Source organism: Magallana gigas, chromosome 1 (assembly GCF_963853765.1).
Source record: "Magallana gigas chromosome 1, xbMagGiga1.1, whole genome shotgun sequence".
In the NCBI taxonomy this organism is placed as follows: Eukaryota; Metazoa; Mollusca; class Bivalvia; order Ostreida; family Ostreidae; genus Magallana; species Magallana gigas.
The window spans coordinates 71,486,512-71,558,600 of NC_088853.1; the positions used below are offsets into that span (position 1 = coordinate 71,486,512).

At 33.9% G+C, this 72,089-nt stretch overlaps 4 protein-coding genes and 2 long non-coding RNA genes across 7 annotated transcripts in view; 4 read left to right on the forward strand and 2 right to left on the reverse strand.

Moving 5' to 3' along the window:
• Positions 1 to 4,961: 4,961 nt before the first annotated feature.
• Positions 4,962 to 25,668, reverse strand: LOC105340674 (uncharacterized). Its single transcript, XM_066074544.1, has 4 exons — positions 25,406 to 25,668; positions 18,980 to 20,764; positions 16,524 to 17,447; positions 4,962 to 5,251 (listed from the first exon to the last, which is right to left on the reverse strand). Exons 2-4 carry the CDS (start codon positions 20,730 to 20,732, stop codon positions 5,193 to 5,195), a joined length of 2,736 nt encoding a protein of 911 aa, XP_065930616.1. The 5' UTR covers positions 20,733 to 20,764; positions 25,406 to 25,668; the 3' UTR covers positions 4,962 to 5,192.
• LOC105340673 (uncharacterized) lies at positions 8,161 to 8,826 on the forward strand. The gene is made up of 3 exons (XR_902200.4): positions 8,161 to 8,247; positions 8,407 to 8,548; positions 8,747 to 8,826. It is a non-coding gene; the product is annotated as an uncharacterized lncRNA (long non-coding RNA).
• Positions 25,669 to 32,088: 6,420 nt separating the features above from the next.
• LOC136269755 (uncharacterized) lies at positions 32,089 to 38,272 on the forward strand. Its single transcript, XM_066074556.1, has 4 exons — positions 32,089 to 32,211; positions 32,415 to 32,534; positions 33,835 to 33,954; positions 37,313 to 38,272. The coding sequence occupies exons 1-4, from the start codon at positions 32,139 to 32,141 to the stop codon at positions 37,363 to 37,365; spliced, it is 366 nt and encodes a 121-aa protein (XP_065930628.1). The 5' UTR covers positions 32,089 to 32,138; the 3' UTR covers positions 37,366 to 38,272.
• Positions 38,273 to 42,308: 4,036 nt separating this feature from the next.
• On the forward strand, positions 42,309 to 47,870 carry LOC136272643 (uncharacterized). The gene is made up of 4 exons (XR_010710625.1): positions 42,309 to 42,452; positions 42,656 to 42,775; positions 43,933 to 44,052; positions 47,582 to 47,870. It is a non-coding gene; the product is annotated as an uncharacterized lncRNA (long non-coding RNA).
• Positions 47,871 to 53,451: 5,581 nt separating this feature from the next.
• LOC105341986 (uncharacterized) lies at positions 53,452 to 58,863 on the forward strand. 2 transcript variants are annotated; one of them, XM_034463720.2, is made up of 4 exons: positions 53,452 to 53,570; positions 53,774 to 53,893; positions 55,047 to 55,166; positions 58,717 to 58,863. In XM_034463720.2, exons 1-4 carry the CDS (start codon positions 53,498 to 53,500, stop codon positions 58,767 to 58,769), a joined length of 366 nt encoding a protein of 121 aa, XP_034319611.2. In that variant the 5' UTR covers positions 53,452 to 53,497; the 3' UTR covers positions 58,770 to 58,863. The 2 variants fall into 2 exon arrangements, 1 of the variants encoding a protein (XP_034319611.2); XR_010710626.1 differs by having other exon boundaries at positions 53,494 to 53,570; positions 53,789 to 53,893.
• Positions 58,864 to 63,927: 5,064 nt separating this feature from the next.
• The window catches only part of LOC105341987 (mucin-3B), a 10,321-nt gene continuing 2,159 nt past the window's right edge, over positions 63,928 to 72,089 (reverse strand). Inside the window, exon 2 of the mRNA XM_011448754.4 lies at positions 63,928 to 67,531. Coding sequence (XP_011447056.2) covers positions 65,588 to 67,531 — 1,944 coding nt within the window. The 3' untranslated portion in view covers positions 63,928 to 65,587. The remainder of the gene's footprint in view (positions 67,532 to 72,089) is intronic.

Genomic DNA, 72,089 nt, shown 5'->3' on the forward strand with positions numbered 1-72,089 from the left:
TGTGGCGAGCGCAGCAAGAGAGAGAGAGAGAGAGAGAGAGAGAGAGAGAGAGAGAGAGAGAGAGAGAGAGAGAGAGAGAGAGAGAGAAAACAGTCCCTGTTTGTAGGTTTGTAATTTCCCACTTCCAAATATTTAAATGGTTTGACTATATGCAATATCTGCATAATTTTTTAACTGTTTATTTTTTCTCTTTATTCATTTTTATTTTGCTAAAAGTGTTCTATCGTTCATTTCCTCCCTATTCATATGCTTACCTGCCTACTGCACTACATGCATGCACAGTTAGCTTAAAAATGGATCAATATGACAGTGAAGTACGGCTTTGCTAGTATATATTTATATTATCTAAAAAATTAAAATCAAATCATATGTCAATCTGGCAGGTATCGCAGTCTATACTAAAATAGCTAGTACATGCATTACAGATGTTTGATCCACCTCTAAATTTATCGCTGGAAATAAAACGCAAGAGCACTGTGACGTTATCCATTACCTTTTTTGTCTTTGTTTACGTATCTCGACTCAACACGAAGGTATGGAAGCATGTAACAAATCTTTTGGGTCTCCCGAAAGCTTGTACGGTACTCAAAACGTGTCTTCAAGACATCGTAAATTTCGGGCATTTTTGGCATAGCACCACGGGTGAAAACATTAGAGAGCAAAAGGACGTTGTGTTTGATGAATCTCTAGGTTAAGCTCCTTCTTGTTTCCACGCACATTGCTTTATAGAGCTCGCTTTGCTGCGCTTGCTATATTAAGTATATATCACGGCGGGATCCACAAACGTGTAAGTCGGATTAATGATAATATAACCATTTCATATCTATTTTATTAGTTGGATTAGAAAATGGGTCTTCTAGTTGGAAAAAAAATCAGGGCCGCATTAAAAACAATATCCGGATCTACAATTTTGTAGATTATTCGTTATAGCGCCAGTTACCACGGCCTGTATTTTCAAACGAATCACATCATTCAGAAAGTGGTATGGCAAAAACCATAATTTTGTTCTACCGCCACCCTTATTTTCTCCCAGTGGTACGACAGGAAAAAAAACCACGTTTTTCCTTTATAAGCAATACAAGTCCCCTAGCAGTTTGTAGAAATTTGTCAAAACAATGCACTGTCATCATTTCTTACCGTCCTCTGGAATCAACAGAACAATACGATAATGAATGCTTTTTTGTATCTTTCAATGGAATTCGACGTAAAATCCAAAAGAAATCTGTATCTTCAATCCGCCGATAAAAAATCTGAATTCAAAAGTATTTTTTTCAAATGAATTCATTTGTTTGCATATGCCTAGTTAGTTTGATTGAATCTGTTTACTTCTAACTGAAAGTATGTCGCTCCCGGTCTGAAAAGAATTGGATAAACGACCTCGGACGCCATCTGCATTTTTTCTGACCGGAAGCTTCAAACTTACAGCTTGTTTTTCTCACTCTATTTCTATATAAATGGAAGCATACAATATATGTATCTTTTGAAGTTTGAATTGCTTTTTTCGGGCATTTAGAAAAAAATTGATACCAATAGGGAAACAAATTATTGTAAGTAATTGATATAATATGATTCATATAAAATACATAGTAACTGTCTTGAAATATAAGCTATATTTGGGCGAGGTAAAGAAAAAGTGTGTAAAAATTACTGCACCACCAATGTGGATGAAAATCTACGTTTTCAGACGAGTAATGTTTAAAAATGGAACAAACATGTTAAATATGCAATATTCTTGAATTGACTCTGTTTGTCATCACACGTTTCTCCCTCTGTCCCTGCGTTTAACTCTCTGTCTCTTTCTCTCAACCTCCTCCGAAATAAATGTACATGTATATAAAACCTAGTTTGATTTTTATTCAAACAATGTTTTAACTGATTTTACGGGTTTTTATCAACCAACATATTTCGCTGTTAGTTTTTTTTAAAGGGGGGGGGGGGGGTACTTTCTATTTATTCGTACGTTTGTATAATTGTCTCTCTCAATTTCTATTTTCCAAAATTCGTAATATTAAGAATTAATATTTAGGGCTTCTTTTGAAAGAAAAATAGCAATTGTTCTCATTAATTGCTTCATTTCGTTTTATATTTCTCCTACGCAAACGAGGATAATTGTTTTGTACACATTGTTCAGCGCGTGTTATATCGCTTTTTTTTTTTAAAATCATACTAGAATATTAAGTTTTTTGTTTAATATAACTAACAGATTACATTATAAGCATATGTGCCTCATTGAATCACTATTGTTGAAATATAAAACACTCGATAGTATCGAATACCACCTCGTAATCTGTTTCCTTTTTTTATCTTTATTTAATGATCAAACAAGATGAACATATTCTCAGTTGAGGATAATCTTTATACGTACACATTCTATACAAAGTTTAAGTTTGTATCCTCAGATAATGATAACATATAAGTACATATCCTCAGGTAATGACAAACTATGTGATTAACTATGTTTACATAAAGTCCGTTATTGATAAACTTTGTGTACATATCCTCAGGTAATGATTAACTCTGTGTACATTTCCCCCGTTGATGATAATCTATGTGAACATATCCTTTTTTGATGAAAAACATTGTGTACATATCAGCAGTTTAATTTTTACATAACCTATTAAACAATAAATATATTAAATGTTTTCTCAATATTATTAGTTTATTATTAACTCTGTGCACATTTCCTCAGTTAATGATAAAATATGTGTACCTATCCTCAGTTAGTTATAAATTATGTGTACATATCTTCAGCGTTGTACATATTTTATCCAACAATAAATCTTTTGAATATTTCATCAGTGTATATCCAAAATATGTCCAAATAGTTTAGCGTATTATATTTAATCATGACGTGCCATTTCAAACGAAAAAGTATATCTATTCTTAGTATATTATATTCAAAGTATATTACTATTATTGGATGTGAATCCTTTAAGTTGGTAGTTAACCACCTTGTTACACAGACGATTTAGGAGAACAAGACAAAACAATATAACGATGCCTGACTGTAAAATAAGAGAAAGCAAAATAAACAAAGTACAAATTTATTTATTATTTATCTAAAATCAATTGCTATTTCAAACTTCAAAATGTTTCAAAGGAGAAAAAGGGTATGATTCTAGAACTCAAACAGGGAGGGTGTCTAAGGCATATTTTTGGAAATTTTGATATGCAAATTTAAAAACAAATTAATATTACAGAGGGACTTGCTGACCCCCCCTCCTCCACTTCTTTCTAGATCTGCTCATGAAACCGACATTATAACATTATTATATAAGATATCTAGCATGTTTAAAATATACAAAAAATGAATCTAATTCCTATTACTCAAACCCTTACACAGCATTCACATCTTTCAATTTATATTCATTTCACTTTTTATGTTTTGCAAAAAAACTGTAGGACTTGTTTATACCAGAATTATTTTTGAAACATATAAATAATCAATTTAAATTTCTGTCAAATATACATCATTTTAATAAATAAAGGAGGATAGTCACGATTTTGGTCAATTTTTGATCTGTCTTAATTATTTACAATGCTGTAAGAAAGCATTTCTAATGATCAAATGAACTTTGGGTGCCAGTCGATGAGTTTTATACAAAATACAGGGCTCACAATTCTTTGTCACATTAACAAGGTTCGTGCCCTGTTTGTGTTTACATAGGTTCGATATACCAGTTAAAAAATCTTTTTCAAACTGATTTATTCATCTTAAGCATAGATTAATAGTTCCTAACGATTAACACGTTCATTTTAGGTGTAAAACTGGAATTTTCCCTTCAACAAAATGTAAACAAAATCTTTGTTTACATAGCAAATCATTGAAAGCTCTGTAATTCGCTTATAACTCATCAGATGACATTCAAATTTTGGTTGCCTTTTAAAAATGCCTTATTAAAGCATTGTAAACATAAAAATCGATAAGTTAGTTTTTGACCAAAATCGTGACCATGCCCCTTCAAGTGGAACTTATTGACCAATCGCTGTATACAAGGTTATAGTTTGATTATAGAGGACTAAACACTAGACAATATCGTGTACGTAAACAATCAAATGATAATATAAAAATAAACAGTGATTAATGATCCTAAGTTATGTTAAGTCTTAGATAATGTCAATAAGAAATCAATGTAACTTATCACAATAAAGTACATCTAGGTATATGGATAATATCTGTTGATGATAGAAAGTATGATTGACATCTATACTGATCAAATTTATGAAAACTTTCTCTCGTAATTTCCTTAATGAATGGTTTATTGTCACATCACTGAAAACGTTCTGACAATCTTCTGTTAGCGACAATTACTGCACATGGTATGAACATGTACTTGGTTTGATTATTTTCAACATTACATAAAACATTGGTTTGTTAACGGTAAAGGCTGCATGATATCAACAATTATTAAACAGCGTTTTTCTTTATCATTAAAGAAAGCGCACAGTTTAAATAACTAGCTGATGCATATTGTGGACTGTATTTTCTCTCTATCACAGGAAATACACAAATGATCCAAAAATGATCCTAATATTGGTCATATTCCTGAAATAAAAAACGGTCATTTTCAGAGTGTTACGTCATTCCCCGCTGAAATCTATTGCGGGTTACACGATAGGCAATTGAAGATGTTGATAATCATGTTTGTCTCCAGCAAATCATGGCTGGTTTACAATAAGCACGATTTAATAATGAGTCTATTTGTGTTTTAAACAAATCTCAATTGCATATAAAGAACTCAGGTAGGTTTTCAAATTCATAACAGTGCTTACCTGAAGATTATAGGAACATTCATTAGTTAAATTTAAACTAATATTAAGGAAAGACACTCTTAATTTGATACTCACAAACAATTTAACTTTAAATTATTAATGTTATTCCCCCATAATGTTATATTATAAATAAATATTTGTAGTTGAGTTATATTCGTATATACGTTACTTTAAGATCATACACTGCATACAACTATTTTTGCATTTAATTCCACATAAAGCAACACATGCCAATGTACCCTTGTTTAGAAGATCACAAAATGTCTTAACCGGAATCAGTTGTACAGTCAATGTGATTTATACACAGGTCAAATTCTAAAACAGATGTTGAACAAAGAGACAAACCACTTGTACGGGTTTCATCGAAGACGAAATTTGTACAATAACATTACAAATTGTCAATATCTAAGCTATCTCCATTATACAGCTGGTGTTAAGCTGAACAAGGCATTCCCATCAGGACCGGGTGTGTGTTCATCTACAAGTCATTAATTAACTGTAAGTTTGATAATACTATATCATAACAATTAAACATATACTGTTGATTAGAACTCTGTCCCAAAGAATTTTTGACATAGTTAAGTTCTAGAAAAAAATACTGTACCATAAAAATTGTATTATTCAACACTGATATTATACATCATATGACTGTCATTTACAGCTACCTAGATAAATAAACCGAGTAAAATTGTAACAATAACATGGTTTCAAAATATTCAGTTGATAACAGCATTACCTGTATAAGTTAACTTTAATTTCAATAATCGATATGTGTATTATTTTTTTAATCATTTAGTTGCAATGATTGTTAAAAGAAATATTAAAATAATCAAATGACACAAGTTGTACATCTTGCAGCGACATGCAATTCAAGATTAATGTTGTTGAGTCTAGTAGATTCAGATATAGTACACAGGTAAAATTGCAACATATGTTCAACATATGTTTCGAGTAACATATGTTGAACATACGTTGAACATGGGTGTTGCTAAAACGCGGAACGGAAAACGGAACGGAAAGCGGAACAGAATGGAAAATATCATCACGTTTATCGCTTAAAAGGGGTATAAACTGGCCAGAAACGATTTACTTGTATCTTTTATTTATATCTAATGAATGATTATCAACATGTTGTTATCTTATTAATATTCATATGAATGTCTATCAATTATAGCATTGTATTCATTCGGCTTTAGTTGAGTACGGAAACAGAAAAATCAAATGTATACGAATTGTGAAACATTAACATGATTAAACGAGCAAATTAGCTATAACTTTTTACTTATTTTTCTTATATGGTATTGCTGGCATATCAGCGTAACGTACGCAGTTAATGGAAGCGTTTTATGCACGTTTTGAGTATTTTTATATTTCAAATATGATGTTCATGTATAGGCCTATACTTACATCAAAATTGAATTTTCGGTGTTCTAGACGATCTTTTATCATACAGACGATACAGTATCATTGAGATGGAAGAAAAAAAAACCATAGGACTGACGACATTAAAAATTAAAATACAGTAAACATTAAAATACCCGGTAATTTGTGAAAATAGTAATTTGTGAAACTAGTATTTTTAGCAATGCAATTTTGTTTACGTTTGCATTACTAAGCAGTTGTTAATTCCAGCAGCTATTATATACATATGATCAGAATAGAGAGCTCTAGACGTTGCCTGGTTTGATTTTCCGATTATATATATTGGGACTATAGTCTGTTGATCCCAAAATATTCATGCAGCACATTTGGACGATTTATAATGGAAAATGTTGACATCTTTTCTCCATTTGGAAGTCACTCAGAAGACCTTGCACAATTTTTCAACATTATCATACGGGTCTGTTGAAATTCAAAACCCCGTAGACTTCTTTATTTTTAGCCGTGTATTTATACCAGCTGATAAGCAAGAGAGGACGTTTTAAAGAAAGAATAATGAGAATGTTTAATGCTTCTAAAAGAGAATTGCTTGAACCCTGAGGTATATATAAATATACAGCAAAAAGTGAATCGAGGATATTTTGGGACAGAATATAGTGGTCAATGCATGTACTGTTAATTTTGAGGAAATAGATATTCTTGAATAAATAATCTAATATTGCTAATCTTTCAAAAAAAATTAAAAAGGTACATAAAGTATATCGTTTTAGCATGATTAACAAATCTATGAGGTATATAACATTAGACAATATTTTCCGTTTTCCCTTCCGTTCCGCTTTCCGTTTCGTTTTCCGTTCCGCGTTTTAGCAACACCCCGTTGAACATACGTTAAACATATGAATTTTTCACAGTATGGTGAACATATGTTTGAAATATATTGTTCACATATGTTTGAAAAATACGTTAAACATATTACAGACTCAAAACATATGTTGAAGATATATTTGTGGTAATCATATGTTCAACGTATGTTGAACATATTTTGAACATATGTTTTTTTAAAACATATGATCAGCAGATGTTTTTAATTTGCGTTATGTTGATTAGACATGTTTGTTGGCTAAAAATTTTATATGTAGTAATGAATACGTGTATAAACAAATTATATAATCAACATTAGCCATGCATTTTTTTCATATGAAGTGTTTTGTTAACAAATCTGTATTTAAGCCTTAATCGGTTTTAAATTTAGTGCTCATAAACATACGTCATATTTTACGTCACGGAGGCAGAGGATAAATCTGCAGGATGGATTTTTACTTGTACTTAAAAGGTAAGAATGCGTTTTCATTTACCTATTTATAGTGGCAATGAGTCAATCTACGGGCTGTATAGTAACGTAGTGGTGTTCTTCTGGAGAATTCGGATTGAAAAACCATACTGTAGCCTTCAGTATAAAATAATGTAATGTCAACGACCGACGGTCATCATTGTTGTTTAACTTTTGAAAAACAGCTCTATAATTGAACCTCTAAGGCTGTTGAAATTGTTTGAAAAATACAGTGAATAAATCAAAAAGTAAATACCTAGTTTACGAATGACAGAATGTAGAATATCTCAGAAAAGGTTAGGCCTGTAAAATTCTTCACAGAGAGTTACAACTCAACAGCTTACTGGCTATAGTTTATTTTGACCTAACAAGTTTGATGGTAAACAAGCATAAAAATGTGGATTTGAAAAATATATTTAGATCAGACGCAAGTGAAAGTAGCCCCAAAACTAGAGCAAAGCTCATTGCAAAGCAACGAGTATGTCTTCTATTGCTGTTTTAAATCAGTTATTAATATAAAAAAAAGTCTTTACAATCCCACAGGGAAATTCCTAATGAATTTTTTTGTGTCAACACAAATTGTACAATGATTTATATCTTCTCATTGAAATATTTATATCAATCAAAATCATTTTTCATTAAAAAAAATTTTTTATCAATATTTATAGTGTAATTTTTATAAGTGTTTCTATTTTAGGAATGCAGTGACTAGTGGGCACATCACAGATGGCATCAAATAACACAGTGTCAGAGATTATGAAGAAGTAAGTACATAATTATAAAAATTTCTTACACTTTCAAAACTGCAGCATGATGTACATGTATATTTTTTAAACTTGTAATATTATTGTAGTAAAGTTAATTAGGTTCAATTAATATCAAATAATGAGTGACACTGTTTGACAGAGTATTATAATTTGTAGCAAATGGATGTAGTAGTGCAGAGGTTTGTAAGATTTCTTGGATGCAGTCTGAAGACGATGAAGTGATGAAAGATCCAGGATACAGATATTCTTCTTGAGCTCAAAGATATCTGGCTGCACAACATTTGCTATACAAATTATGGTAATTAAATTTAAATATGGTTCTGACTGTATGATTGATGCTAATTATAAAATTTTCATAGTTCTAATGATTTTTTGTAAGATTTTAAAATCTCACTTTGTAAAAATAACAGGATATATATTAATGGTTTTCCACTTCTTCATTTGCAAAATTTTAAAAGGTCTGATGGTGGTACTTGAATTTGTATTAACATTTTAGACAGAAGTTTAGACTTGACTTGTGAAATGATAAACAGCACATCGAAAAAAAAAGTAGGACAAAAAGTGGGATTAATGCAGGTATAGTTATTTATTTCTCTCTCTCTCTCTCTCTCTCTCTCTCTCTCTCTCTCTCTCTTTCTCAAGAACTTACAATGATGTAAGTATTCAACACAATTTACTTGAGGAACAGAATGAAAAAAACTTAACTCATGTTCTTTTTGCAACTTGATCTTGATACTCTTCAAACTTTTATTTTAATAATGGAACAACTGAGGCAATTATAAACTTATTGTAAACCATCTTAAAAAGTGTTACATTCTCTCTGTTTCTTTTTCAGAAACTTTTAAAGCTGCAGTGAGTGAGAACCATTCATAGGAGAATAACAAACTTGTCTATATGATATTTGCAATAATAAAAATGATATGTATTTTTATCTCTGTTTTTTTCTTCATCAGATAGCTGGAGCTGCAAAATTAATGCAATTTTTAAAAGACTCAGTGTTGTAAAAACAGGGTAATCAGTTGAAGAGGGTAATTCAGAAAGAGAATTTGTACCAACAATGAATTAAAAAATAAAAAAAATATTAAGGCATATTTTCAAATATGTATAAGACATACGTGATACATGTTGTGTAAATAATCCCAAAGGATAAAGAAAATGAGTAAACACAAAAATGAAATTAACATATGTTCAACATATGTCTAACATATATTTATAAACATATGGTAATCATATGGTTATCAAAAACATATGTTTAATATATGCTAAACATATGATAAACATATGTTTATGAACATATGTTAGCATATGGTGCTCGTTTTCTTATGGCGAACATATGTTTCAGAACATATGTTCAAAATATGTTAAACATATGATGAACATATGTTGCAATTTTACCTGTGTATGTTACATTGTATTTTTGCCGCATATTCTCTTTAAATAAAGTCTACAAATACGTTTTAGTTCAGACGATGTTCATTTAATGATTTACACTTTGAAACGCCCTCTTTAGCTTATCAGGTTTCGATACACGACAAAATAAATCTATAGGGATTTTCCGTTTATAAAGAGTTAATAATAGCCGGATAATAACGTTAAAAAATTGTGAGAGGCATTCCAAGTGACTTCTTAATGTATATAAGATGTCATCATTATAAAACATGGTAGGAAATCTGTTTTCGTTTCTGTAAATTTTAATAAGGAAAAAACAATAATGCGTTAATGAGGTTTCCTCCATTTCATTGATTATACCCGCACTTTCTAAAGAAAGTTCGGGTATATTGTTGTTACCCTGTTCCGTCCGTCCGTCCGTCTGTCCGTCCGTCTGTCCGTCCGTCCGTCCGTCCGTCTGTCACGTTTTACTTTCTCAAACTGCTCTTACATCTTATAAACCAGCAAACTGAACTCTTGGAGTTTGATTTGGGGTATCATGTTGTTTTGTAAAAAGGTTTCAAAAATTCTCTGTTAGTCCTGGGGGTCAAATAATTGGTAAAAAATGACGTTTTTTCACAAAAAACCTTCTTCCTCGAACTCCTCCTACATTTTCAACAGTAGACAAATCATCTTTTGGAATATGTTTTAGGGTATCCTATAGATGCGCAATAAGGTTTCGGAATTTTCAATTTTGTCCTGGGGGTCATTTAATGGCTGAAAAATGACGTTTTTTTACAAAAAAACTGGTTTCAAAAACGTCACTTTTTTTTGGCAGTAGCCAAATGATCTTCTAGAATATGATTGGGGTTGTCATATTGAGGCGTGATCAGGTTCCAGAATTTTTTTTTTTATTAAGGGGATCAGTGGGCAACAAAAAAAGACGTTTTTTTGGCCAAAAAAATATGGTTCCCAGAACTCCTCTTACAACTTTTGGAGTAGCTACGTCATCTCTTGGGATATAATTGGGGCTGTCCTATAGATGTGCAATAAGGTTTTAAAAATTTAAATTTCATCCAGGGAGTCAAATAGTAGCAGAAAATTGACGTTTATTACTAAAAAACAAAACATTGATCCAAGAGCTCCTCTTATGATTTAATGGATAGACAATCATATCTTGGGATATGATAGGGACTGTTATATAGATGTGCAGTAAGGTTTTAAAAATTTAAATTTCATCCAGGGAGTCAAAAAGTAGCAGAAAATTGACGTTTATCACTTAAAAAAACCATAGATCCTAGAAATCCTTTTATGATTTAATGGATAGACACATCATATCTTGGGATATGATAGGAACTGTTCCATAGATGTGCATTACGGTTTTGAAATATTAAATTTAACCCTGAGGCCCATTACCTACCGGTACATACCTTTTGATGCCCTTTAAGGATCAAGAATATATATGGTTTAGGGGTGGGGATCTCAACCGTTTTTGAGATATTCGTGCACTTCCTGTTCAAGGGGGGTCATGACCACCCCCAGGGCCCATGACCTACATACCGTTTGATGCCCCTTGACACAAGGAACAAGAATATATATGGTTTAAGGGTGGGGATCTCAACTGTTTTGAAGATATTAAGGGACTTGCTGTTTGAGGGGGTCAGGACCACCCACAGGGCCCATGACCTACATAACATTTGATGCCCCTTGACATCAGAAACATGAATATATATGGTTTAGGGGTCATGATTATAACAGTTTCTGAGATATATAGTAATTTCAAATTCCTGGGGGGTGGGGATGACCCCAGGGGTCAGATCTAATAAACCCTATATATTGCCAGTAACAGCCAATATATGATTATGAAAACCCTATATTATTATCTTTGTCCGTTTTCAAGTTACCATTTACAATAGAGTCTACGATTCTTCCTACAAGGTTCAATGTTAGACCCCACACCCTTTTGACACCCCCCTCCCCCGAAAAGTGGTTGTCTAACCCAAAATGAGAAAAATCAAACCAGGGTGCACAACTAGATATGCAGGCCTATCATATCCTAGAGTTTTGTACAATTCTGTTCAGCCATCTCTAAGAAACAAGTTCAGAGCAGGAAAGAAGAAAAAGAAGATGAAGAATAATAATACATGTATTAAGAACCGTACAAAAACAATAAGTCTTCAAATTTCATTCGGGAGACTTAATAATAAAGATTAAATAGAGATAGGATCATCAAACATCAATAATTTAAAGATAATTGACAATTTCTGATTCTAAGGGGGTGGGGATGGTTTTTATGATATTTAATTATTTCAGGAAGAGCATTTGGGATCATGACCTACATACCATCTTAAATGCCTTGAACAAAGAAACAATAATATAATATGTACATGATTTATGATCGATCAATTTAAGAACACAGATATAGATCAATCATCTGTTTTATAACTTATATATACTTTTATAATACTTCCTATGTATATATACATGTATATGTATTAGTTTTTGTTTTGTTCTATACTATTCATGTTCATGACTGTAGTATGGCTTAGTCTTATTTTAAATTACATGTACATTAAAAAATTGTCAAATATATGACTTGGAACCCCCACTCCCAAACAAACTCAAATATAAACTGTTCTCCCCCCCCCCCCCCCCTCCCTTGTCGAATGATCTATCAAAATGAAAATATAATTTGGGTGTTTAAAAACTTACATAAACTGGTAAAAAATGTTATTCTTAAAAAAATTATATTACACCTTGCATAATTGACAAATGATCTATTGAGATATGATCAGAGGTCATATTTCTACCTTGGGATCAATAAGTAGTATTCATTGACAAGTTAAAATTAACAACAATAAATGATTCAAATTATAAATGTTTATATCCACATTCACCCCCCCCCCCCAATCTAATCTGGTTAAAAAGATTCAGTTCTCTTAATACATTCTTACATGTGTACAGAAGCACATTTTAAATCATTTCTTGATTGCTTTTTCTCTTGTGATTAACATTTTGGAAATTGCTTAATTCAATTTTTAAGATTTATAAACAAAATGTTATATGCATCACTTCCATGTGTATTAATCGCCTATTTGGGGCAATTGTAAAGTCTCTTTAACAAAGCAATGACATCATTAGGCTAGGAATTACCCGGCACATGGATCAAACACTACTGTATAACATATGAATAAGATAAAATACATTATTATTGGTGTTGAGGGGTCAAAGACAACACCTGGGGGTCATTAATGTACTTTACACCATTTGATGCATCATGCATGCATAATGACATTAGAAGATATTTTGTATTTTCCTGTTTCGTGGGGTCAGAACAGTCCCATAAGGTCATGACCTACATTGTATTTGATGCATTATAATACATTAGGAAAGAAATACTCCTTCCTTCCTATTATAACTCATATAAAAATGATAAGTGTCTACACCTACTTACATGTAATACACAAATTTAATAAGAAATTGTTTATACAGGGTCAATATGGGGTCAACTCAATAGTCACGTGCATGATCATGCAGTCTGACAAATGAAAAAAATAACTTTTGCAACTAAAATGACAGAAACTTTACAAATGCGGTAGGATAGGTAACGATGATAAGCTTATTTAAATATTAAAAGATGATGATACAGTATGCTGTCAAAGGGAGATCACGTTTAGAAAGTGAAAGTAGAACTTATATATGCATGCTGGCATCTCATTATATTGCGCTACTGCTACTACATGTATTATGCTTACCGAAATTGGTCAACATCATAATGATAATCCAATTAAAACACAATAATGAATTCCTTTAGCTGATCTTAACTAGGGGCCTAATCCTTTTCTGCATACGGAAAACACAGACATGTATGTATATGGGTGTTGCTAAAACGCGGAACGAAAAGCGGAACGGAAAGCGGAATGGAATGGAAAATAGCATCACGTTTATCGCTTAAAAAGGGTATAGACTGGCCAGAAAAGATTTACTTTGTATCTTTTATTTATATCTAATGAATGATTATCAACATGTTGTTATCTTATTAATATTCATATGAATGTCTATCAATTATAGCATTGTATTCATTCGGCTTTAGTTGAGTACGAAACGGAAAAATCAAATGTATACGAATTGTGAAACATTTACATGAGTAAATTAGCTATAACTTTTTACTTATTTTTCTTATATGGTATTGCTGGCATATCAGCGTAACGTACGCAGTTAGTGAAAGCGTTTTATGCATGTTTTGAGTATTTTTATATTTCAAATATGATGATGTACATGTATATACTTACATCAAAATTGAATTGTCGGTGTTCTAGACGATCTTTTATCATACAGACGATACAGTATCATTGAGATGGAAGAAAAAAAAAACCGTAGGACTGACGACATTAAAAATTAAAATACAGAAAACATTAAAATATATCCGGTAATTTGTGAAACTAGTAATTTGTGAAACTAGTATTTTTAGCAATGCAATTTTGTTTACGTTTGCATTACTAAGCAGTTGTTTATTCCAGCAGCTATATACATATGATCCGAATAGAGAGCTCTAGACGTTGCCTAATTTGATTTTAAGATTATATATTGGGACTATAGTATGTCGATCCCAAAATATTCATGCAGCACATTTGGACGATTTATAATGGAAAATATTGACATCTTTTCTCCATTTGGAAGTCACTCAGAAGACCTTGCACAATTTTTCAACACTATAATCCGGGTCTGTTGAAATGCAAAACCCCGTAGACTTCTTTGTTTTTAGCCATGTATTTATACCAGCTGATAAGCTAGAGAGGACGTTTTAAAGAAAGAATAATGAGAATGTGTAATGCTTCTAAAAGAGAATCGCTTAAACCCTGAGGTATATATAAATATACAGCAAAAAGTGAACAAAGGGACAGAATATAGTGGTCAATGCATGTACTGTTAATTTTGAGGTAATAAATATTCTTGAATAAATAATCTAATATTGCTAATCTTTCAAAAAAAAAAAAATAAAAAGGTACATAAAGTATATCGTTTTAGCATGATTAACAAATCTATGAGGTAAATAACATTAGATAAGATTTTCCGTTTTCCCTTCCGTTCCGCTTTCCGTTCCGTTTTCCGTTCCGCGTTTTAGCAACACCCATGTATGTATACACGTGAACCCATCTAATCGAAGAGCTGGGTAAAACTAGTACCCGCTAATGAGACATGCAGACCTGTGTTGTGTACGTAACTTCAGACAAAGATCATTCATTTGTAACATGCATGTATTTTTATGACCTATTCTTCAAATCCACTTGCACTATTTTATTAGGTAAATAACAGCTTTAAGGTGGTGCAGGACACCTGCATATTGTGATGTACATGTATACTTTCTATTGAGATAAACAATAAAGTATATCAAATATTGATTAAATATTTACCCCCCAAATAATGTTACCTAACATTGAAGCGCAATGGGTTTGAGAGTTTACATGTCTGTAAGAGCATTGGGGACAAAGGTGTATTTTTGGTACTTTTACAATTGATATAAATGAATTTTCATGGGGGGGGGGGGGGGGGGGGTCTGGACCCCTCACTCCCACCCCTTCTCTAAATCTGTGCACACGATGATGTTCATGTAGGCACACAGAAGCAAATCTAAAACCGGCAACCGCCACTTGGAGGGGGCATAATTTAATTTTCAATTTTGTTTGTAATAATTATATAGACCATTAAAACTGAAAATTCAATGCAAACAGTTCTACCCAAATTGCACATAAAGTGCTGCTCATGTCACGATGTGTATTATCATATGAAAATTATAAATTTTAATTGTATTACCGGAGCTTGCATATAGCCCCCATTTTAAATTAAACTGGTACAAAACAGTGTTATTTAGGGGCAAACACATGGTGCGGGTATTACTGTCTAATGACAGCATCTAGTTTCAATTGCAATTATTTCACAGATGTATGATTTCTTGATAAAAAAAATCGAAATAATGAGGATAAATAAATATCTTGAGACATAATGTGTTTCATTTAACAACGCGATGTTTATATTTACAAACAATTCAACAGATAAACATGCCCTACATGCATTGTTATAGTCTTGAGTGGTGGCAAATTCTCCTAAATTGGGAGGCAACTTGTCTTGAGGGCAAGTTGTCCTGATTTCATTCCATCGACTGATAATTAAAACAGAATGTGTTTCTTAAGGTAAGGTTTGCGGTTACAGGGAGATAACTCACACATTTTCATTGTGACGTAACACGAACTACCGTTTATTTCAGTTATGACGTCAAAATTTATATGATATCATAATTGATTTTAATTTTTTTTAATTTCGCGGGTTTTTTTTAGTTTCAATGAAAAAATAAGAAGACACAAGCATTTTATCAATTTCCACGAAAACGAAATCCGCATCATATGGTTTTGAATAGTGTTTTAGAAACATCAGATTACACATATTCTAAGATACGTTTTTCCTGAAATCGGTGGACTTGGAAAGTTTTCAAATGAGATGTTTTCGTTCACATAATAGTAGTCCAAAATTAAGACTTATGTTGCATGTTATTCTCTTTTAGATAGTTCATCATACATTAATAAAAGTGAATCATGATAATAATAGTGATATTATTTTCGAACATTTTAAGCATATAAAAACCCCATAATAGTCATATATAAAATGTACATATTTTCACGAAATTGTTTACATTTCATCAAAATGAAAATTGGAAATCATGAACTTTGACCTTTTGTAGTTATAAAACGGGACGGGCAAAATTCATTTGAATTTCATGAGAAAAAAGACTCTAGTATAGTGAACAAAATGGTATGTAAGTTTGGTACAACCTCTAAAACATGCAAGCCGCAAACCTTACCTTAATTATCTTTATTTAAAAAATGTGAATGTTAATGACTAAGATTTACCTGTCAGAGCGTCCTTTCTGGAAGTATACATGTAGACACACAGGGTATTGTTGACCCCTGATCCTACCCAGAGACATTGAGTGTTGGCATCATAATTTAGGCCCCATGGTTCACCCATCTCTTGTGATTTTGTCAGTAATTGTGACAGAAACTGACCGTCACTGTCTAAGATATGGATTGTTTTGCTTTTACCATCGCACACCAGGATGTGTGACAGTGAGTCAGTACAGATTCCATGCGGCAGCAGCTCTGATCCTGATGGATGTCCTTTGTAGGAGAAACGATGTCTTCCTCCACGCTCTGTCACCACTACAGCATTAAACGGGTCAGACACCACGACATCCTCATTGTTGTTTTCTGTTATAAAACTAGGATCTTGATACAGTTCCAGTCCTGTGTTGTCATGTTGTATGGTTTGTGTCAATTTTCCGCTCTCGTTGTACCGGGTTACCTTGCCTGTGAATGTCCAATACATACTCATCCCGACCAGTAGATCCCCAGTGGACGGGGACCAGTACACACACCGTGGTCTCCATGTCGAACCTGTTCTCTCTTTAAATGTGGTGGTTATTTTCATATCCTTTGACAGTTTGTTGATGTTATTATCCTCATCTATATAAATCAGTTCACTCTCACTGTTCACTGTGTGGAATCCAGTAAATGGATCACTACATGAATCCTCCAAACGATGTAGAGGGACACCTGTTGTGTCTGTCAACATGAGATTATTTCTATCATCACTGACCCAGACCCGGTCTGATGTCACACAGGAAATGTGATAAAAACGACGGACACCTTTCAGTTGAAAAAAAATTGGAGAAGACAGAATCCATAGACGCTCGTTTTCTTTCTGTGTTTCTTCTGTCCAGGTGGTTGGGATTTCAGTCAGCGACTTTATCACATCAGCAGTGGTTTGATCTTGATCTACAAAAATCAAACATAATCAGACTACCATGTTATATCAAGTTTGAAATATATATTTCATTTAATTTTGAATCTTCACTGAAGTATTTATTTTTTTCATTAAAACGACAATCGACAACACCATGCTCTTCAATGCTAAGCAATTAGGTACTTTTACAAACTATAGTCAAATTTAATTATCTCATATTTTTACGTATTTACTTAGTAATCTAATTACTAATATTCTGTTTCATATTATTTTAAACTAATTGATTTATGGTTTGTTAGATATTGAGAGACAAAAAGAAAAGCACTAATAACTAATTGTTTTGCCCTTTTCTTAACTACAAATGTCAAACAAGAAATCATAGTGACGCTAGCGTCAAATGGGCCGCAGAAAATGCAATTGTTGTATGAATCATCATTGGCTGTTTACATAAAAACGCACCACAAAGAAAAATATAAGGAGTTGGTTGTGGGTATTTTATATTTTCAGCAACACGTTTAACATATTTCTTTTATTATAATTAAAAATCGAGTTCATTTCTAACGGTAGTTGTATGAGCATGGCCATAGTATGAAGTAATGGAGAACACATTGATTTGTACATTATACTAATACAAAGTTCAACTCATCATTATTCTCGTGAAGATAATGTATTTCAAACCATTTTGACTTTTTGTTGCATTGTAGAATTAAAACGCAATACATTAGTCATAGAATTTCAAGGGACCACATGATAAAATAGGAATTGATTATTTTAAAGATACGTGTAAGATCATGATCATTCGATAGAATCTGCACAATTTAAAGGCAACAATAAGCCGGATAATTTGTTTTCCTTTATGGAATTACTAGTATAAATCTTATCCTCACTTTAGTTTATGAAGATAACCATGGTTATTTAATTGCATGAGGTTCTCAAAAGAATAGAAAATAAATAAGTTAGTTCAAATTTTCAGGTCAATTCAAATGTTCAGTTCTTTCATATTTTAGCGTAAATAATTGATATAGATGTCATTTCATGATATTTTTCTAACACTTTTCACATAGTGATATAATATAACACACACACACAAAATAATTTTATTCAAATCAGCACATAAAAATTGAAATATATCATTTATATACAATTTCATGTCATTCAGGTTTTTAGTACACCAGGTCTTAAGTATGTCCAGTTTATTGATTTGAAAAAAAGGAAAAACTCCGAAATTTTCCGAAAAGATTATAGTCTCGATAAAATCGCGCCGAACACGAAAGTCTATGATCTGCTTCACATTTGCGAGTAAAACAATTAAAAAATATGCAATATTTTTTAACAGGCAGAAAACATATTTCTAAATGCAAATTTACTTTTAATTCATAAAAGTAGGCATAATATTAATTAATTATAAAAACACTATCCCGCAGAAACGCAGTTACAATATCTAAATGTATATCAAATAACGAACCGCCTTCTGATGGCCCGTAATAAACAGTGTATAATTTATTTATTAAAAATTATATGGTCCCTCAATACGCATATAGTAATGATAATGACTCAGACTTACCTGCCAGAGCGTCCTGTCTGATGATATACCTGTATATAACAACCGTGTTGTTGAAACCTGTTCCGACCAAGAGACGGTGAGTGTTAACATCATAACTCAGGCTCTGTGGTGTAAATATCCCTGATGGTCTTGTCAGTAGATGTGACAGAAACTGACCGTCCTTGTCTATCATCTGTACTGTGTTGGTTCTACCATCACACACCAGGATGTGTGACAGCGGGTCAGTACAGATGCCGTATGAATCTAGTCCTGATTCCGATGGATGTCCTGTGTAGGAGAAACGATGTCTTCCTCCACGCTCTGTGACCACTACAGCACCGGGCAGAGAGTCAGACACCACGACATCCCCATTGTTGTTCTCTGTTATATATTTAGGTCCACTATACAGTCCCCGACCTGTGTTGTCGTTCTGTATGGTTTGTGTTAGTTCTCCACTCTGGTTGTACCGGGTTACCTTGGCTGTACCTGGCACTGTTAACTCCGTTAAGTCTTTATCATCTGTATCGTCGGAATCGTCTGTATCATCCCTTGGTTCCTTTCTATACATCCCGACGAGTAGATCCCCAGTGTATGGGGACCAGTACACACACAGTGGTGCCCATGTAGAGTCTGTTCTCTCTATAAATGTGGTGGTTGTTTTCATATCCTTTGACAGTTTGTTGATGTTATAATTCAAATCTATGTAAATTAGTTCACTCTCATTGTTCACTGTGTGAAATCCTCTATCAATATATAAATCACTACATGAAACCTCCACACAATGTAGAGAGACACCTGTGATGTCTGTCAAGATGATTTTTTTTCCATCACTGATCCAGACCCGGAAGCTATTTCTAAAATCATTGACCCAGACCAGGTGCGGTGTCGCACAGAAAATGTGAAAGCAACGATCAACACCAGTTAGCGTGAGAGATTGATGGAACTCGGCCTCAGACGTCAGTTTCAGCAGACACTCGTTTTCTACGTGTCGGTTTCCTCTCTCTGTGATTTGAATTGCACTCAGTAACTTCATCACATCCTTATTGTTAAGTGACTCAGTCATGGCGAGCTGGCTGGTGTGGGGGGTAAGATGTATTTGGGGGAGGGTTTTCTTTACAGTTGAGAGGAATTGTAGCACACTGAATGAGAATTCTGGCTGTACATATCTGTGTTCATATTCCTGAAGGCTGACAATATGTCTGCCCATTTCTATCATCTGTTTTAAACATCTGTGTTTGAAATCAAAGTCACAAAACACATTGTACTTGAAATCTTTTCTCACTTTGTTTATGAGATTCTTCAGTTTCGGGGCCTTTGTTAACATCTCTGATTGATAGAGGGAGATTTCTGTGTGACAGATTTTGACATCAGCTTTGATTCCTGTCAGGAGAACAGGTCTGTAAAAGAGAGCCTCACTTCTGATGGTGTGAATGGTTCCTCTGTGTTGTTGTCGCTTTGTTTTATAGGCTGTTTTAACATCAAGTTGTCTGTGAGTTCTATGTTTTCTGCAGTGGAAACAGACAGGGAGTTCACAAGGTTGACAGTACTTTATATAAACATGGCTAGGATGTCTCACACAGATCTCTTGTGCTGGGATGTAGTTGATTTTATCACGGTGTGACACAACATCATGGTCTATTGTTTGGAGATCTTTTACATGGTTTTCTTTACAATTGGGACATAAATCACATGGACACGTTTTACAATAGTACTCTGTGTCCCCTGGACACTTAGAACACAGATTTACTTTAAATTGGATGCTTGCTCTGTCCATGATTTTGATGGTCGAGGTCTTTAAATCACAACCTGTTTAAAAAAAAAGTAAAGCGTTTTAAAATCATGTCAACCACTTTTTACTTGTTTAATGATTTCATAAATACAATATCAAATTTTATCAGGAATCTTTTAATTTAAAACAGTTGCTACTTTAAAGTACTTATATAGCCCCCCTAGATAAAAAAAAAACTGTCTGTTGTTCTGGTCCTGACTATAGACAAAAACTTAACCGGTAAAGGGAATATAGAACAAAAATGTTGATGAGATAGAGACAGCGAGCAAACGATTAGAAGACAAATAATGAGATGATGCTAAACATGTTCTTCTTCTACTTTTCTGGTTTTCTCTCCCTCCTAACTATGCATTTTGCATCTCTGTTTCTCTCTCTATCTCACTCTCTCTCATTCACTTTTCTCAGCTTCATGTACTCTTTCTCTTTTTGTCTCACTTTATCTGATATTGTTCTATCTCTATCACACGTGGTTTTCTCTCATTCTCTCTCTCTCATACTTTATCTGTCTAACATGTACTTTAGCTCCAACTTCTTTTCCCCTTTTCCCTCTTTTTTGTATATTTCTCTCTCATGTATCTTTGCTTATTCTTTATCATTTTCTCTGCAAAAGATGCATTTTTATTTGCCCCCCCCATATTTGTCTGTTGATGTCTTTATTTGTCTATCTGTTTGTTTCTATCTCTGTATCTCCTTTTTTCTCTTTCTCTTTCTCTCTTTCTCTGACTCAAGTTTTCTCTGCTTAATTATAACCTTGCTCTCTCTCTCTCTTTTTCTTTCTCTCTCTTTCTTTCTTTTTCTCTTTTAGTCTTTCTTTGCTGAACATTGATTTTTGCTCTCTTTCTCTTTCTCTCTCTCTCTCTCTCTTTGTTCTACATTACAAAAACTTAGTTATAGAATACAGTACTGACATATGATTGCCTTCTTTCTGATCCTGTTTAATTTTGTTTACATGTTAATCTTATCTTTAGTACGTTCTTATGTACATTTATAAAATACATGTTAAATTGTATTTGTGTCTGTCGACAATGTAGAAAACAAAGTATTATTATCATCGTGTACAATAACACCTACTCAAAAATGTGTGCAAACTGAGAACCCATGGAATTCTATATGAAGCCAATTTGCCTTAATCTGGCTGATTATTTGAATGTTTCCTGGGGCAGATAATTAGACAATATCCCAGCTATAACATTACCAGAAGGATATTTTTTGCTTGTTTACCAATTCAATCAACAAATTGGGACGCGGGAAGGCCCTGAAACCCTCACCCCCTCTCTCTCTCTCTCTCTCGTTTTCTCCCTCTATCTTTCTCTCTCTCTCTGCTGAACATGTACTCTTGCTGCTCCATCTTTCTCACTTATCTGCTTCAAAAGTAGTCTTGTTCTTTCTCTCGTTCATTTTTTCTATAATAGCAACATGTACTCTCACTCTTACTTTTGCTGCTCTTTGAATATTCTTTATTCTTCTTTGCTGCATTAATATGTTTTCTTTACCTTTTTATCTCTTTCACTTTTTTGTAAATTATACTCTCACTGTACATACCCTGAAATGTGCTACTACATCATTTGCACGATTCGTTTCACTGCGCTTTTTTAAACAGTACAGTTAGCATTGTGAATGGTATGGTAAGTTTTGTAAACGGTACAATTCGTTTCTTGCACGGAACTGTACGGTTCGTTCTAGAGGTTTCGTAGCACGTTTCAGGGTCTATAATGTGTCAGTTTTTTGGTAAAGAATTTATGCTGTCTTCGGCCTGAGCCTTCGGGCAACAGTTTCTACCTCAGGGCTTACCCAGTGACTACTGTCCTATATCCATTTAAAAGATGTTTACCATAACGGTTTTATATAATACACACAATAAATGAACTCGTGGTTTTCCTTAGTGACTCAGTTGACCTATACGACATAGTATAGCTACGCAAAACTAGTGATATAACATGAATACTATATCAAGTGCCTTCCTTCTTTGTCCGATCAGTCAACATCAGAAACTAAAAATACAGCATTTAACTACACAGAATAATGATATTTCATAAGTATCACACCATTATATCAATGACACACGATAACATAAAGTAATTGCAATACTCAAGTGACAAAAGAGAATATTCTACAACACCCTCTTCAAAAGGAGATTACAAGATATTTATGGATTTTTTTTTAAATAACAAACACATTTGAATTTCTTTTAAAATAAAATACACGGAAACACGAGGTCCGAGGGCCACATTGCTCACTTGAGTAACATAATGAATTCAGATTCCTGGGGTCATATACAAACAAGAGATGCCTATGCCCTCCCCCAAGTCTACTTGGTATAAATTTGTTAAATATTGCTCGGTCGCACCCAAAACTGAACATGGTTTATATCTTTTCAGATTTTAGTCACATCAACTAATAAAAGCAATATTATATTTTAAATCTATTACATTCAACAGAGAGCTTTGAAGGCTGTTAGTTATTGAAATGTGATTGTGAAATGTTTGCTTGTTTTCTATAAAATAATTCGCTCTGAAATCTAGCAACACAATGCATTTGGAAAGATTAAAATCGCATTTTATATTTACCATCTTCAAGTTTGAGTGACTTAAATGTATTCTAGTTTCACTAAGAACAAAAACTTTGATAGAGATTTTCTTCATCCCCGTTAATTACAATGAGGAAGTTCGCCTGGCGCCACTAGTACATTATATGCAGGTATCAATATCAGGTGTATATTATATGTAAACGGCGTGACAGTTGGACTTCGCGCAGATTTTACACAGTGTAGTTTGATTTTTGTATAAAAATTTATTTGAAATGCACACAGTAGGATTCGCCTATTAAAATCATCAGCCAAAGCTAAACCAAACGTCGCGTGCTCAGTCTACATTATGACGCCATGTTTCATACCTAGAAATGAGTTACGTTATTCGGACAAAAAGTATTTCCTTTTTTGTTTATCAATTTATTACGTATGGCGACTACCGATAATAATATTAAATACTCTGTTAAGTATCTAAAAGATCATTTTCTTAATATAAAACCAATAGCGAGCGCAGCTGGCCGGCGCGCTGCGCCGGCGAGCGAAGCGAGCTCTAAGAACCAGTGTGCGCGGGAAAAAGAACGAGTTAAACCTATTGTTCATCAAACATTTTTTTTTGTCTACGTCCCATAATGCTCTCTAATGTTTTCACCCGTGGTGCTATGCCAAAAAATGGCCGACTTTTAACTCGTAATTTACGGTGTCTTAAGGTTTGAAAACACGTTTTGAATACCGCATATTGTTAGGCGAGACTCCAGAGATTTGTTACATGCTTCCATACCTTTGTAATGAGTCGTGATATGTAAACAAAGACGAACAAAATCATGGATGACGTCACAGTGCTCTTGCGCTATATTTCCCGCGATAAAGTTAGAGGTGGATCAAACATGTGTAATGCGTGTACTAGCTATTTCAGTATAGACTGCGATACCTGCCACATTGACATTGTATTGATTTGTTTTTAATTTTTTTAATATATAGATCATATAAAAATATACTAGCAAGAGTCATACTTTACTGTCATATCTATCCATTTTTAATCTAAGTAAGTTTATAAAAAGGGAGGAAATAAACAATAGGACATTTTGAACTAAATAAAAAGGAATAAAGAGAAAAAATAAACGGTTAAAAAATTGATGTAGATATTGCATATTTGAAAGTGGGAAATTACAAACCTACAAACAGGGCCCGAGCACTTTCTCTCTCTCTCTCTCTCTCTCTCTCTCTCTCTCTCTCTCTCTCTCTCTCTCTCTCTCTCTCTCTCTCTCTCTCTCTCTCTCTCTCTCTCTCTCTCTCTCTCGGGAGAGGGGTAGGGGGTTGCGTTGTATGTATCATAACCATTAAAATTAGTATCTTTTGGCATACTTATTGTAGAGCAATACTCTCTCAAAAATTCCTGGACGTTCGTTGATACCTAAATAACACTAGATTGACAATGATGCAAGGTATGTGTATTTCTTGCTGCGCTCGCCAGAACGGTAGCACCGTAAAACATATTAAGACATATTACGTCTTTCATTGAAGCAGTATTGAAACTAATCTGGCTTTTACATTTGTTTTAAAATATAAATTACATTCAATTGATACATTTGGCAGTTTTTAATTAAAATTAGTGCCAACAAATATCGATAAGTGCCAGTCAATCAATAATAGAAATAACGTTTTTAAACAAAATGGCGGCTAATATGGTTGCGCCCAGGACTGAACGATTTTTTATAGCCCAAAGTACCCGTGATTTAACTGTTCACTGATTTTCTTATATATACGTGTTACCATTAAATCTCGCTGCGCTCGGTATAATTTAGTGTAAAAAAAAATGGGCATAACAATTGAAGCTCAAGTAATTGTATATTCTATGTATGAAATCATTTAAAATTCATTGGAAACCATTGACTGAATCAAATTTGTTGAAGTCAACTCTGATTATACTCTGTCGACAGCAAAATCCCAATCATTGTTTCAAAATTGCTTTATTAAACATCTTCGTAATAAATGAAAATCAGTTTACTTTTACTTTAACTGTGATTCAGACATGTTCAGATATGTCTGAACACACTTTTCAAGTAACATTTCTTTCTTCAAGAATGGAAAACATAACATTAAACAACTACTTTGTAAAATAGCAAACGCTTACCTTTAATATGACAAAGGTCTCTCCTCTACGATGAGACAGACAAAGTAAATCAGATAACTCTTTTCTTGTTTGTGTAACATTTTTCGGAAAAAAAGTATTAATCTATATCACAATAATCTATACACGCAAGGCATGTATTTTCGCTCCTTCTTTAATCACAGCAAAATGTTCGTCACCATGATAAGTGTGTTTTGCTCAAGCGATTTTAAATGTTGTGTATGGTGATCCGGGTGAACCTGTTTTAAACAGACACCATAACAGTGGCAACGCGTACTTAGGCCCCGCATTAACTGCATACAGATCGTTATTTGTGCAGGGGATTTAAATTTGTATCCTGTGCTGCTGTACAAGACTGCTTTGGTTTTAATGGTGCGTCAATAATCCTTATTTATTCTGCTTTGAATATCAGTTTACTTTTTGTAAAATTGTGCAAACGCAAGGTACAAGTTTTTGTGGAGTATTAGCATTCTGTTTTCAACTAAAAAAGTATAGTGTGTTTGATTATATACAAAATAGTGAGATATTGGTCGATAAAATGTAGTAGATATATTATGTTAATAAATTGTATCTCAATAAGTTTGAACACCATTTGTTCGGGTCTTTACTCCACAATGAAAATAACCCTCATAACATCGCAATGTTTCATTTTTTTTAGAGATTTATAAAGAAACAGATTTTAATATGTACTGAATAAATTCAAAAACCGTACACAATTGCGCTGTTTAATTTTGTTTCAGAGCCTTATTGAATAGCTGTAAAGCGTATAGAATATATGCAATTTAAACACGCCTCTCGGAAACACCAAGCGGTTCGTAACTATCGATGATTTATTTAATACCTCGTTATCTCTACTCCCCGAAATACAAGACACTCGCCCAAATCTTTGTTGGTGTTCTCAATCTCACAAGTAGCTGTCATATTGGAATGGGAAGCTGTCGTGTAAAACTTGCAAAGCTTTTGGTGGGATCTTAACGCTCCTAAAAAGTGACTTTTACCTTTTGTCAAAGCCTTCAGATCTATGAATGTCCATATGTAGGATACATTTCGTAATTCAAAAGCACCTGATTATTCATTTACGTGTCCCCCACATTCGGTTCAGTGTAGTTAGATCTTTATAAATTGAGGACTTTGGACTTTAATTTTTACTCTCTCACACGACATTGTCCAAAAAAGCTCATCAAAATACAAGTTTTAACAAAAATATGTTTTTGCATTTGAGATTGGGTTGTCATGGTAAGGACTTTAATTCAAATAAAAAAATTATAATATAATATATCGTCAGATTCGTGTAATTTAGATTTACAAGAATATCATAAAAATGACAGAACGTATTTTGGTCTTATATAGATTGCTAACTGGTTGTTATTTGTTAAAGGGAATTAAAGTCTGTACTTAAAGATATGAAGGACTGCATATTACTGTCAACCAATATTTATTCGCGAGAAGTTTTCGCGAGGTTTGCGAACATTTCTTGCCGCGGACCAGTATTTACCATATAGTTGTAATAAAAGAAACAGGTGTGGATAAGGTTTAGTCGCGAAAATTAGTCGCTGCGAACCAGGGCTGCGTTTTACAAAAGAACTTACTACTTACGACCGAATTGATGAATGCTAATTAGTCACCAACTAATCAATGAATTATTCTTATGGCTGGAAAATATGATTATGGAAATTGAAGTATTTTTAAACAAATGGTTTTATGTCAATTTGGTTCTCTAAAGATCATCTTACAAGACAGTAAATACTTACGACTTTGTCGTAAGTTCTTTTGTAAAATGCAGCCCAGTTCATCTCGGATGAATTGCGAAAAAAAGTCGTCGCGAATAAAAGTCGGTTTACAGTATTCTAATGGTACGTCAACAACCAATAAAAGTCGGTTTACAGTATTCTAATGGTACGTCAACAACCAATAAAAGTCGGTTTACAGTATTCTAATGGTACGTTAACAACCAATAAAAGTCGGTTTACAGTATTCTAATGGTACGTCAACAACCAATAAAAGTCGGTTTACAGTATTCTAATGGTACGTCAACAACCAATAAAAGTGGGTTTACAGTATTCTAATGGTACGTCAACAACCAATAAAAGTGGGTTTACAGTATTCTAATGGTACGTCAACAACCAATAAAAGTGGGTTTACAGTATTCTAATGGTACGTCAACAACCAATAAAAGTGGGTTTACAGTATTCTAATGGTACGTCACCAACCAATAAAAGTCGGTTTACAGTATTCTAATGGTACGTCACCAACCAATAAAAGTGGGTTTACAGTACTCTAATGGTACGTCAACAACCAATAAAAGTTGGTTTACAGTATTCTAATGGTACGTCAACAACCAATAATTCCTCTGTTTAGATCAATTTATTTTTTTGTAAATTTGAATAAAGCACACTAAGATATACCTAGGTTTTATAAAATTATATATTGATATCTTACCTGGTCTGAAAATTCCCTTATCTTAAGTCAAAGCTAGTTTCTCTAATGTCAATTTCAGAACCGTATTTTTCTAATTCTTGACCCAGTCTGACTCAGACGTTCCCAAAACAGGGAATCGATCTTTGTGTGTGAATGTGTTATTCTTTTGTTTTCTTTTTCAAATTACGGAATGAGTTTACAATAGTAGCAACACCTTCACAGATTTCTAACCACACACGTGTAGACCTGACAGTTTGCTATCGGTGTACTTGTAAAATCGTAATGAAATATAGTTTAGCAAGCTGTGCATAATTATTGTATAATATGTTTTTTTAATAATAATGATATATAAAATATTGATAAGAATTATTCATGGTAAAGTATTAAGTACAGTTCAGCAGATTTCTACATAAGTGAAGCGTCATTTTCCCACCATTTGTTGACGCGAGAGGAGACATAACTCTTAACAATCAATTTGTGGCAATGTAAGTGTTGTGTTTGTGTGTGTTTGCTACGGATATGAAAAAAAAACCTGACGATTTCTTCACAAGTTCGGTGTTAATAACTTGAAAATCAGCTAAACAGAGAAAAAGTTCAATTAATTTCAAAGTCAGATATACGGGGTAAATCATTTTTATTTTTGTTTACAGCGGGGGTCATTTTTCAATGTCGATTATTTCTCTTTAGTTTAACATTAAGAAAAATAACCCCAGGGTTTTTTTTCTTAAATAAAAAAAATCAAATAATACTACAGCAAGGGGGTCATTCACACATGTACGTCGAAAAACTACCCACGGTCATTATTCTACGGGGATCACTATTTTTCGTTACACAGGCTGGGAATAATATCTAGAGAACATTTCCTCTATTTCAATTAATTGTTTCTGATTTGTTTATTCGTAAATCGTGACGTAAATAGCTTTTCGCGACTCCTTAACAAGGCGACGTCATAAAAGCAAATCAGTCAAGATTACCCAAGCTTAGTTAGAAGCGCAATACGACGGTTTGCTATCATAACGGATATAAGGATGTGGGAATTCCTGTGAACTAAAATCATGTAAAACATCTGTAACTTAATTCGTAACAGAATGTCAGAAGTGACGGTTTGATGCCTACAATGTTTCAAAAATAACTTTGCGCAAAATTGATGGTGAATTTTGGTTTGTTTTTTATATTATTGTAAAGTTTTGAGTTCTTTCTAATTTGGCTGCTCTACTTAAGCTATGATGAATAAATCATGTTTCTCCATGACAAATTTAAATCAACAATACACTATTCCTTATTTTTCTCTAGAGCGCTAACGCTTGCCACTGCGCTCTTATGTATAACCCATAGGCGTCGGAACGGGGGGGGGGGGGCTAGGGGGAAACAATATGTTATGGTAGGTAAGATTTTTTGTTTTGGAAGAAAAGGCCCCCCCCCCCCCCCCCCGGATTAGAATTTTCATGATTTTGGGAATTAGGTTTTTTTCTCTCAATATTTCTGAGAACCAGTCTAGCCCCCCACTTTCAATTTGCTTCCGACGCCAGTGTAACCGCACTATAAGAGTGCACAACCCCGAATGAAATTTAGATATTCCCAAGTCGACTTTCAAATAGGTACAAAGCTTTATTTTCAAGTCTCAACAGCCTTATTCAGGCACGTAAGATCTATCTTTTACTATAACCTCATTTTTCCTCGATCTCCACTTGGCGACTTCGACTCCAAAAATGACTCTTAGAGTTCTGTCTCCGCTTTATATACCATTCTGTCACGTGACAAAAGTCTCGCATAACAGTAAGGAGTTCAAAACAGGAAGGAATAAAACATACTCTAGAGAACTGAAAGGGGTTATTGATTTTCATTAACTACTTCCGTTTCATGAAAAAACAAATATTGACTGTATTACTGGGCAACATTCATTATGTTAGCCCCCTTATTTCCTCCCTCGTGGGCTAATATTATCAATGTTGCCCTCAACCCCAGTCAATATTTGTATATTATCAACTATGATACAGACCCTGAAATGTGCTACTACACCTCATAAACGAACCGTTCCGTACCGTTCAAAAAGCGACCCATACCGTTCACGAAACGAACCGTGTAAAACGCATATAATATGCAATACCAGCCCCAAAACGGCAAAAAAAAAGAAAAGAAAAAAAGCGTACAGTACCAATAAGAGTGCAGCTTCCATATAAGGCTTATTAAGATAATGTCTTTCGATGAATACAGACGGATATAATCGCTGACCAGATAAGTTCAATGTTTGCTAGATTTTTTTATACGGGATTAGATAACATACTAAAACTTAACATTGTCATTTTTATTAAAACCGTCGCAAAAATGTTTTATTTCCTTTCTTAGACTTTAATCATAGCTTTGGTTTTCGACTTAGAATTAGATGGCAGATTTTTTAAACATTGTTAAATATCGATGTTCACACAAATTCCTTGTAATACTATTTTGATTATTTTTATCAGATGTTTTAAACATTGTTTAACTTTTTAGAGGTCCGTGTTTGCTCTGCTTTGGATTTGTATTTCGTTTTAAGGATTTTTGAGATAGTTGACAGTTTGTTATTGTCAGTTAAATCATACAGTGAGGGATGCCAACCAAATTATAAATATCGACATTAAAAGCAACTGACTTATTGTTTGTATCTAGTTGTATACATAATTATCGTAAGAAATATGTTACATGTACATAGTTTAACGGAATAACAAAAACCAATAGTCATTTTTTGACTATACACGGGTTGTTATTTCAGGTAAGAGAAGCGATGACGGGTTACATGTAAATGTAATCTGTGTATACAAACAAGTGTAAAAAATTAATATTAAAATGAATACAAATCCGTGTCGAAACACTTTATAACAGTCGATTTCAAGATTTCCAAACTGAAAATCATTGTTTTTCTTATCATTAATTGAGTGTATTTTGTTTTTACATCGTCTGTTCATCAGGGGAATTTGATCGGCAGTAGTAATTGTAAGCAATAAATAATTATCATTCAGTGATTATATAAATTATGAATAAAGAAATAAAAAGATGCTTGTACAAATAAAAACTAGCCGGAAATCAAGACAACGATAAAGGAAAACTAAAGAAATATCCTAATAAAGTTGGGTAAATTTTTCAAAGCAATTTTAAATGGATAAGAAACATTTAAAGACTTAAATACAGGTACATGTAGATGTATAGATATAAAAACTTAAGGTAAAATAACAAAAATATATCGGATTAAAGTCAGTTTTTTTTTAATAATTAAATTCATCTAAAATTAAATACAAATAATGTCAGACTTATCAAAATTTAACTATCCCCCGCTTCCCGATTTTCAACGAGTACACGTTTCACGCAACGTATCAACAAAGTTAGGAACGGATGAAAGTCTTGATTTTAATTTGATAATTTGAAATGCATTTGAAATATATGATATAAATTGAGGAATATTACCAGCTTGCTCAATTCAATGGGGCAAAAAACTAACCAAAATCCGAGATAATTCAAAGCATTCAGGCTACGCCTACCTCATTTATAAAACCCACAAATTGTTCACAAAACATGCAACTGTTATAGCAAAGCGTACCGTGCAAGAAGCTAAACCTACCGTTCACAAATCGAACCGTACCGTTTACAAAGCGAACTTTGCCGTTCATAAAATGACCCCTACCGTACACAAAGCGATCCGTACCGTTCACAAAATTACCGTTACCGTTCACAAAGCGAGCCTTGCCGTTCACAATATGAACCGTACCGTTCACAAAACGAACCGTACCGTTCACAAAATGACCGTTACCATTCACAAAGCGAGCCTTGCCGTTCACAATATGAACCGTACCGTTCACAAAACGAACCGTACTGTTCACGAAATGACCCGTACCATTCACAAACCGAACCGTACCGTTCACAAAACGAACCGTACCGTTCACAAAGCGAACCGTACTGTTCATAAAATGACCGTTACCGTTCACAAAGCGAGCCGTACCGTTCACAAAGCGTACCAAACCGAACCGTTTAACTGGTGTATAGGGCATTTCAGTCTTTAAATTATCATGTAATATGCTATAAAATTTCAGTTAATAGTATAATATCAAGGACCAAAAATAGACTTATGGAAAAATATTTGATAACCCAATATATTATGTAATCCCTAGATTGCTCTTTGCAGAATGGATGTTTTTGTGCGAAATTGTATTTAAAATAATGATATCAAAACATTTTCCTTGTTTAAAATCTCCATAATTACAAATAATTGAATTGACATTTAATTTTCCATTCTGCTAAGTAAATAAGGGGATGCATATAAAAGATCGAATCTTGGTACTGGCCAGAGATGTCCAAAATGATCTTCAAAATCTTCTTTGTTCTATATGTTATTGGAGTGAGGGAAGTGGCATGTTGTTGCTGTGAGTATTTGATACTTAATCACATTTATTCTCTAGCAATTTAATGTTAACCGCAACATAATTGTTTAGTATTAGTACAGTTTTCTTTACTAAAGTAACGTGGATATTTTTTAAGCCAAGATATAATCAAAGTAATTGTAAGACTCATATTTAAAACAGAATAAGACATGTTCCTGTTATTGGAACTCTATTTTTATGTATAGTTGGGTGTCCCTTAGTAACAGAAGAAATGGCCAAGACCTGCATTACTACTGACCCGGAATGTGCCTCAGTGCCAGTTAGTGAGGGAGAATGTTTCAATGGATGCACTAGGACATGTTTAAGTACGTAAAAAGGCTATTTTGACACTCCTCATTTGGTAAAATCATGTTATGGGTTTATTTTCGTATTTGTTGAGATGTAATTTCATGGATGCGTAGGTTTTCAGGTAGAGTTAAAAACTAACTCTTTCAAAACTTGTTTTCGTCAAGGATGTAAATTCGGGCCAGGGGGGGGGGGGAGGGAGAGAGAGAGAGACTACCTACCAATACAACAAAATTCGAGCCACTACGTATCCTTTGAAATGTTATCTTTTTTTTTAATTTACGGAAATTGAACTCATCATACGTTCTCACTTCCCTTTTGATTGTTTTTAAGCTGTAAAGCTATGTTCCTTGTGCATGTCTTTTTTTTTTTTTAAATGCAAAGGTAGATTCGTTTTCCATGCAACGTTTCAGATAAAGCAATAGAATTTTTCTATAAAAAGTCTAGTAGAGCCCTAAATAAACTGTAGAATAATGAAACTGAAAATTTTAATAATTTCGAGCTTTTTTAAAGGGAAAACTCATTTATTTTTTTATTTAAAAAAAAAAACTTTCTTGAAACAAAACAAAATTGCATGATCAATTAGAGCAAGATAATCTCTAGCTGCTTATCTGTAGCTCTCAGTCTGAAAATATTTTGAATATTTCCATTTCTTACCAACCTGTACACAGGTTGGCCGAATACTCAACAAGATTAACTGGTTTGTTAAAGCTGACATGAATTCATAAAAGCTTATATAGGGGGTGTGTAGCGATGAGCAGAACAATAGAAATCGACAACTAATATGGCGGTAGTCGGAGATAAAAGGGAAATAATGCGTATTTATGAATTCATGTCAGCTTTAATTTATCTTTAAGCGCTGCATTAAAACGGTTGTATCGGCATTTCGCTAATTTTGAAAATGATTAATGAAATGAAAATGAATAAAGTTACCTCAAAAAGACTTTGGTCAATCCCCCTAAAAAAAAACCGTTCCACAGAGCCACCTGGTTTTCTTTTTTTTTTTTTCTTTTTTTTTTTTAGGATCTCCGCATTAACAGTCTTTATATAAATTCACATAAATATAGTTCTTCGAGTACATAGAGTATTATATGGAAGATTTCCGTTTTGTCAGTATATTATACTAGTCACATCTTTCTCTAGCAAACTAATGTTAAATGCAAGATATATATAGCTGTTTAATATAAGAAACTATTTTCCTTACAGAAGTACAAAGCAATTTTTTTAAGCTGAGATAAAATCAAAGTAATTATAAGACTCAGGTTAAAAACAGAATAAAACCTGGTCCTTTTATTGGCACACTATTTCTTCTATGTATAGCTAGGTGTCCCTTGGTAACAGAAGATATGGCCAAGACCTGCATAACTACTGACCCGGAATGTGCTGCAGTGCCTCTGATGGAAAACAACTGCTTCAATGGATGCACTATAATCTGTTCAAGTAAGCCAACAAGCTGTTTTGACATTCCTCATTCTGTAGACTCATTTACATTCGAGGCTTATTTTATTTTATTTACTTATTTGTTGGGAAGTGATTTTACGGATGCGTAGGTTTTCAGTTTCAGTAAGAAAACTAGCTCTGTCAAACTTTGTTTTCGTCGAGGTTGCTTTGGTTTTTGGTTTTGTTTTTTTTTCACTAGTATTATTATTGGTTTTTTTTTCTGTCATGTTTTCTCAAAAACGCTTCAGGCGTTTTCATGAAACTTTCAGATTTTATTATTAACAAAATTTGTAAGAAAATTACGCGCTATTTTTGGTCGTTACTTCCAGTCCCGAGATAAAAAGGATTTTATGTTATTATTTGTTCACGATTTTTCTAAAAAAAATATCAAAGATATAGAACTTTTAACATTTTCAGGGATGGTAGAAAGTGTCCTGCCGCAATGTCCTTTGCATATCTGAAAGCCTTCCGTCACTTCCGGTCGGCACCGGAAGGAAATAAAAAACTTAAAATATTACCTAGATTATGAACATTTGTTTTAAAATTGATCCAGCATTCTCGAGATTTTGGGCTTCAATGTCCTGAAGCGAGAGTCCGTGTACTTCAGTCGTTATAGTTGATGACTCCGGTTTAATAATATTGTTTTTTACTTATTTCAAGTTTTATTTAATCAAAAATTACAAAACCATTTTTTTAAAGTAAAATATGTATTTATTTGAAATTCTTTTAAATGGGTAAATGCAATTTATTGAAGTGTTAAGAAATGATAGAAAAGAACAAATTTCCATATGGTCTAATTTATAAAGCTATCAAACGGAAGACCTCTCGTTATTGCAACAAGATAGCAATCGCGTCTAGTTTTTAGTCCCCTACCGGTTTCACCGGAGGGGACTAAGCTTTCCTCTGCGTCCGTCAGTCCGTCTGTCGGTCCGTCCGTCCGTCTGTCTGTCCCACTTCAGTTGTCCACACTTTTTTTCTTTATGCGTTTGAGGAATAATACTAAATTTGCTGAACAGCTTCAAAATGTTACTACAGATCAAGTTTATACTTTTGTAGCGTCTGGTTGACATATTTCCGAGGAAAATAATTTTTTTATATTCCAATTTGTTAATGTTCGGGTTCGATATTCTGCATAACAGTGCGTTGTTTTCACAATTTCCACAAACCGGAAAGGGAAGTGTGTTGCTTATGCAATACTCTCAGAATGCTTGTTTCATTTCCATATCAACGATGTAGTTTGATTTCCCTCTTTTTTTATCTCTGATTAAAGCATTACATCTTGTTTATAACAGTTTTGAAATAGATGTATGCTTTGAGGTTTTCATAGAATAATACAGACCGGTAGGGGACGTGCATTACTTATGCAATACTCTCAGAATGCTTTTTAATATTAATGTCTTCCGTTTTTTTTTTTGTTTTTTTTTTTCTTTTTCAATGTTATAATTATTGTTTATTTTTTCTGTCACATTTTTTAAAAAAACGCATCAACCGATTTAATAAAAGTTTCAGATCCTAATTATGACAAAATTTGTCAGAAAATTATGCGTCTTTTTTGATCAGCACTTGTTTGTCTTTTACAATTGTTAATGTTAATATTAGATAGCGACGCTTTAGAACATGAAATTTGTTTTAATTTCTTTTCAAATTGATCCACGCATTCTCGAGATTTGGGCTCCAAAGTCCTGAAGCTAGAGTCCGCGTAGCTCAGTCGTTAGAGTGGTGGACTTGTTCTGGTTCAGTTCGGGTTCAGTTCTGAAGTGTTGTTTTTTAATTGTGTTTGGTTTATTGATTTCATCTTTAAGATGATGGATTTTAATGTTATCCGTTTTAGATTTACAATAAATTTTAGATATATTTAAAACATTCTTTCCAACAAAAACATAAAACAGGGTGGAATACACATCGCAATGCATCCATCCCCTCCTCTTCCAAAGATAGCAGGGCATATTGCTTAATTGATGTCCGTCTTTTTGTCTGTCTGTATGTCGGTGGAACAAACAACAGTTTTCTTTTTATTTTATCAACTTAAAGTACAGATTTATCATATAATTATTTCGCCCGTTCTTCTTTGGGTCAATGGAGGTATTTTAAGAAATATAATGCCCCTTCGACTTCTAATTCAACGCAGTTTCCGGTGGGTTTTTTTTTTAAAGGGGGGGGGGGGGGGGTTGGTCGCCGAGGTTGCACATACTGAATTGAAATTTGGTATACAGATTTATCATAAGAATATCTAGGTCAACTTTGATTCTAAGTACGATCAATCTATCTTTGACAGAGTTCTTACATGTATTTTGTTTTTGCAAGTTCCGTTTATTTTCTTAGCAGTGCGCAGCAATATAACGGTTTACTTTGTGGTTGCGCCGACCAGAAAGTACGGGAAATGTTAACTATAACATCACACAAAACAACAATTCGTCATAAATGCTAGTATATAAAGTAATTACCGATTGTTATGGCTACGAAAACATTAAACTACATTGAAAATTACCTATACGTGCAACTTTGTAGTCAAATAAGTCAAACAGAAAATAAATATAAACAAATGACTGATCGCGGTGCACTTGTCTTTGACGTCATATTGTAAATTTTGACACATATTTTTGTGTAGAAAGATTTTTTAACATGGAAAAATGCATTTTATAAATGAACAAGATGATCTTAAATCAATGATCATACCATTAAATACTATCTATTATGATTGTTTTGATTCGGCATGTTATTATCTTTAGAGCGTGTATTACATGTATTTCTTTTCTAGACTATATACTGTACAAGTTCGTTGTGTAGGGTCATCGGGAAGCCGTTCTAAATCCGCTTTTTACAAGGGCATACACTAAACAGATCATTACGATCTTTTGGATATAAATTAAGGGAATGTTGAATTCATTACAAAGTGCTGCTGCTTCGATGAAATCAATCAAATGAATTAATAAATACGTAAAATATTTAAGGAAGGTCATATAAATTGTAACCGGAGCTCATCTCTTTGATATTTATTCTTATAAAAGATGAACTCTATACAAAGCAGCAGTAGAATTTAATTATCATTAGAATTTTTAATTCAAATAAGGGTAAGCCTTTGTAATATTTAAATTCGTCTATGACCTCCATTCGGAATAATTATCAACACATGTCACGTGACTATCAATTCAGGGGAACACACTAAGTGTCATACAAAGTAGGATTTACTATAATGTTTCATTTTATATAACATTTACATCATTATAAAATAATTTTACATTAATATTTTGTAATAACAGATGCATCGTTGTATGAACGTTTAAACCCACTAATATTTTCATAGTGAGCCTTAACAGTGCTGCATGTTTTACTAACGGGTTTTTTCGGTTTGTTTTAGAGCCCAAGGTTGACGACCGCAACAGTACAACTGTAAAACCAGCAATGAAATGAATATTTACGGGATTGTAAAAGAGAAAAGAAGATACTTCAAAGAGTGCGGGAAAGTGTGTTTGGAAATAAATAAAACACACAAATATTATCAAAAGTTGATATGTTCCATTTAGTTTAGTTATTAATGACAAACAGCCGTGTATGCGTCCCACAAGTGCCATCCGTCATGTTTAAAGCTGCTTGATCTGATATGTTGGTTATTAGTATTTATAAAGTATTAATTATCTTTACAATAAGTAGACGTTTACCTATTTACACCAGCAGAATCGATTTTCTTTCAAAATTCAAACTCATCTATATTGTAGCCTTATTAATCGACGAAACAAGCCAATGTCCACAATCCGCATAGCTTTCCCCAGATGGGTAGATGATCGTTTATTTTTGCCGTGGCTGGACAAAAAAGAATGCCTTAAATATGCTATATAATCTAATAAAGGACAACCCCCCCCCCCCATACATACATACAAAGTTTTGTGAATCACTACACTCAGTCGAAATAACCTGAGAATGTATATACACCGTACAGCAGCTCCGCCACAGGTTTCTTAGGTTACTCATTTTTACTCACTGTTTACATAATATATTCATTAAATACTATTCGACAACATATGAAATTTCAATCAACTCTATCAAACTATTAGAATCTGAGATACGGTGGCGATAATTAAACTCGGGCGAGTATGGTGTCCGGATAGGGCCATTATCGCGTTCAGATAAACTAGACATCGCGCTAACACACAACACGCCGTCGCGCTAACGCAACTTTGCACAACACGCCGTCGCGCTAACGCAACTTTGCACAACATGCCATTATCAATGTTGCCCTCAACCCCAGTCAATATTTGTATATTATCAACTATGATACAGACCCTGAAATGTGCTCCTACACCTCATAAACGAACCGTTCCGTACCGTTCAAAAAGCGACCCATACCGTTCACGAAACGAACCGTGTAAAATGCATGTAATATAATATATGCAATACCAGCCCAAAAACGGCAAAAAGAAAAAAAAGCGTACAGTACCAATAAGAGTGCAGCTTTCATATAAGGATTATTAAGATAATGTCTTTTGATGAATACAGACGGATATAATCGCTGACCAGATAAGTTCAATATTTGCTAGATTTTTTGTTTATGCGGGATAAGATAACATACTAAAACTTAACACTGTCATTTTTATTAAAACCGTCACAAAAATGTTTTATTTCCTTTCTTAGACTTTAATCATTTCTTTGGTTTTCGACTTAGAATTGGATGGCAGATTTTATAAACATAGTTAAATATCGATGTTCACAGAATTCCTTGTAATACTATTTTGATTATTTTTATCAAATGTTTTAAACATTGTTTATCTTTTTAGAGGTCCGTGTTGATCTGCTTTGGATTTGTATTTCGTTTTAAGGATTTTTGAGATAGCTGAGAGTTTGTTATTGTCAGTTAAATGCTACAGTGAAGAGGTGCCAACCAAATCAAACAGTGAAGAGATGCCAATTAACCAAATTATAAATATCGACATTAAAAGCAACTGACTTATTGTTTGTATCTAGTTGGGTATCTATCGTAAGAGTTATGTTACATGTACATGTACATGTATAGTTTAACGGAATAACAAAAACCAATAGTCATTTTTTGACTATATACGGGTTGTTATTTCAGGTAAGAGAAGAGATAACGGGTTACATGCAAAAGTGATCTGTGTATACAAACAAGTGCAAAAAATTAGAAAAATCAATATTAAAATGAATACAAATCCGTGTCGAAACACTTTATAGCAGTTGAGTTTAAGATTTTCAAACTGAAAATCTTGTTTATTTTATCATTAATTGTGTGTATTTTGTTTTTACCTCGTCTGTTCATCAGGGGACTTTGATCGGCAGTAGTACTTGTACGCAATAAATAATTATCATTATAAAAATTATGAATGAAGAAAAAAAAAGATGCTTGTACAAAAAACAACTAGCCGGAAAGTAAGACAACGATAAAGAAAAACTTAAGAAATATCCTAAAAAGTCGGGTCCATTTTTCTAAACAATTTTAAATGGATTAGATGTATTTAAAGATTTAAATACAGGTACATGTAGATATATAGATATAAAAACTTAAGGTGCTTGCTAGAATAGTCGACAGAGATAGCTGAATTAACAAAAACATATTGGATTTAAGTCAGTTTTTTAATATATTTTCATAATTAAATTTTATCTAAAATTAAATACAAATAATGTCAGACTAATCAAAGTTTAACTAAGACTGTTTGTCTGTTTGTGAAAATTTCATCAAGGCTAAACCTCTGTTTTAGAGAAATTTTGTTTCCGATGTTTCAGAGCCCGATTTTTAAAATCCTATTATAAATATTATAGTGCTTATTCTTTAGGGTCTAATGTCTCATAAACTAGAGATTTCCATATCACCATATTTTTATTGTAGCAGTGGTTTACCACTTGAAGATGACTCTGAAAAGTTCAGCCCTCAGGGTAGGGGCCCTTGATGTTTCTCATTATTTATAAAGATTGAATAGTGTTCTATAAGTGGGGACCCAAATCTCAAACTCTAGTGATGACCAATTAACCATATTTTCAAGTGATAGTGGTATACCACTAGTAGATGACACCGAAAATTTAAGCCCCCATGCATGGTAGGAGCCTTTGTTGTTTTCGAGCCCGATGTTTGAAATCCAATCATAAAGAATATGTATTTTTTATGGCCCCATATCACAAAAACTATAGATGACCACATGGACATATTTTTACGGTCATTTAAAAGTAAAAACATCGTTTAAAAATACACAATTACTGTATATTTCTTTATCAAAATGATTGAAAATTACGTTTAATTCTGCTGCTTTTTTTTTTAAATTTACGAACAAAATTTAAGGTACGCGGGTAAAATTCTTTATTCTTCAGAACATTTAATCAATTCATAAGATGACTCATGATATAATAAATAATTAGATAAATAAATCAATGAACTTTTATTCATAAAAGGAGAAACCGACAATCAAAAATAAATAACCAACCTAAGCGCATCTACGACTTTTTTACTTGTTAGTTGATTAGAAGAACAAGCTTATATTTTTAAAAAGTCAGCTCATCACAATATATGTGTTGGTTGTTTTGGGGTTTTGTTTGTTTTTTCTGTTTTTTTTTAATTACCCTTGTTTAATAGTTCGAAGAAATAATATGGCACACAAGTAAATCTTTATTGCAAAAATACTAGTATGAAACAGATTATTAAAGTATAAATTTTTTAGGTAATTGAATCGTTTATCTTGATTTATATGGCATCGTTTTCAAAATTGCATATTTATAAATCACGTTGCAAACTTAAAAGTGGAAAAATTAGCAAATAGTGAGTGACAATATAAACATAAAGTTAGTTCAGGCTCCATTTCATATTTTCCAAAGTAACCAGCAAAGATACTGACATTGTTCTGGTTGTGAAGACATTTCATTGGTTTTTTTTATGTTTACATCATGATATCTCGTGTTTCGTAGAAATGTGCTTAAAAATATGAATATGCGTAACTTTAAAACAAAATGGTAAACACTAACTTTACACTTGCTGTTAATACATGACTAAAATACCCCTTACCCATGATTTAGAACCCCATCAATCAAAGTAAAACTAAAACATTTCAGTTTCTCATCATATCATTGCATCCTGTCTCCCGTTTGATATTTAGAAGAAGATCGTCAATTCTACCGGTATAAATTTAGAATTAATAGCCTTTTGGACGAAGGGGCAATACATTTCCACTTTTATTCCCTTCCTCTACAAAATTAAGTCAAGATCGGTCAGTTAGTTCCCTGGGAGAAGCTTATACATTGATGGTAATACATTGGAAAATTAAATTTCCAAACCGGCGTATTTTCACTCAAATGTGTTCTCACGTGTTTATAACGTCGGAGTCAAAACTGTAGATAAGCATCGATTAGATGAAAAAGATTCGAGGTATTCCGAAATCCGTGTAAAAGTTGTTCCAAAAAGCGATGAGAACTGGTGAAATAAACGAAAATGACACATGCATGTTATGAAGGCGCATGCCTTAGTTCATATTTGAGGTTGAAAAATCATGTATTTTATTCTATGTATTAATAAATGCCATAATTATCCTTTTTTGTAAGAAATTAATGTCTTATCAGTTATTGCAAATTATTGTCACGAATGGTCCGCAATAAACATAGCGGGAAAGTAAAAATGGGGGAAAATCTACTATATAGTAGGTTTTCCGCGGGGGTAATCTTGCTATAAAAAGGGGGAAAGCCCACTATATAGTCAGCTTACTGTGGGGGAAAAACTGCTATATAGCCATTTTTTCCGGGGGGAAGAACTGCTATATAGCCATTTGTCAGGGGGGAAAGATGGCTAGGGGGAAAAGGCACTATATAACACCTACCGTTCACAAAACGAAACGTACCGTTAACAAAATGACCCGTGCCGTTCACAAAGTGAACCGTACTGTTCACAAAATGACCGTTACCGTTCACAAAGCGAGCCTTACCGCTCACAATATGAACCGTACCGTTCACAAAACGAACCGTACCGTTCACAAAATGACCCGTACCATTCCCAAAGCGAACCGTACCGTTCACAAAACGAACCGTACCGTTCACAAGGCGAACCGTACCATTAACAAAATGACCGTTACCGTTCACAAAGCGAGCCGTACCGTCCACAAAGCGTACCAAACCATACCGTTCAACTGGTGTATAGCACATTTCAGTCTGTAAATTATCATGTAATATGCTATAAAATTTCAGTTAATAGTATAATATCAAGGACCAAAAATAGTCTTATGGAAATTATTTCATAACCAATTATATTATGTAATCCCTAGATTGCTCTTTGCAGAATGGATGTTTTTGTGCGAAATTGTATTTAAAATAATTATATCAAAACATTTTCCTTGTTTAAAATCTCCATAATTACAAATAATTGAATTGACATTTAATATTCTATTCTGCTAAGTAAATAAGGGGATGTATATAAAAGATCGAATCTTGGTACTGGCCAGAGATGTCCAAAATGATCTTCAAAATCTTCTTTGTTCTATCTGTTATCGGAGTGAGGGAAGTGTCATGTTGTTGCCGTGAGTATTTTATACTTAATCACATTTATTCTCTAGCGATTTAATGTTAACCGCAACATAATTGTTTAATATTAGTACAGTTTTCTTTACTAAAGTAACGTGAATATTTTTTAAGCCAAGATATAATCAAAGTAATTGTAAGACTCATATTTAAAACAGAATAAGACATGTTCCCGTTATTGGAACTCTATTTTTATGTATAGTTGGGTGTCCCTTAGTAACAGAAGAAATGGCCAAGACCTGCATTACTACTGACCCGGAATGTGCCTCAGTGCCAGTTAGTGAGGGAGAATGTTTCAATGGATGCACTAGGACATGTTTAAGTACGTAAAAAGGCTGTTTTGACACTCCTCATTTTTGTAAGATCATGTTATGGTTTTTTTTTCTTATTTGTTGAGATGTAATTTCATGGATGCGTAGGTTTTCAGGCACAGTAAAAAACACTAACTCTTTCAAAATTTGTTTTTGTCAAGGATGAAAATTCGAAGGGGGGGGGGACCAACTACCAATACAACGAAATTCGAGCACTACGTATCCTTGGAAATGTTATCTTTTTTTTTAATTTAAGGAAATTGAACTTATCACGCGTTCTCACTACCCTTTTTTATTGTTTCCTAGCGGTAAAGCTATGTTCCCTGTGCATGTCTTTTTCTGTATTTTAAAGGAATGCAAAGGTAGATTCGTTTTCCATGCAACGTTTCAGATAAAGCAATAGAATCTTTCTATAAAAAGTCTAGTAGAGCCCTAAATGAACTGTAGAATAATGAAACTGAAAATTTTAACAATTTCGAGCTTTTTTAAAGGGAAAACTCATTTATTTTTTTTATTTTTAAAAAAAAAAACCTTCTTGAAACAAAACAAAATTGCATGATCAATTAGAGCAAGATAATCTCTAGCTGCTTATCTGTAGCTCTCAGTCTGAAAATATTTTGAATATTTCCATTTCTTACCAACCTGTACACAGGTTGGCCGAATACTCAACAAGACTAACTGGTTTGTTAATTTATCTTTAAGCGCTGCATTAAAACGGTTGTATCGGCATTTCGCTAATTTACAAAATGATTAATGAAATGAAAATGAATAAAGTTACCTCAAAAAGACTTTGGTCAATCCTCCTAAAAAAAAACCGTTCCACAGAGCCACCTGGTTTTCTTTTTTTTTTTTTCTTTTTTTTTTTTTTTAGGATCTCCGCATTAACAGTCTTTATATAAATGCACATAAATATAGTTCTTCGAGTACATAGAGTATTATATTGAAGATTTCCTTTTTGTCAGTATATTATACTAGTCACATCTTTCTCTAGCAAACTAATGTTAAATGCAAGATATATATAGCTGTTTAATATAAGAAACGATTTTCCTTACAGAAGTACAAAGCAATTTTTTTAAGCTGAGATAAAATCAAAGTAATTATAAGACTCAGGTTAAAAACAGAATAAAACCTGGTCCTTTTATTGGCACACTATTTCTTCTATGTATAGCTAGGTGTCCCTTGGTAACAGAAGATATGGCCAAGACCTGCATAACTACTGACCCGGAATGTGCTGCAGTGCCTCTGATGGAAAACAACTGCTTCAATGGATGCACTATAATCTGTTCAAGTTAGCCAACAAGCTGTTTTGACATTCCTCATTCTGTAGACTCATTTACATTCGAGGCTTATTTTATTTTTTTTACTTATTTGTTGGGAAGTGATTTTACGGATGCGTAGGTTTTCAGTTTCAGTAAGAAAACTAGCTCTGTCAAACTTTGTTTTCGTCGAGGTTGCTTTGGTTTTTTGTTTTGTTTTTTTTCACTAGTATTATTTTTGGTTTTTTTTCTGTCATGTTTTCTCAAAAACGCTTCAGGCGTTTTCATGAAACTTTCAGATTTTATTATTAACAAAATTTGTAAGAAAATTACGCGCTATTTTTGGTCGTTACTTCCAGTCCCGAGATAAAAAGGATTTTATGTTATTATTTGTTCACGATTTTTCTAAAAAAAAATATCAAAGATATAGAACTTTTAACATGTTCAGGGATGGTAGAAAGTGTCCTGCCGCAATGTCCTTTGCATATATGAAAGCCTTCCGTCACTTCCGGTCGGCACCGGAAGGAAATAAAAAACTTAAAATATTACCTAGATTATGAACATTTGTTTTAAAATTGATCCAGCATTCTCGAGATTTTGGGCTTCAATGTCCTGAAGCGAGAGTCCGTGTACTTCAGTCGTTATAGTTGATGACTCTGGTTTAATAATATTGTTTTTTACTTATTTCAAGTTTTATTTAATCAAAAATTACAAAAGCATTTTTTTAAAGTAAAATATGTATTTATTTGAAATTCTTTTAAATGGGTAAATGTAATTTATTGAAGTGTTAAGAAATGATAGAAAAGAACAAATTTCCATATGGTCTAATTTATAAAGCTTTCAAATGGAAGACCTCTCGTTATTGCAACAATATAGCAATCGCGTCTAGTTTTTAGTCCCCTACCGGTTTCACCGGAGGGGACTAAGCTTTCCTCTGCGTCCGTCAGTCCGTCTGTCGGTCGGTCCGTCCGTCTGTCTGTCCCACTTCAGTTGTCCGCACTTTTTTTCTTTATGCGTTTGAGGAATAATACTAAATTTGCTGAACAGCTTCAAAATGTTACTACAGATCAAGTTTATACTTTTGTAGCGTCTGGTTGACATATTTCCGAGGAAAATAATTTTTTTATATTCCAATTTGTTAATGTTCGGGTTCGATATTCTGCATAACAGTGCGTTGTTTTCACAATTTCCACAAACCGGAAAGGGAAGTGTATTGCTTATGCAATACTCTCAGAATGCTTGTTTCATTTCCACATCAACGATGTAGTTTGATTTCCCTCTTTTTTTTTTATCTCTGATTAAAGCATTACATCTTGTTTATAACAGTTTTGAAATAGATGTATGCTTTGAGGTTTTCATAGAATAATACAGACCGGTAGGGGACGTGCATTACTTATGCAATACTCTCAGAATGCTTTTTAATATTAATGTCTTCCGGTTTTTTGTTTTTTTGGTTTGTTTTTTTTTTTCTTTTTCAATGTTATAATTATTTTTTATTTTTTCTGTCACTTTTTTTAAAAAAAACGCATCAACCGATTTAATAAAAGTTTCAGATCCTAATTATGACAAAATTTGTCAGAAAATTATGCGTCTTTTTTGATCAGCACTTCCGGTCACGAGATATTAAAAGTTTTATGTTTTTGCTTGTTGACAATTTTTAAAAAAAAAATCAAAGAGTGATAGAACTGGTAGAGAGTCTTCAGCTGCAGTGCCCTTTCAATATCCAAACGTCTGCCATCACTTCTGGTCATCACCGAAAGAAAACGAAAAACCTTATTTTTCCAACTTGTTTGTCTTTTACAATTGTTAATGTTAATATTAGATAGAGACGCTTTAGAACATGAAATTTGATTTAATTTTTTTTTCAAATTGATCCACGCATTCTCGAGATTTGGGCTCCAAAGTCCTGAAGCTAGAATCCGCGTAGCTCAGTCGCTAGAGTGGTGGACTTGTTCGGGTTCAGTTCTGAAGTGTTGTTTTTTAATTGTGTTTTGTTTATTGATTTCATCTTTAAAATGATGGATTTTAATGTTATCCGTTTTAGATTTACAATAAATTTTAGATATATTTAAAACATTCTTTCCAACAAAAACATAAAAAAGGGTGGAATACACATCGCAATGCATCCATCCCCTCCTCTTCCAAAGATAGCAGGGCATATTGCTTAATTGATGTCCGTCTTTTTGTCTGTCTGTATGTCGGTGGAACAAACAACAGTTTTCTTTTTATTTTATCAACTTAAAGTACAGATTTAAATTATTTCGCCCGTTCTTCTTTGGGTCAATGGAGGTATTTTAAGAAATATAATGCCCCTTCGACTTCTAATTAAAAGCAGTTTCCGGTGGGTTTTTTTTTAAAGGGGGGGGGGGGGGTTGGTCGCCGAGGTTGCACATAATGAATTGAAATTTGGTATACAGATTTGTCATGAGAATATCTAGGTCAACTTTGATTCTAAGTACGATCAATCTATCTTTGACAGAGTTCTTACATGTATATTGTTTTTGCAAGTTCCGTTTATTTTCTTAGCAGTGCGCAGCAATATAACGGTTTACTTTGTGGTTGCGCCGACCAGAAAGTACGGGAAATGTTAACTATAACATCACACAAAACAACAATTCGTCATAAATGCTAGTATATAAAGTAATTACCGATTGTTATGGCTACGAAAACAGTAAACTACATTGAAAATTACATATACGTGCAACTTTGTAGTCAAATAAGTCAAACAGAAAATAAATATAAACAAATGACTGATCGCGGTGCACTTGTCTTTGACGTCATATTGTAAATTTTGACACATATTTTTGTGTAGAAAAATTTTTTAACATGGAAAAATGCATTTTATAAATGAACAAGATGATCTTAAATCAATGATCATACCATTAAATACTATCTATTATGATTGTTTTGATTCGGCATGTTATTATCTTTAGAGCGTGTATTACATGTATTTCTTTTCTAGACTATTTACTGTACAAGTTCGTTGTGTAGGGTCATCGGGAAGCCGTTCTAAATCCGCTTTTTACAAGGGCATACACTAAACAGATCATTACGATCTTTTGGATATAAATTAAGGGAATGTTGAATTCATTACAAAGTGCTGCTGCTTTGATGAAATCAATCGAATGAATTAATAAATACGTAAAATATTTAAGGAAGGTCATATAAATTGTAACCGGAGCTCATCTCTTTGATATTTATTCTTATAAAAGATGAACTCTATACAAAGCAGCAGTAGAATTTAATTATCATTAGAATTTTTAATTCAAATAAGGGTAAGCCCTTGTAATATTTAAATTTGTCTATGACCTCCATTCGGAAGAATTATCAACACATGTCACGTGACTATCAATTCAGGGGAGCACACTAAGTGTCATACAAAGTAGAATTTACTATAATGTTTCATTTTATATAACATTTACATCATTATAAAATAAATTTACATTAATATTTTGTAATAACAGATGCATCGTTGTATGAACGTTTAAACCCACTAATATTTTCATAATGAGCCTTAACAGTGCTGCATGTTTTACTAACGTTTTTTTCGGTTTGTTTTAGAGCTCAAGGTTGACGACCGCAACAGTACAACTGTAAAACCAGCAATGAAATGAATATTTACGGGATTGTAAAAGAGAAAAGAAGATACTTCAAAGAGTGCGGGAAAGTGTGTTTGGAAATAAATAAAACACACAAATATTATCAAAAGTTGATATGTTCCATTTAGTTTAGTTATTAATGACAAACAGCCGTGTATGCGTCCCACAAGTGCCATCCGTCATGTTTAAAGCTGCTTGATCTGATATGTTGGTTATTAGTATTTATAAAGTATTAATTATCTTTACAATAAGTAGGCGTTTACCTATTTACACCAGCAGAATCGATTTTCTTTCAAAGTTCAAACTCATCTATAGTGTAGCCTTATTAATCGACGAAACAAGCCAATGTCCACAATCCGCATAGCTTTCCCCAGATGGGTAGATGATCGTTTATTTTTGCCGTGGCTGGACAAAAAAGAATGCCTTAAATATGCTATATAATTTAATAAAGGACAACCCTCCCCCCCCCCATACATACATACAAAGTTTTGTGAATCACTACACTCAGTCGAAATAACCTGAGAATGTATATACACCGTACAGCAGCTCCGCCACAGGTTTCATAGGTTACTCATTTTTACTCACTGTTTACATAACATATTCATTAAATACTATTCGACAACATATGAAATTTCAATCAACTCTATCAAACTATTAGAATCTGAGATACGGTGGCGATAATTAAACTCGGGCGAGTATGGTGTCCGGATAGGGCCATTATCGCGTTCAGATAAACTAGACATCGCGCTAACACACAACACGCCGTCGCGCTAACGCAACTTTGCACAACACGCCGTCGCGCTAACGCAACTTTGCACAACATGCCATTATCAATGTTGCCCTCAACCCCAGTCAATATTTGTATATTATCAACTATGATACAGACCCTGAAATGTGCTCCTACACCTCATAAACGAACCGTTCCGTACCGTTCAAAAAGCGACCCATACCGTTCACGAAACGAACCGTGTAAAATGCATGTAATATAATATATGCAATACCAGCCCAAAAACGGCAAAGAGAAAAAAAAAGAAAAAAAAGCGTACAGTACCAATAAGAGTGCAGCTTTCATATAAGGCTTATTAAGATAATGTCTTTTGATGAATACAGACGGATATAATCGCTGACCAGATAAGTTCAATATTTGTTAGATTTTTTTTTTTATACGGGATAAGATAACATACTAAAACTTGACGCTATCATTTTTATTAAAACCGTAACAAAAAAAATGTTTTATTTCCTTTCTTAGACTTTAATCATTTCTTTTGTTTTCGACTTAGAATTGGATGGCAGATTTTATAATCATTGTTAAATATCGATGTTCACAGAATTCCTTGTAATACTATTTTGATTATTTTTATCAAATGTTTTAAACATTGTTTATCTTTTTAGAGGTCCGTGTTGCTCTGCTTTGGATTTGTATTTCGTTTTAAGGATTTTTGAGATAGTTGAGAGTTTGTTATTGTCAGTTAAATGCTACAGTGAAGAGGTGCCAACCAAATCAAACAGTGAAGAGATGCCAATTAACCAAATTATAAATATCGACATTAAAAGCAACTGACTTATTGTTTGTATCTAGTTGGGTATCTATCGTAAGAGTTATGTTACATGTACATGTAAAGTTTAACGGAATAACAAAAACCAATAGTCATTTTTTGACTATATACGGGTTGTTATTTCAGGTAAGAGAAGAGATAACGGGTTACATGTAAAAGTGATCTGTGTATACAAACAAGTGCAAAAAATTAGAAAAATCAATATTAAAATGAATACAAATCCGTGTCGAAACACTTTATAGTAGTTGAGTTTAAGATTTTCAAACTGGAAATCTTGTTTATTTTATCATTAATTGTGTGTATTTTGTTTTTACATCGTCTGTTCATCAGGGGACTTTGATCGGCAGTAGTACTTGTACGCAATAAATAATTATCATTATAAAAATTATGAATGAAGAAAAAAAAAGATGCTTGTACAAAAAACAACTAGCCGGAAAGCAAGACAACGATAAAGGAAAACTAAAGAAATATCCTAAAAAGTCGGGTCCATTTTTGTAAACAATTTTAAATGGATTAGATGTATTTAAAGATTCAAATACAGGTACATGTAGATATATAGATATAAAAACTTAAGGTGCTTGCTAGAATAGTCGACAGAGATAGCTGAATTAACAAAAACATATCGGATTTAAGTCAGTTTTTTAATATATTTTCATAATTAAATTTTATCTAAAATTAAATACAAATAATGTCAGACTAATCAAAGTTTAACTATTCCCCGCTTTCCGATTTTCAACGATTACACGTTTCACGCAACGTATCAACAAACTGGGGAACGGATGGAAGTTCTGATTTTAATTTGATAGAAATGCTTTTGAAATATATGATATAAATAGAGGAATATTACCAGATTGCTCAATCCAATGGGGCAAAAAACTAACCAAATTTCGAGATAATTCAAAACATTCAGGCTACACTTACCTCATTTATAAACGCACAAACCGTTCGCAAAACATTCAACTGTTTTAGCAAAGCGTACCGTGCAAGAAGCTAAACCTATCGTTCATAAAACGAACCGTACCGTTCACAAAGCGAACTTTGCCGTTCACAGAATGACTGTTACCATTCAAAAAGCGAGCCTTACCGTTCACAATATGAACCGTTGTTGCATAGCAGTTTTTCCCCATAGTAGCTTTTCCCACCGGAAAACCTACTATATAGTAGCCTCCCCCCCCCCCCCGGGGGGGGGGGGGGGGAGGGGGGAGCTACTATATAGTAGCTTTTTCCTCCATAGTAGGGTTTCTCCCTTACGCTTTTGGTTCAGATTTTATAAACACTATTTATGGAAATCCAGTAAGGATTAAAATCAATGTTTCTACACTCCCAGGTTGCATACATGTATATCTGAAATCATATGTACAGGTTAAAATTCGTTTTTTCCGATTTATTATTTTTATAGACAATGCTGAAAGTTGAACATGTGTGTAATGGAATTACACATAGAACTTAATTTAGGTAAATTATTGAAAAAAAGTTTTACAAGTTATACACTTATATGCATAATTCTGTGTTCTGAAATTGTATTAAACGAGAATGTTTTAAGAATTAATTGATAAATCTATCAGACTGTTTGTCTGTTTGTGAAAATTTCATCAAGGCTAAACCTCTGCTTTAGAGAAATTTTGTTTCCGATGTTTCAGAGCCCGATTTTTAAAATCCTATTATAAATATTATAGTGCTTATTCTTTAGGGTCTAATGTCTCATAAACTAGAGATTTCCATATCACCATATTTTTATGGTGGCAGTGGTTTACCACTTGAAGATGACTCTGAAAAGTTCAGCCCTCAGGGTAGGGGCCCTTGATGTTTCTCATTATTTATAAAGATTCAATAGTGTTCTATAAGTGGGGACCCGAATCTCAAATTCTAGTGATGACCAATTAACCATATTTTCACAGTGATAGTGGTATACCACTAGTAGATGACACCGAAAATTTAAGCCCCCATGCATGGTAGGAGCCTTTGTTGTTTTCGAGCCCGATGTTTGAAATCCAATCATAAAGAATATGTATTTTTTATGGCCCCATATCACAAAAACTATAGATGACCACATGGACATATTTTTACGGTCATTTAAAAGTAAAAACATCGTTTAAAAATACACAATTACTGTATATTTCTTTATCAAAATGATTGAAAATTACGTTTAATTCTGCTGCTTTTTTTTTTTAATTTACGAACAAAATTTAAGGTACGCGGGTAAAATTCTTTATTCTTCAGAACATTTAATCAATTCATAAGATGACTCATGATATAATAAATAATTAGATAAATAAATCAATTAACTTTTATTCATAAAAGGAGAAACCGACAATCAAAAATAAATAACCAACCTAAGCGCATCTACGACTTTTTTACTTGTTAGTTGATTAGAAGAACAAGCTTATATTTTAAAAAAGTCAGCTCATCACAATATATGTGTTGGTTGTTTTGGGGTTTTGTTTTTTTCTGGGTTTTTTTTAATTACCCTTGTTTAATAGTTCGAAGAAATAATATGGCACACAAGTAAATCTTTATTGCAAAAATACTAGTATGAAACAGATTATTAAAGTATAAATTTTTTAGGTAGTTGAATCGTATATCTTGATTTATATGGCATCGTTTTCAAAATTGTATATTTATAAATCACGTTGCAAACTTAAAAGTGGAAAAATTAGCAAATAGTGAGTGACAATATAAACATAAAGTTAGTTCAGGCTCCATTTCATATTTTCCAAAGTAACCAGCAAAGATACTGACATTGTTCTGGTTGTGAAGACATTTCATTGGGTTTTTTTATGTTTACATCATGATATCTCGTGTTTCGTAGAAATGTGCTTAAAAATATGAATATGCGTAACAAAATGGTAAACACTAACTTTACATGCTGTTAATACATGACTAAAATACCCCTTACCCATGATTTAGAACCCCATCAATCAAAGTAAAACTAAAACATTTCAGTTTCTCATCATATAATTGCATCCTGTCTCCCGTTTGATATTTAGAAGAAGATCGTCAATTCTACCGGTATAAATTTAGAATTAATAGCCTTTTGGACGAAGGGGCAATACATTTCCACTTTTTATTCCCTTCCTCTACAAAATTAAGTCAAGATCGGTCAGTTAGTTCCCTGGGAGAAGCTTATACATTGATGGTAATACATTGGAAAATTAAATTTCCAAACCGGCGTATTTTCACTCAAATGTGTTCTCACGTGTTTATAACGTCGTAGTCAAAACTGTAGATAAGCATCGATTAGATGAAAAAGATTCGAGGTATTCCGAAATCCGTGTAAAAGTTGTTCCAAAAAGCGATGAGAACTGGTGAAATAAACGAAAATGACACATGCATGTTATGAAGGCGCATGCCTTAGTTCATATTTGAGGTTGAAAAATCATGTATTTTATTCTATGTATTAATAAATGCCATAATTATCCTTTTTTGTAAGAAATTAATGTCTTATCAGTTATTGCAAATTATTGTCACGAATGGTCCGCAATAAACATAGCGGGAAAGTAAAAATGGGGGGAAATCTACTATATAGTAGGTTTTCCGCGGGGGTAATCTTGCTATAAAAAGGGGGAAAGCCCACTATATAGTCAGCTTACTGTGGGGGAAAAACTGCTATATAGCCATTTTTTCCGGGGGGAAGAACTGCTATATAGCCATTTGTCAGGGGGGAAAGATGGCTAGGGGGAAAAGGCACTATATAACACCTACCGTTCACAAAACGAAACGTACCGTTAACAAAATGACCCGTGCCGTTCACAAAGTGAACCGTACTGTTCACAAAATGACCGTTACCGTTCACAAAGCGAGCCTTACCGCTCACAATATGAACCGTACCGTTCACAAAACGAACCGTACCGTTCACAAAATGACCCGTACCATTCCCAAAGCGAACCGTACCGTTCACAAAACGAACCGTACCGTTCACAAGGCGAACCGTACCATTAACAAAATGACCGTTACCGTTCACAAAGCGAGCCGTACCGTCCACAAAGCGTACCAAACCATACCGTTCAACTGGTGTATAGCACATTTCAGTCTGTAAATTATCATGTAATATGCTATAAAATTTCAGTTAATAGTATAATATCAAGGACCAAAAATAGTCTTATGGAAATTATTTCATAACCAATTATATTATGTAATCCCTAGATTGCTCTTTGCAGAATGGATGTTTTTGTGCGAAATTGTATTTAAAATAATTATATCAAAACATTTTCCTTGTTTAAAATCTCCATAATTACAAATAATTGAATTGACATTTAATATTCTATTCTGCTAAGTAAATAAGGGGATGTATATAAAAGATCGAATCTTGGTACTGGCCAGAGATGTCCAAAATGATCTTCAAAATCTTCTTTGTTCTATCTGTTATCGGAGTGAGGGAAGTGTCATGTTGTTGCCGTGAGTATTTTATACTTAATCACATTTATTCTCTAGCGATTTAATGTTAACCGCAACATAATTGTTTAATATTAGTACAGTTTTCTTTACTAAAGTAACGTGAATATTTTTTAAGCCAAGATATAATCAAAGTAATTGTAAGACTCATATTTAAAACAGAATAAGACATGTTCCCGTTATTGGAACTCTATTTTTATGTATAGTTGGGTGTCCCTTAGTAACAGAAGAAATGGCCAAGACCTGCATTACTACTGACCCGGAATGTGCCTCAGTGCCAGTTAGTGAGGGAGAATGTTTCAATGGATTCACTAGGACATGTTTAAGTACGTACAAAGGCTGTTTTGACACTCCTCATTTTTGTAAGATCATGTTATGGTTTTTTTTTCTTATTTGTTGAGATGTAATTTCATGGATGCGTAGGTTTTCAGGCACAGTAAAAAACACTAACTCTTTCAAAATTTGTTTTTGTCAAGGATGAAAATTCGAAGGGGGGGACCAACTACCAATACAACGAAATTCGAGCACTACGTATCCTTGGAAATGTTATCTTTTTTTTTAATTTAAGGAAATTGAACTTATCACGCGTTCTCACTACCCTTTTTTATTGTTTCTTAGCGGTAAAGCTATGTTCCCTGTGCATGTCTTTTTCTGTATTTTAAAGGAATGCAAAGGTAGATTCGTTTTCCATGCAACGTTTCAGATAAAGCAATAGAATCTTTCTATAAAAAGTCTAGTAGAGCCCTAAATGAACTGTAGAATAATGAAACTGAAACTTTTAACAATTTCGAGCTTTTTTAAAGGGAAAACTCATTTATTTTTTTTATTTTTAAAAAAAAAAACCTTCTTGAAACAAAACAAAATTGCATGATCAATTAGAGCAAGATAATCTCTAGCTGCTTATCTGTAGCTCTCAGTCTGAAAATATTTTGAATATTTCCATTTCTTACCAACCTGTACACAGGTTGGCCGAATTCTCAACAAGACTAACTGGTTTGTTAATTTATCTTTAAGCGCTGCATTAAAACGGTTGTATCGGCATTTCGCTAATTTACAAAATGATTAATGAAATGAAAATGAATAAAGTTACCTCAAAAAGACTTTGGTCAATCCTCCTAAAAAAAAACCGTTCCACAGAGCCACCTGGTTTTCTTTTTTTTTTTTCTTTTTTTTTTTTTTTAGGATCTCCGCATTAACAGTCTTTATATAAATGCACATAAATATAGTTCTTCGAGTACATAGAGTATTATATTGAAGATTTCCTTTTTGTCAGTATATTATACTAGTCACATCTTTCTCTAGCAAACTAATGTTAAATGCAAGATATATATAGCTGTTTAATATAAGAAACGATTTTCCTTACAGAAGTACAAAGCAATTTTTTTAAGCTGAGATAAAATCAAAGTAATTATAAGACTCAGGTTAAAAACAGAATAAAACCTGGTCCTTTTATTGGCACACTATTTCTTCTATGTATAGCTAGGTGTCCCTTGGTAACAGAAGATATGGCCAAGACCTGCATAACTACTGACCCGGAATGTGCTGCAGTGCCTCTGATGGAAAACAACTGCTTCAATGGATGCACTATAATCTGTTCAAGTTAGCCAACAAGCTGTTTTGACATTCCTCATTCTGTAGACTCATTTACATTCGAGGCTTATTTTATTTTTTTTACTTATTTGTTGGGAAGTGATTTTACGGATGCGTAGGTTTTCAGTTTCAGTAAGAAAACTAGCTCTGTCAAACTTTGTTTTCGTCGAGGTTGCTTTGGTTTTTTGTTTTGTTTTTTTTCACTAGTATTATTTTTGGTTTTTTTTTCTGTCATGTTTTCTCAAAAACGCTTCAGGCGTTTTCATGAAACTTTCAGATTTTATTATTAACAAAATTTGTAAGAAAATTACGCGCTATTTTTGGTCGTTACTTCCAGTCCCGAGATAAAAAGGATTTTATGTTATTATTTGTTCACGATTTTTCTAAAAAAAAATATCAAAGATATAGAACTTTTAACATTTTCAGGGATGGTAGAAAGTGTCCTGCCGCAATGTCCTTTGCATATATGAAAGCCTTCCGTCACTTCCGGTCGGCACCGGAAGGAAATAAAAAACTTAAAATATTACCTAGATTATGAACATTTGTATTAAAATTGATCCAGCATTCTCGAGATTTTGGGCTTCAATGTCCTGAAGCGAGAGTCCGTGTACTTCAGTCGTTATAGTTGATGACTCTGGTTTAATAATATTGTTTTTTACTTATTTCAAGTTTTATTTAATCAAAAATTACAAAAGCATTTTTTTAAAGTAAAATATGTATTTATTTGAAATTCTTTTAAATGGGTAAATGTAATTTATTGAAGTGTTAAGAAATGATAGAAAAGAACAAATTTCCATATGGTCTAATTTATAAAGCTTTCAAATGGAAGACCTCTCGTTATTGCAACAATATAGCAATCGCGTCTAGTTTTTAGTCCCCTACCGGTTTCACCGGAGGGGACTAAGCTTTCCTCTGCGTCCGTCAGTCCGTCTGTCGGTCGGTCCGTCCGTCTGTCTGTCCCACTTCAGTTGTCCGCACTTTTTTTCTTTATGCGTTTGAGGAATAATACTAAATTTGCTGAACAGCTTCAAAATGTTACTACAGATCAAGTTTATACTTTTGTAGCGTCTGGTTGACATATTTCCGAGGAAAATAATTTTTTTATATTCCAATTTGTTAATGTTCGGGTTCGATATTCTGCATAACAGTGCGTTGTTTTCACAATTTCCACAAACCGGAAAGGGAAGTGTATTGCTTATGCAATACTCTCAGAATGCTTGTTTCATTTCCACATCAACGATGTAGTTTGATTTCCCTCTTTTTTTTTATCTCTGATTAAAGCATTACATCTTGTTTATAACAGTTTTGAAATAGATGTATGCTTTGAGGTTTTCATAGAATAATACAGACCGGTAGGGGACGTGCATTACTTATGCAATACTCTCAGAATGCTTTTTAATATTAATGTCTTCCGGTTTTTTGTTTTTTTGGTTTGTTTTTTTTTTTCTTTTTCAATGTTATAATTATTTTTTATTTTTTCTGTCACTTTTTTAAAAAAAAACGCATCAACCGATTTAATAAAAGTTTCAGATCCTAATTATGACAAAATTTGTCAGAAAATTATGCGTCTTTTTTGATCAGCACTTCCGGTCACGAGATATTAAAAGTTTTATGTTTTTGCTTGTTGACAATTTTTTAAAAAAAAATCAAAGAGTGATAGAACTGGTAGAGAGTCTTCAGCTGCAGTGCCCTTTCAATATCCAAACGTCTGCCATCACTTCTGGTCATCACCGAAAGAAAACGAAAAACCTTATTTTTCCAACTTGTTTGTCTTTTACAATTGTTAATGTTAATATTAGATAGAGACGCTTTAGAACATGAAATTTGATTTAATTTTTTTTTCAAATTGATCCACGCATTCTCGAGATTTGGGCTCCAAAGTCCTGAAGCTAGAGTCCGCGTAGCTCAGTCGTTAGAGTGGTGGACTTGTTCGGGTTCAGTTCTGAAGTGTTGTTTTTTAATTGTGTTTGGTTTATTGATTTCATCTTTAAAATGATGGATTTTAATGTTATCCGTTTTAGATTTACAATAAATTTTAGATATATTTAAAACATTCTTTCCAACAAAAACATAAAAAAGGGTGGAATACACATCGCAATGCATCCATCCCCTCCTCTTCCAAAGATAGCAGGGCATATTGCTTAATTGATGTCCGTCTTTTTGTCTGTCTGTATGTCGGTGGAACAAACAACAGTTTTCTTTTTATTTGATCAACTCAAAGTACAGATTTAAATTATTTCGCCCGTTCTTCTTTGGGTCAATGGAGGTATTTTAAGAAATATAATGCCCCTTCGACTTCTAATTAAACGCAGTTTCCGGTGGGTTTTTTTTTAAAGGGGGGGGGGGGGGGGTTGGTCGCCGAGGTTGCACATACTGAATTGAAATTTGGTATACAGATTTATCATGAGAATATCTAGGTCAACTTTGATTCTAAGTACGATCAATCTATCTTTGACAGAGTTCTTACATGTATATTGTTTTTGCAAGTTCCGTTTATTTTCTTAGCAGTGCGCAGCAATATAACGGTTTACTTTGTGGTTGCGCCGACCAGAAAGTACGGGAAATGTTAACTATAACATCACACAAAACAACAATTCGTCATAAATGCTAGTATATAAAGTAATTACCGATTGTTATGGCTACGAAAACAGTAAACTACATTGAAAATTACATATACGTGCAACTTTGTAGTCAAATAAGTCAAACAGAAAATAAATATAAACAAATGACTGATCGCGGTGCACTTGTCTTTGACGTCATATTGTAAATTTTGACACATATTTTTGTGTAGAAAGATTTTTTAACATGGAAAAATGCATTTTATAAATGAACAAGATGATCTTAAATCAATGATCATACCATTAAATACTATCTATTATGCTTATTTTGATTCGGCATGTCATTATTCTTAGAGCGTGTATTACATGTATTTCTTTTTTAGACTATTCACTGTACAAGTTCGATGTGTAGGGTCATCTGGAAGCCGTTCTAAATCCGCTTTTTACAAGGGCATACACTAAACAGATCATTACGATCTTTTGGATATAAATTAAGGGAATGTTGAATTCATTACAAAGTGCTGCTGCTTCGATGAAATCAATCAAATGAATTAATAAATACGTAAAATATTTAAGGAAGGTCATATAAATTGTAACCGGAGCTCATCTCTTTGATATTTATTCTTATTAAAGAAGAACTCTATACAAAGCACTTTTCAGAATCTATAAGAAAAGTAGAATTTAATTATCATTAGAATTTTTAATTCAAATAAGGGTAAGCCCTTGTAATATTTAAATTTGTCTATGACCTCCATTCGGAAGAATTATCAACACATGTCACGTGACTATCAATTCAGGGGAGCACACTAAGTGTCATACAAAGTAGAATTTACTATAATGTTTCATTTTATATAACATTTACATCATTATAAAATAACTTTACATTAATATTTTGTAATAACAGATGCATCGTTGTATGAACGTTTAAACCCACTAATATTTTCATGGTGAGCCTTAACAGTGCTGCATGTTTTACTAACTTTTTTTTCGGTTTGTTTTAGAGCTCAAGGTTGACGAACGCAACAGTACAACTGTAAAACCAGCAATGAAATGAATATTAACGGGATTGTAAAAGAGAAAAGAAGATAATTCAAAGAGTGCGGGAAAGTGTGTTTGGAAATGAATAAAACACACAAATATTATCAAAAGTTGATATGTTCCATTTAGTTTAGTTATTAATGAGAAACAGCCGTGTCTGCGTCCCATAACTTGCCATAAGTGCCAGCCGCCATGTTTAAAGCTGCTTGGTCTGATATGTTGGTTATTAGTATTGATAAAGTATTAATTATCTTTAAAATTTGTAGACGTTTACCTACTTACACCAGCAGAATCGATTTTCTTTCAAAATTCAAACTCATCTATATCGACGAAACAAGCCAATGTCCACAATCTGCATAACTTTCCCCAGATGGGTAGATGATCGTTCATTTTTGCAAAAAAAGAATGCATTAAATACGCTAAATAATTCAATAAAGGACTCAATCCCCCCCCCCCCCCAATTAAATACAAAGTTTTGTGAATCACTACACTCAGTCGAAATTACCTGAGAATGTATATACACAGTCCAGCAACTCCGCCACAGGTTTCATAGGTTACTCATTTTTACTCATTTTTACACAATCTGTTCATTTAATACTATTCGGCAACATTTGAAATTTCAATCAACTTTATCAAACTATTAGAATCTGAGATACGGTGGCGATAATTAAATTCGGGAGAGTAATGAAGGGGGGGGGGGGGGTGTGGGGTGGGGGGGTGGGGGGGGGGGGCTTCATTATGCAACCCGTTCTCTCCCATGAAGTCGAGCTTCGCAACCCTCGCAACCTTCGTAAGAATGTATGCAACCTCAATGATCACAAATAATATATACGTCTTGAGTAACACAAGAAGAAAATCTGCGGTCATCAGATCAACATAATGTATTTTTAACTCTTTAATAATCTTGTTCTTCAACATTCTCTATAGAAACATCGAATTGAACTTGTCATTATTTTTTACACGCATCTTGTTTTTGAAAGTGGGGGAGGCAAACTAAAGAAGAGGGGGATTTTACAACTGTTCATATATAAAACGTGTAAACCCTAGTCCGTGTGTGTGTGTGTGGGGGGGGGGGGTACTGTACCTGTACATATAACTTCAATTTCCAATTCTTTACAAGGGACAAACTCCATCTTAATTAACTATTCCCATTTTTATATACTCAATTTAAGAAAAATGTTTGCGGCGAGTAAAAGTGGACCCCCCCCCCCCTCCACACACACACTATAAACAGATAGCCATGCTATGACTTGAATTGCTAGTATTACATATTGGTCACTATGATACTTATATATACCTAGGTACTGCGCACTGAATGGTGTTAATGATAATTAACAGAATGAACTCTTGTAACACTGCGTAGTATTCCTAAATGATGTTATAAAACCAGGTGAATAATACGGGCATAATAATATCCAAATTGAAAGTTTAACAACAAGTGACATATTTCGCGATTCTGGGTCTACAACGATAGCTCTGGTACTCTATATTGAGTCATGTATTGGGTATTCTATACATTAACCTTTGTAACCTTTTATGCCAGGTATGAATGAACGTATTATGAGTAAGTGATGCCTCATACATAGGTGGGGGACTCCGAGACTCGGAGACTCAAATCCTGCATCCGTACTCTTTGATGGGCAGTTTTGGCAGTTTTGTTACTTTAATTAGAAATAAAATATTAATCTTAATTTTGAATACTAAATGTTCACTCATGATCGTCGTAAATGGGCCTAACTAGTCAGAACTGTCCATCATAAGTAAAATGTTATATATACTCATGAAAAATGATGTTGAGCAGATTTTGAGACTTTGATTTGGGCTGCTTTCAATTGTTGTAACTTTGACTATACGATCACGCTTTAATAAAACCGCTTGAGAAAGAAATACTGTACTTGGTGATTACTAAGTTTGAGCTGACTCTCAAGTGGCTTACAACACACACACGCTTGATGCAATGTGCCTGTTTTTGAAGCATCACAAAACCGCCGCTGAGGTCTCTCTGTGACCCCCCCCCCAAAAAAAAAATAATAAAAAATTACCTGCTCATCTATCAATTATCCCTACACATAAACACGTGTAACAATATCTTCCCTTCTTATTTAACTGCATGTTTCAATCCCCGCGCTCCTCTCGTTTATGTCGCATACAAAAGCAAGAGTTATCGTTCGTTCCTCTACTTTGCTTCCTTTGATATAATCGTAAATACTATATATATTTTGGTATTTTTTTTTGGGGGGGGGGGGGGTTCACCCAAATTAAATCAATAATCATAAACAAATAAAGTGGTGATTAATACCTGACAAAATTCTATTATTGAAAACAAAACAGTGGTTGAACGACGGGAAGGGGAGGGGTGGCGTCTGGCGAATTGTATTTCCTCAATTTGGGTAACTTACATTATAGTCCATGAAAAAGGGAGAAAATGACATATGACGTAAAGCAATTGCAGGCAATTCAATTCAAGCTATTGTCCTTGCGCTGTACAACCCAGAACAACTTACCAGAATACAAAGTATAGTACACATATCAGGCACGTAAGATCATGGGGGAGGGGCTGCATAATGTATAATTGTATAATTAACACATAAAAAAGTGAATTATCAAGTAGCTGCCACCCCCCCCCCCTTCCCACTTTTGTTAGACCATGTATAGATGTATAGATGTATAGATGTTCTACGCTACATCCCCCCCCCCCCCCCCCCCGGTTTAGGATTTTCGTGATTTTGGCAATTTACACTTTTCTTTTTTTTTGCTTGTTATGATTTTTTGGATGCGTCTCCCCCTCACACACTTTTAAAAACGATGCTTGTATTTGCAATGTGCAGTAGGTGAGTGGACATAAAAAAAAATAATGCACACACAACATAGAATATAAATGACTTATTCTTGTGAATTTCAATATTTGTTACAGAAGGTTTGCCGGAAACACATATTTGAAACTGATATTGACTGTTACTTTGACTTAATACATATTAAATTATAATTCTATATTTTAATACTTCAGGATTGACAAATATACTTTATTTCACTGTACAATGTATTTGGTATACTAGTATTTCTTTTCGTTATTCATCACAATCTCAATACATCTTGAGTTCCCTAGCGCAGCATGTTCATCAAAATATATAAAAAGGAACCAATGATCTTTTAAATGAAAACAAAATTTAAAAATATTAAAATACCCATGTAGACATTTACATTATTAAACAATTTTTGAAAACACCGGGTAAGCGGCTTAAGAATTTAAAACGGCAATATAAGACACTGCAAGGCCGATATATTTACGGTTTAAAATTTTGTTTCAATGAATTAATCCAAATTTGGAAGGTGTCATTATTGTTTTTTTAGATTTGTTCGATTTTTTATGTAGTATCCTTTCATTGGTTATTTTTCATCAAAATCTCCATGCTGTGATGCATTGTCAGTAGAAGTCACGTGATGTCGAGAACCATTAAACAGGACTAATATTAGGACCGATTTTTTTTTCACAATACTAATAGTACATAATAAAAATTAAGTAGTGAGCATTTTGTTTTTAAATATACTGATTTCTTTTGGCGTAGAAACAAAGAAGGTGGGGGGATAAGGCGTGTAGAATGCCCATACACGGTCGGACAAGCTACTGAAAAAGTAAAACATCAATAAATCTGATAATGTTTTAAAAAATCATTTAAAATATATATATATTTTAAATATTATTGATATTATTATATATTATTGAAAATATGTTCAATACTTGATAAACGTTAAATCAAACAGGCGTATACGTATCAAATTCTGGAAATACTGTCATTGTTTAGTACTTCAAGGCATTTTCTTTTATAGAGTGGGTCTGTGCTCCATATTTTTCTCATAGTCTAAATAAAGTCTAATGAAAAACAAGCCGATTTCAATCAACAAAAACGTAGAGAAATGACTCACTATGCATTAAGAATATCAGTTTGTATCCCAACAATTGAACGTTTTGAAAAAAATAATACAAGTCCGTAAATTCGTGGCCAAAGTCGTACATAATATTTAAACACTTTGTTGTGTCTGAAATGGCTAGGTGGTTAGAATACCTGACATAAGCTAACCTTATACATCTAGGGTTTTTATGTTATGGGTTCGATACAACCAAATTTTCAGGCTATATTTGTTTTTCTTATCTTTTGTTAAATATATTAAAAACTGAATATAATAGTTAGAAATTGTGCTTTTGCAAACTCGTATTATAATATATTTGAAAAGATTTAATTGGGAAAAAAAAATTCAAAATTGTATTTTACGACTAAACCGAATTTGCATTTGCGCCATCTTCTTTTTCCCCATCTTCTTAAACAACATACTGTATTGTAAACTTTTTTCTTTCTTAAAATTTATTACTTCTACTGTACATGTGATCCTTGATAGTCTTTGTGTGCATCTGTATAAACTTATTTTGAACCACAAATACCAGTGAATTGTTCTTGAGGGAATAGAGAATTGAAACAAAAAATTGAAAAAAGCAGTAATAATGAAGCTACCGATTTGCCTAGTCGTGTTATTAAGGAGGCTAGATGGTCAACAAAGTACCCATCAGATGTACCTTAAACTTTAAGGTATGATTTGTTTAACTATACAACATCATTAATATTTCATCTTTGAAAATTGGCCATCTCCCTATATTTTCATACAGAACTCTTATTTTAAAGGAGATCAATACAGTCTAAAAATGACCACAACCATCGAGCCCTCTTAACGCGTTGGAGCGTTACCATATAATAACATTTATAAGAACATTTAAGATGCATTCTGTGGTCAACTATTGCAAACATTGAAACCCTTATAAACGTGTCATATACTAGCATTCTCTATTATGATATAATTTACTTTCATCCGCGTAAAATCTTGATGTGTCCTAAACCATCTCCAGAGATAGTGTCACATTCTACTCATGACACACATGCGCGGACCTATAAAGGGTGGCCGGAGGGGTCTGAATCCTGGAAAATGTCTTAAATATATAAACATTAGTATATATTACCAAAAACGAATAAGCCCTGAACCGCCTGTCCGGCAACTCATACTAGATACCCCCCCCCCCCCTTACCGGAATACCGGAAATTTGTTTTGGATCCGCGTATGACACATGAATCGTTTGTCGCCGAGTCGGCAAAATGGAGTAAGATATAAAGGAAACACAGTATAGATATAATTCGTTAATTGTCATTTTATTGACATCACATATCAGTAAGTCTTTGTAGTTTGTTACATAACACCAATTAATCTATCAAACACACAAACACATACACACGCCCATCAAGTGACAACCTTATGGAAGAGTCACTACAGAGTTCATATTATAGGTAACACAATGCTATACAATGCTATGCTAAAAAGTTAGTTTGAAAGAGACAGCACCAAAACGGTCAACTCAAAGAAGAGCACTCTGTATATCTCTTTAGAAACATTAAACAATGTAATGATATTTATGAATGTATGTCAATTTCAATAAAAACCGCGTACATTTGATGCAGTAACATAAAAAAGATGTTTTAATAAAAATGTGAAATATGGAGACAAGTAAAAATCATAAATAGCAAATAGCTATACACAGCGTGGTCATAGAACGTTGAATAATCATAGATTTTCAACTCTACACCATCTATAAACATCTATAAATACTGTATTTTCATCAACAAACGTGTTTTACAATTAAATCGTTGAAAAGCAAAACTGATTCATATTTTTGGTAATTTCACTTGACAAAAAGGGGTCTTTTGCTCGGAAACAGAGTTCAGCTATAATTAATCACTATAGAATAGTTATGAAGAGGAGAAAGTCAGATTCAAGGAGAAAAAGCAGTGGTCACTCTCGTCTAGTGACAATAAAATTCGTATCTTATCCCCATACAGCTGACAGATGTCCATCTTCGACAGTAAAACCCGAAGAATTGTCACCTCATAAAAACCTTGGTCGAATCGCTCGGACAACAGGTAAGCTCTGATAACACACCTGTCTAACACACCTGTCATAAGGAACTGATTACTCACGGTGCACAGTCAACGGTGGAACCGATTCCTCTAACAACACAGATTGTCCATAAATGACTCATTGGGAGGTTAAAATCCGCTTAATAAATTACCAAAACAGTGGTTAACTTTTAAGTAAGCTTTCCAACTTTTGCACGCGATGCTTTTTAAACAACGTTGAATTTGGCCCTCTTTGTCTGTCACATTTACTCAAATAACAGATATAATAACAAAGTTTTAACAATATTTCATAACCAAAAATATCTAGCGAGAAAATTGTTCGTGGTCTATAGAGGAGATAGTTGTTTGTTGTATGCAACATCATCTCTTTTACAGTAGATTGCTAATATACTTCATAATGATCCAAGATGTATTTTAAAATCAAGGTCCATTTATTATTCTAAGCCCCATTGTTGGCTGATAAACTGTATAAGTAATATTTTATGAAATGCTACACTCCCGTTTACATCATATTCATATTTCCCAGTCACTTTCATTTGCACCGTCTTCATCTGAGGATTAACTCTTCTCAAATCACCGTTGCTAGCTGACATTAGTTCAATACGCGTTGTCATTAGAAACGTCCTTGTCCTTCGACGTCAAGCATCCCAACGCCGTTGTTAACAAGCCTACGTTTGGATTTCCTTGGTAATGCTAGTCTTTCAGAACAACATCTTCACCGGGTTGCACATACACTCTGAGAGATCAATCAATCCGACCTTACTCAGACAAGTCTTCATCTCTTCGCTGCGACATTTGTCCCTTAGGAGCAACGTCGCTTTTGAGACAGGGTGAAGTTATGGATTTAGGAGATGAATTGAGATGACATCCGTCTTTCCTAGCCAATTGGTACAGTCGTTGTTACACTGTTGAAGCCTGTTGATGTGGTGGTAGGTAAAGTGGTGGAAGTGGTAGAAGTGGTAGAAGTGGTAGAGGTGGTAGTGGTGATTATGTCCTCAGCCTCGATTTCAACCTCCTCTGTGACCGCGGCGGGCGTCGTGGTCGTCGAGGTTGATGAAGAGGTGGACGTCGTTTCCCGCGCATGCTGAATGACAAACTGGGCGTTACCATCTGGGCCCTTCACGTGTGATACCAGGATGTTGCCGGTCGCTGCCTCGATGACGATTGGTCTGTTCCCGGTGTGTTTAGATGTTAACATGATACTCATTTTCCCGTTCTTTTTATGCGTGGTCGCGGTAAACGGTTCCAGGGTCATGTTATTTGGCATGGTACGGTTCAAATTCTGATGAACAATTTCTATAGTTCTTGGCGCGATCGTTCCAGTAGCAGGCGCTTCAGGTATATTTTTGCCAACAGACGGTTTGAACGACACAGAAACTCGTTTTGGATCCAACGATGCCGGAAAACCACTGAGAACTCCAAGCCTGGTAGCTGCGTTGTTCATAAGGTGTATGGGGGAGTTTGATATTCTTGAGTCTGTTTTCACTATCTTATTCTGGAATTGTTTAAGACTGCTTGATTGTGATGCGCCAGACGCCATGTTGTTGAGTCTCCCTTTCAGCATGTTGATTGTCGTGTGCTTCAATTTATCCAGAACCATTTTCATCAGGTTCTGGTTGACTGACGTCAGAGCTGTGTTTTGCTGGATTACTTTATCAATATCAATGTTAGTGGCAGGTTTGGGGACCGGTGCCTTTTGTCCTTGATTTGTATTGTGAATCTTTTTTGCGTTGTTTTTCACCAAAATGTTTGGAGCCTTGAAGCTGTTTCCCTTCTGATGGACCACGACTTGTGGAATTTTTGGCTTGCTGTCGGTACTGGTGTTATTATTGACTTGTTGTTTTTCAACAGCTGGTTTGAGTTGTTCAATCATTGCAGGGGTTTTCAGCACTAAGTTTGGACTGGGAACAACAGAAGCTGGATTCTGGATGGACTTAATTTTATTCAAGATACCATTGGTTAACACCATTTGCGGGACAGCGGCTTTGTTGTTCTGAATCAAAGGTTGTTGAATGCTGATTGGTCCCATCATTGATTGTCCATTTGCAATCGGACCCTGCATCATTTGAATGTTTTGTGGAGCAGTGTTTATAAGTACCGGTCGTTGAAGCATGACCAGAGGCTGGTTTCGTATTTGGTTCATTCCCATTATTGGCATTTGTAGATTTTGCGGCAGACTGTTAATAGGTAATTGATTCAAGTTGATGGGCATAGGCTGGACATTTATCAGATATGGTTGATTAGGTAAAGACTGGAACTGTTGAATTGGTTGAGTTTGTATAGGCCGAGCGTTCTGATGGGGCGGAGTTTGAATCACAACATGAGGACTCGCGCGGTTTTTCCCGCTCATCGCAGGGTTTAGAACCATTGGCGGGTGGAATACGGGGCCGCTTTGGATTTGTGGAACACGTGTGACCTGTCGATTGGGAAAGTGGTTGCTATTCGCAACTTGCTGCATGACAGGTTGCTGAGCAACAGGTTGCCGGTGAATGAACTGTTGAGGAGAATTCATCGCTCCCGGTGGGCGGATATGAAGAGGCGGTGCAGCAACACGGTTAGGAGGTTGCGCCATTATAGGTCCCGTTGCATGTTGCGGCATTGGAATGTTGTTGTTTTTAACCGTTTGTCCACCGGTCTGTGCTGGTTGGAGCGGGGTGCTCACGTGCTGATTACGGTTATGTTTGCTGATCCTTTTCCGGATGTGGTCGATAGGTTCGTCAAAAGCCGGAAGTGGTTTCAAGCTATTTATATCCATGTGAATGACCGGGAAGAGTGGGGGCTCTTTTGTATGGTGATCATTGCTGGACGACGCTTGCGATTTCTGAAAAGAAAGAGAGAAAGTAGTTTTATCCTTATAATTTTATTACTATACATGTTTATATAATATACAAAAAAACTGTTATCCTAATTAATGCTATACCCTACCCAAATGAAAAACAATAAACACCTTAATCCTAATGTAATACAATATATACAGCAATCCTAATGTAATACAAAATATACTGCAATCCTAGTGTAATACAATATATACTGTAACCCTAATGTAATACAATATTAGTGCAATCATAACGTAATACAATATATACAGCAATCCTAATGTAATACAATATTTACTTCAATCCTAATGTAATACAATATATACTTTAATCCTAATGTAATACAATATTTACTTCAATCCTAATGTAATACAATATTTACTTCAATCCTAATGTAATACAATATTTACTTCAATCCTAATGTAATACAATATATACTGCAATCTTATTGTAGTACAAAATAGACAGTAGCCCTAAAGTATTACAGTTTATATTGTAACTCTATGTATTGGGAACAAACTATTCCTCAAGACTATAGGAATAATAGTTCAACTAAATCATGCTATAGGACAGCTTTTTGTACCTTTTTTTCAGTAATAGGCAACGGAAATCTACTTTTGATATATATAATACATATAACACGTTGTGAAGTTTGGAACACGCTTTATTTGACTCGGCGCATTTTAAGACCAGTTATTTATTCCACGATATATAGTAACGCCCTGGAATTATACACCCATTTGTCTTAGAAAAAATAAAGTTATGATGTATCATTGCGTTATAATTCTACTGGTAATTTTTATGAACATTGCAATATCGCCGACATTTGCAAGTCATCATAGCTAATAGAAAGCAGAGTAAACAAACAACCTCTGATTAATGGGGTCTGTCAGAGGCAAAAATTACAACAAATAGGATCTATTTTTAGAAAGGTTTGCTGGTCGCGATGACTATAACTGGTTATGTCCTAGAGTTGTCCTACTGGGGCGTTACCAAGACAGTGCTTAGAAGTCCGATCTCTCGCTGAGTTGTTCGTTGAAATATTGGCCTTATATGTTTCCAAATGAATCATCTATTGGAGTTTCATTATACATTTTAATTGTTCAATTTACTATATTATTTTATGTGGTTGCTATATTCAACACATAATGTTTGCAATTGAATAATACTAATCCTTTTTTAAAGACAATTTCATAATATCAATAAGAGGACACTCAGTTTGTGGATAAGCATTACTACAGCAAATTCTGCTCATATATAGATTCTAGCCAGTGTTCACACTGAAGACTTCATCAGTTCATGTTCTACAAAAAAATTGAATTTCTGAGCGTTGATTGGTGAATTGTTTTATTTTTTTTTTAATGAATGCATTATATCATGTTTGGATATAGTAAACAAATTTGCTATGTTATATTATCGTTTCCTTATTTCTCCCTGTAAACCGTTTAGTAAGACTGTGTGAGGCGTGCTAATAAACGACCCATGAGTCAGTGACCGCTATTGCTTTGGTTTACCGCGGATTAACGCGTGATATCTCCTGGTCAGATAATCTGGTCATCACGTGACGTCCAGGTGCTGATGAGTCTTATCTCATATACAGGTCAAAGACTCCTAGGGCACGTGAACTTATTAATAAAACCACAGCGGACAGAATTTCTTCTATTTCATTTGCTTGGACAAAATGTGTCCAATCGTTATGTAAGCTTGCAAACAGAATATGGCCTTCTGTGTATCTGGTACTGTAGACGAAGGATGAATCTTTAAAGCTATACACGCTATAATTTGCGTCAATATTGAATGACAGTGAAAACGCATGTGTTTGTCTACTTATAAAAGTTATCCTTAATCTGTAAATTACAAGGGTGAATTCCATCTCGTTACAAAGATATATATTTTTAATTGTTTATTTTCCTGCCAGGAAATTATACCTTTTCATGAATATTGATGAAGGAAGAGCAAACCGACCTCATTGCGCATGTCCGCGGAGAACTAGGTGGTCGTTATTGTTTACCTACTTAAATATCCAACTTGATTTTTAATATGCTTAACAGTTGTTAATTTGAAATACATACATGTATAATGAGTAAAATACGCTTGCCATTCACGATACCCTTACTTCTGCATTAACACTTATAGGATCTATAAATAGCACATAGGGGAAAAACACAGGTCTACGTCATTTTTTTAAAGGAAGTATTCGTATCTACTCACAGGCTTGTATTTTTTTCTTTTGTTTGTACTCGTATATCGGACAAACTTATGCTTTACTGAAAATATCCTTTCCTTTGTGAAAATATCACAATTATGAAGATGTTGACCCTTCACCAGTTTTGGTATGATAGGCTAAATTTAGCTGTCGATATCACGTGATAGATTGATATTCACGAGGAGGCATTACTTTCCTGGCAGGAAAATAAATATTTTTTATTGTTTAATATTTGATATATTTGTTACGTGATCGAATTGAGCATTATATTTATCAGAATAAAGGTAACTTTTATTAGTTATCAAACACATACATTTTCCCCTTTATTCAAAATTGACGCAAATTATAGCGTGTATAGCTTTAAATAAAGTAATATAAGAGTATTAACTTTAACTTTAGAACACTATAAAATGAGGATGCCAGATTATAATCGCTTTGGTCTCAAAAAAGTACAAGGCACAGACTTAATATTAGAATATTTTAAAGTTTCTTGATGGGCAAAGTCTTTCTATTATCTGTCCGGGCAACACCATCGGGTGAATTCAAATTGTACAAACAGAGCTCTAGAATACATGTAAGTATAAAAGTGCATTTGGAGTACGATGATTCTAAACGTAAAGAATAAAGCTACAGTCATGAATAATCGAAACATAATGAGGCTCAATTAGCCATACAGTCAACCAAGGGATGATCAAGTCCAGTCAGCTGGTCAAAAGGCGAATGAAATTGAATAAAACCCAATATCTGCTATATAATCTCTATTTAACCCGTTTTCCAGACCTTTCAATTACCCTGCGATATGGCGTCGGTGAGGATTTTGCCCTGTCAGTTATTCTAGTCACTGTATCGTTAAGTTCATTTAACTTTGGAGATTCATTCGGGATATGAAGGTAGCGACATTGCAGAAAAAATACATAGCCCACGTTAGCGTGTTGTGTAATTTTTTTCTGCAATGATCGCTACCTTCATAACCCGAATGAATCATCAAAGAAAGCATTTTATTGTTTGTTTTAACATCTTTCTTTTAACTCATTGTTAACAATTTTTAACTAAATTGTTTATGTAAAGTTAGTAAAATTCACTTAATTTATGTTAACGTACGTACATAAGTACGTTAGTTAAAAAGACAGCCAATTGTCTTCTGTGAGACTTTGAGTTTGACGTCATCACGATTATTTCGTGCAGTCCGTTGTTTTTCTAAGGTCGCTGCAAATTTCGACCAATCGATAATCAGGGCGTGTCAATTTCATTTCTGTCAGCTTCTTGTCAGTTTCAGCCGCTGTAGATTTCGACCAATCGATAAACGGGGCGTGTAGATTTCGGTCTGGCTGTTTCTATAGAGCTATGAATTAACTATAAGTTTCCGTATGAAACAGAGTAAATAATACTTGGAAGATATGTAAATATTTAATGATAGAGCCCCGTTCGGTGGTGTGTTTTCTGAGCAGGTTTAGTTTATGGCTTATGGTTTATAGTTTACAACACCCCTGCCTGGTTGGGCGTCTTAGAAGGATCCTGCCCGGCCATGGCTGTACCGTGGAGTGGTCCTGAGGGAGGATCTTGCCCGGTCATGGCTGTGCCGTGGTATGGTCCTGAGGGAGGATCTTGCCCGGTTATGGCTGTGCCGTGCAATGGTCCTGGGGACGGATCTTGCCCAGTCATGGCTGTACCGTGCAATGGTCCTGGGGGAGGATCTTGCCCGGTTATGGCTGTGCCGTGGTATGGTCCTGAGGGAGGATCTTGCCCGGTTATGGCTGTGCCGTGGTATGGTCCTGAGGGAGGATCTTGCCCGGTTATGGCTGTGCCGTGCAATGGTCCTAGGGACGGATCTTGCCCAGTCATGGCTGTACCGTGCAATGGTCCTGGGGGAGGATCTTGCCCGGTTATGGCTGTGCCGTGGTATGGTCCTGAGGGAGGATCTTTCCCGGTCATGGCTGTGCCTTGGAATGGTCCTGGGGGAGGATCTTGCCCGGTCATGGCTGTGTCGTGGAATGCTGAATTCCGGAATCTGAAGTGACAGCCTCGATCTCGTGGGCGTTGATGACCCCTGACATTAATGGCGTCCCTTTGACAGGGATGCAGTAAATGGTTGGGATTGATTGCTGTACAATACCAGCCTCGACAGTACAGCAATGTAAACAATTCAATAACTCTGCGCAACGTAACAACTCCAATGCTACGACGAGACGTTCCCTAGCTTTTTATCAAATAAATGAAGGAATTCCCAAACTATTTTACATCGTTTTTATGATATTCAAAATACTTTTTTCTGTGTTTGTGAAAAATAGATCCATCGCCAGAGATTGAATATATATTTTTTTATTGTTGTGGATTTTTATCTATATTGCGCAAAAAAA

What these genes read in the sequence shown, in the direction of transcription:
- LOC105341986 (XM_034463720.2), top strand. Translation starts at nt 53,498, where the DNA reads ATGTCCAAAATGATCTTCAAAATCTTCTTTGTTCTATCTGTTATCGGA. An exon ending in GGAAGTGTCATGTTGTTGCC is followed by an intron (nt 53,571 to 53,773) that starts GTGAGTATTTTA and finishes TTTTATGTATAG; the next exon opens with TTGGGTGTCCCTTAGTAACA. An exon ending in ATGCACTATAATCTGTTCAA is followed by an intron (nt 55,167 to 58,716) that starts GTTAGCCAACAA and finishes GGTTTGTTTTAG; the next exon opens with AGCTCAAGGTTGACGAACGC.
- LOC136269755 (XM_066074556.1), top strand. Translation starts at nt 32,139, where the DNA reads ATGTCCAAAATGATCTTCAAAATCTTCTTTGTTCTATATGTTATTGGA. An exon ending in ATGCACTAGGACATGTTTAA is followed by an intron (nt 32,535 to 33,834) that starts GTACGTAAAAAG and finishes TTCTATGTATAG; the next exon opens with CTAGGTGTCCCTTGGTAACA. An exon ending in ATGCACTATAATCTGTTCAA is followed by an intron (nt 33,955 to 37,312) that starts GTAAGCCAACAA and finishes GGTTTGTTTTAG; the next exon opens with AGCCCAAGGTTGACGACCGC.
- LOC105340674 (XM_066074544.1), bottom strand. Translation starts at nt 20,732, where the DNA reads ATGGACAGAGCAAGCATCCAATTTAAAGTAAATCTGTGTTCTAAGTGT. An exon ending in CAGACAGGACGCTCTGGCAG is followed by an intron (nt 17,448 to 18,979) that starts GTAAGTCTGAGT and finishes TGATTTTTGTAG; the next exon opens with ATCAAGATCAAACCACTGCT. An exon ending in CAGAAAGGACGCTCTGACAG is followed by an intron (nt 5,252 to 16,523) that starts GTAAATCTTAGT and finishes AATGACTTGTAG; the next exon opens with ATGAACACACACCCGGTCCT.